The 71,152-nt window shown below is 41.8% G+C and overlaps 2 protein-coding genes and 1 long non-coding RNA gene across 4 annotated transcripts; 2 read left to right on the top strand and 1 right to left on the bottom strand.

Annotated features, from left to right (window-relative positions):
- Positions 1-20,773: 20,773 nt before the first annotated feature.
- Positions 20,774-49,806, top strand: ZDHHC15 (zinc finger DHHC-type palmitoyltransferase 15). The gene is made up of 12 exons (XM_064518108.1): positions 20,774-20,981; positions 23,084-23,110; positions 25,604-25,698; positions 26,874-26,994; positions 27,837-27,906; positions 28,545-28,577; positions 29,672-29,792; positions 31,784-31,916; positions 33,108-33,234; positions 34,710-34,819; positions 40,789-40,871; positions 42,163-49,806. Exons 1-11 carry the CDS (start codon positions 20,864-20,866, stop codon positions 40,830-40,832), a joined length of 999 nt encoding a protein of 332 aa, XP_064374178.1. The 5' UTR covers positions 20,774-20,863; the 3' UTR covers positions 40,833-40,871; positions 42,163-49,806.
- A 1,014-nt stretch (positions 49,807-50,820) lies between these two features.
- UPRT (uracil phosphoribosyltransferase homolog) lies at positions 50,821-70,684 on the bottom strand. Of its 2 annotated transcripts, XM_064518109.1 has the most exons (8): positions 70,290-70,684; positions 63,995-64,057; positions 62,252-62,294; positions 56,063-56,132; positions 53,839-53,901; positions 52,957-53,118; positions 52,089-52,187; positions 50,821-51,259 (listed from the first exon to the last, which is right to left on the bottom strand). In XM_064518109.1, the coding sequence occupies exons 1-8, from the start codon at positions 70,598-70,600 to the stop codon at positions 51,153-51,155; spliced, it is 918 nt and encodes a 305-aa protein (XP_064374179.1). In that variant the 5' UTR covers positions 70,601-70,684; the 3' UTR covers positions 50,821-51,152. The 2 variants fall into 2 exon arrangements, with proteins under 2 accessions (XP_064374179.1, XP_064374180.1); XM_064518110.1 differs by lacking the exon at positions 63,995-64,057.
- On the top strand, positions 60,589-62,280 carry LOC135329534 (uncharacterized). The gene is made up of 3 exons (XR_010390996.1): positions 60,589-60,903; positions 61,368-61,432; positions 62,185-62,280. It is a non-coding gene; the product is annotated as an uncharacterized LOC135329534 (long non-coding RNA).
- Positions 70,685-71,152: the final 468 nt, after the last annotated feature.

The raw sequence follows: 71,152 nt of genomic DNA, 5'->3' as shown, positions 1-71,152 counted from the left end.
TGTTAACCCCTAAGGACTGCTGAAACATTTGTGCTCTGTCGGCCCTTAGCCAAGCTTAGCATGCCGCAGATGAAGTAATGCCGTACCTGTCCATCTGTTTGGCCTATTGCTTTACAATATTTGGAATAAAAATTTAATTTCATATAATTTTCTGTGACATTGTTTAGAAATAGACCAGTCGCATGTGTCAGCCTGAAACGCAGCTCACCCCGTTAGCAAATGAAAGTGCGATTTCGGACTGATATTTTGTGGGGCCGGATTGTTATGATTGCTACCCAGTTGTACAGGCTCCCCTTCCTCCAGAAGAAAATGTAATGGAAAACGTAGCCCCGACAATTGCATACAGATGGCACCATCCGCATGATTGCAGCTCTGCATGGTGGCTTATATTTCTACACGACAACTGGTGTAAATTATATTTTAGTCATCTTCTGCACATGTACTCCATTGTGTCGGCGCTGGCAGTGAGACGGCGAGCTGCACGTCGGCCGGGGGAGAGGACGCGGTGGCAGCAGTCGGTTTATTTGGCTGTCGAGCGTCGCGAGTGCCACCGCGACGCCGGCGTCCAGCTGAACTTGCTGCTGGTGCAGCTACCAGCTGCGGTAAAGGCTGGAGGTGCCAGATACGGTACTGTTGTCATTTGCTCCCGTTTAAATCTGGCATAACTCTACAGCTTTCGTAGGCTTAGTCTTAATTTAAGCTGAGGTAAGTGCGAACATCTTTTAGAGGCAATATAAAATGATTCTGAGACTTGTCAAGAGAGTCAAAACATTAGCAGGAGGATCTTACCTACTTTATTCATCAGCAGTCCCCTGGCTCTGGCTGCAGCGATTCAGCTAATTAAAATTCCTTTTACCTACTTTTTCCTTTACAGTTTCAGGTGGTTATAAGAACCTTCATTTCATGGCCCAAACTGTTCTAATGTGTAAACCAGATGCTGTTTTCCAGCCTGAAGTGGCTGCATTTCAATGGCAGATCGAGTGATCCTCCTGCGCAGAACCTCTCGCTGGCCTGCCCTGCCGCGCGGACTGTAGCGCGGGGTTTAGTCGGATGTCTGGGGAGGAGGTGAACTTCTCGGATGATGGGTGAAGTACAAAGTGCTGGTTTGGTTTTGTCTCACCTGATTCCCATTCCTGGTGTGGGGGTATATGTGGGTATATATATATGAGCTAATTAAATTAGGAGCTCTTTCTCTAAGTATCCGGCCAGTTGAGTCATGCGTGAAGCACAGACGGTACCTCGCATGTGAGTCGTCAGGCCCTGTAAGATTTTGGGCCCAATCTTATTCCCAGGGAAGTCGGTTTAAAGCAGGGCCTATGTCCTTAATGTCTTCTACAGAAAAGCCTGAGACAGTAACCTTAGGAGAATGAAATGTGAAACCCCCCACGGCAATTTAAGCAGGGCCAAGGTTGAAAAGCAAGGAGAACAGGTTCCCTTTGTGCTTGTCTGCCCGCACTTGGCATCCCTTGGGGCAAATTGGGAGGATTTCAGCCTTCAGCTCTACACAATCCCTCATTTTCCAGGGGCAAAGAGGCTTGTTACAGAAGAATGCTCTCTGTTCCTTGTAAGCCTAGAGTGGAAGGAGATCACTGATTAAAGCAGAGGCTTTTGATTAAATGATGAGGCTACTTTCAGTGATTAAACAAAACCGATATTTGGGGGCCTGCTTTTTGCAGAGACTTGGGCTCAAATAGGCCACTATTGAAGCACAAGCGAAAAAGCAAGCAGCCCAGTGGTCATTCTGGAGGTGGGGAAGGTGCAGAGCCTGGAAGGGGAAACAGCAATTTCAGGATTATGCTGTTATTCAGCTGTAATTAGATCACTGTTTATTTTTGTTTCTTGAAATGCTGTCACAGGCATGTATTGTATTTACCTTAGTAACTCAAGACACACAACGCTCTGTCACTCATCACAGATAAAAGGCTTCGGCGTCCTCAGATAATTACGGAAATTTTATTAGCTACGATGAGACAATGATAAAAGGTATCAGGGCTTTGATTTCATCTTTTGGAAGAGAGCCGATTTCTCAGTCCGTACTTTCCATTTATTGGAACAAGTCTTAAAGGGCCGTTCATCTTGCAAGTCTGTCACACTACCCGTTTCTGCAAAGTTTTTACCCACGTTCCCAGGGCATTAGTTTCTATAATCATAATCCTTAGTATTATATAGGTGCCCAAGGACGCAATGCGAATCAGTGGCAGAGCCAGGACTGAAACCTCGTACTCCAAAACTGTAGTTAGTCGTCCTGTCTGTCCAGTTGCCGTCAGTTCTTCCATCCAGGGCAGCAACGCTGCAGCTCACGTGTTAACTGCTGCGTTTGCACGTACGGTCCCAGGTCTAGGGAACGACTGTAAAAACGTGGAGAAGGCAGTTCTGTTGAAATGTGTTTGTCTGTATTTCACGCAGCTGGTATGCTTGCATTTTTTAGTGTTTACACGCTGCAGTCATGTAAAAGCATAAGGTTTGGGGGGAAAGGGCAGGGCTTCCTTCAAATTATCACTGAAAGGAATAAAAAATCGTAGAGAAATGTCAGGAGATCTTGATGAACATGTTTCTGTGGGAACTGGAAAGGAGACCAAGCCGCAAAATTAAGAACTAGATCCAGATTTCATATCCTTTAGCCTCACCCCTAAGGGAATGAAGAATTCAGAACTAAAATACCACAAGTTCAGATTAAGTTTTTTCTTTGAACCCCTCTCTCCGTAGCCAGTTATGCTGACAATCTCTTAAGAAAGGTCAGTGTGAGCAATACCCGTTTCTGATTGTTATACCCGAATGTACCAGTTATATTCCCAATCAGACTACACATAAATGCAATTTTTTCCTAAGTTTTTCCAAGCTTTTAACGCAATGGTTGAAACTGGCACTTCTACTAAGTCTTACTGAGCTGCCTACAAAAACATTGTGAGATGTTTCCTGCTTTTAAATGAAATCAAAGAAAATCAGAGAACTTGCTTCCACTCTGGCCTTTAAACTGATAAAAAGCAAATTTCTGTTTGCAAGAAATGGGCGAACATGCCAACTTTGGGGGTTGGCTACTTTGGGTTTTTTTATTTTGAAAAATTAATTTGATGCCAAACCAAGCCAACCACAAGATAACACCAGAAGCCACATTTAGCTAAACAATCTAACACTCTATCCCCACTACTTGGATTTAGGTGGCAATTAATATTTGTGTCAGAAACCTGTGATACTGCTTTTTATTTCTAAATATCATTATGATATTAGGTGTGAGCAACTTGTGACATATCTCTTTGCATCCCCCCTTCTTTCCTGTGCATCCGCATTTCAGATAAAGTGAAAAATTCTTCCTGCGAATTGAAAAATTCACTTTAATACTGTTGTAATAATTGAATTAAAGCAGTTTTCAGTGGCAATATATCCTGCTTGGTTTGAGTTGGCAAGAAGTATATACACTATATAATAAGATGTGTTTATGCCAGAGGCATTCATGTATGATACAAATTGAGTTACCTGTTGTGGTTTAAGTAGTGCGATTTAAATACAGAAAGACCTACACTTTCTTGTTGTTCAGCGTTATTTCAAGCAAAATTTTCTTCCACTGAGCACCTTGGATTTCTGCTGGATCAGCTTCTAACTGAGGCTTTCAAAAGCTTTAGTCATTTAATTTATTATGTAAAATTGTGCTAATTATCTTCAAATCCAGAATGTGTCCCTCTCCTGGCAAAGCTCCTTTGATAAAATAAAAGTGGTATATCCATTTAAACGTTATAGTGATGAGAAGGAGGAGCCACGTATGTTAATGTAGAGGCAGCCAGGATATAACAAGTGAGATAGGAAGACTCGTGCAGAAGAAATGCTGTCATTTACATCAACCTGAACTTGGCTTTCTGCCTTGCTCCTTTTATTCTCACTCCTTCACCAGCATTGGTACCTGCTTGCCTTTCCTTATCTTTTTAGCTTTCAAGTCGGAGCGTTATGTTTCTGTTCTGCTGTTGGGTCGGCCATGAGGAAATATAGCTTTCTTTGTGTGAGGAGACAGTTCCTGTTGAGCAGGCAAAATTATCCAGATATTTTAGAAAAATGAATATTAAAGCCGATATTTTGGTCAGGATTGTATGGGGGTTGCTACATGAAATCGGTTGCTTCAACCATTGCTAGCCCCAAGGACCATAAGCGGCTCTTCCTGACTATTAATTGTCATTAAGCCTCTTTCTACGGTTTGTCTTGTCTTGTCTTTGCTGGAGCTCCCACTAAAAGTGCAGAAACTTTGCCCTAGTTAAAAAGAAATCAGGATTTTTAAAGGTGTTTTTTGGTTTTAGTGATGTATCTTTTGATTTTCTTGTCTGTTAAGCTGGAAGATGAAATAACTAGCAGAAGCAGGTCCTCTTTACGTTCAGATGTCCCTAAGGTGGCGGCACACCAGCGACACAGGAGACAGGGCGAAGCCTGGCTGATGCCCGAGTTAGCTCCCGGCACCTATAAAAACCGTAAGGGTTTGGGGTGCTGCCCGGGAAAGGCTGGCTCCCGCCTGCTCCGGTGGTTTTAGCTATTGAACCAAAGGCACCTGCCAGAAACTCGCCTCCTTTCTGGCCGGTGGGTTTTGCCCTTTCCGCGGCTCGGCCGGCTCCGCTCCCGGGCTGGTCCCTGGGGGCCGGCAGCCGGGCGGCCTGGGTGCAGGCAGGGCTCGGCAAACAAGTGTGTTCTCAGTTAAGCGCAGCGCTTTCCCCGGCCCCCTCCCTCGGCGCGAGCGCTCGCCTCGCGTGCGCCGGCCTCCGGAGGGATCGCACGGGCATGGTTTTCGCGAGGTTTCCCCCTCCCAAACGCCCAGCAAGTGGCTGTTTCTTATAAAGCCACGGAGATAATTTCACAGCTTTTCCCTTTTGTGGCCACCCACCTCCTCTTGCCGGCTCGCTTTGGAGGCAGAAGACAACTCCTTTCCCAGTCACATCAAAAGCGGGAGGGTCGCTCCGTGGCGCCTGCCCCGGGATTTGACTCAAGCTGTTTGGGAAAAGAATAAAGGGGGGAACGAGCAGCTCGGGTTGGACTCAGCCGCGCTGTGTGTCACCGAGAGCTTTCGGGGTCATCGACAGATCGCTTTCATAGACCAAACAGATAAATAGGCACGAGTTATTCTTCATTATTTTTATTTATAATTTGTTCAGGCCGTAAGTGTGCTGAGAGCACTACAGAGGATAGCAGCCCTTCCCCGGGGACTGTTCGGGCTAAGTTAGACATATGTTTTGTATATTTTCAATGTGTGCTCAAGCACCTCCAGTGCTGGATAGGCCCTTTTAAAAACAAATTTAAAGTAATAACAATAACACGCTGAGTGATAACAACAGGCATGGGGGTGAGCGGAGGACGAGGGTTACAAAAATAAAGATCATGTGAATTGTTTTCTTTGTGTCACACACGGGGCTTGGGATTTCTCTGCTTTTCTTTTCCTTTGAATGCTTTTGTCATTGCTTTTCTTTGGCAAGAAAAGAGGACAAGCTTTGGAGGCTGAGAACTTGCTGCTGGAGGCCCGGGGCAGCGAGGTGAAGGAGGGGGTGTTTGCACGAAGTGTTCCCTGCTCGCACCTGAGGAACCTCCGGACTGTTGGGGAGAAGCATTCCTGCAGCCTAAGGGAATTAAAGAGGGGAAAAGAAGAAAATCTACCACAACTGAACAAAATGGCTACCTGCTCTGATGTGTGGGGCACAGCCTCATATAAGGTTTAACACTGGTATGTTCTCATAGGGTTCAGTCTTGAAACACCTTTCCTACCCCTTGCTCCAGCTGTCTCTCAGGACAGTGGAAGTTTGTCCAAGCAAGAGCAAAGGGAGGGCATTTCCGAGAGCTGCCCCCGATTTGAAGTGGTGCTTCTGCAAACACAATTTACAGAGCCCAAAGACCTGCTGTTCTAGGGGGAATACAAAGCTTTCTAGACCCTTTCCCCCTCTGTTTACATGGGGTCAAGAGCTGTTAAGAACTGCCTTCAAACTGAGGAGCTTCTGAGGAGCGTGGGTCTGGCACGGCTGGCTTCCCAGCACCGCCTTCCCCCAGCGGCCCCACACAAGCACAGGTCTGTGCCTGCGTTTTCATTTGCCCTGGTTGCTGGAACAGCCCTTTGGGAGACGCCGGTGCCCATTCCGGTTTAAAAGAGCTACAAGTTAACTGGAGTCACAGGAGGAGTCGTTGTACCTCATTTGTCTCCAGAAGTGGACAAGAAGAAGTGGGGTGGAGATTCACTCCTCTCTTCAGCCTCAAATCCTTGCCCAGGAACGGTTGGACCTAGCTGGTGAATACGGCCTCCTCCGTGTTGTCAATACATTTTACAGCAGCCCTACAACACGCCTTTCAGTAGCACAAGTGCCTTTTCGCCTGCGTTTCACATCCTGCAAATCCCTTTAACGCATTTCTGCCAGTGTGTTCCCAGCGCCAAGTTCCGTGCCTGCCAGGAGATGTGGTCTCTATGTGCTGGTGGTTACAGTTAGGTCTTTTTCTGTCCTGATAAGCGTTTGAGAAATGCTGTGGCCTGTAGCAATAGCGCAGATCGTGCACTTTCGCCGTTGTGTGAATAAGCTAGTTGTTAATAACGCCAATTCCTTCATGAGATGCCGTTTGCAAAAATATTTGTTACACATGCTGGAACTAAGTTTTTCATCACTTATTTACTTCAGGTGGGTATTACAATAGGCTGTGTTTCATCTGATAACTTTTGCAGCGTATTAGATGTGAATTTACTAGCTGTGAACAGTTGAATACTATGACAGTCCCAGCAGAAACAAGCTGCACCATCCACGGTATAGCAATCGTCCTAAATTAGCTCTATCCAAAGTTCATGTTTCACAACCCACCAAATAGCTTTCTTATGGATCATAAGATGAACATATACTGAGTGAGGCAACTGAGTTTATAATATCTTCAGTATAAGGTGAACACTTTCTAACAGATCATGACATTATCGAAGTACTATTTGAAATTAGCTCCATATGCTATAGCGATGCTGTAAGATTTCACCCAGAATTTCATTTTCAAATGTTTTTCATTCAAGTTCACTGAGGGTAAATTGGAAACACTTGGGTATATCCCACTTATGAATCTGTTAAGACCCACTTAATTTTAACATATGTGGATGTGTGGAGAGAGAGAGAGGCAGGAGAGAACTGTAGGATGAGGTGAGCAGGAATAACTCTATCTACTGGTGTCTTCTGAAAATCTTGACATCGTCTATTTGCTAAGGGTTGCACAAGTGCTGCTGTGCAAGCCACGCTCTCTAGGCCACGACTTTTTATGCAAGATGAGATGTTCGACCCGAGTGGGTGAGAGAGAGCTGTTGGACCTGGTCATAGCAGAGGGTTAAGCCCAGGAGCTCGGGCTCTGCCCTGCCGCGGTGGCGGGAGCCAGCTGGCAGAGGCCACAAAAGACGAAGAGCCAGTGTAGAAGTGCCCTGGTGCTGTGCCCGTGCTGGCAAGACATCTGGCCGGTTTTACACCCGCCTTGCCGAAGCAGGGTGCTGCTCCCCCGGACGCAGGGTGGCTCGGGACTGGGGTGGGAATTGCTCCCTTTGCCTTCGCGAGCTCGGCAAGACAAACGCGGTGATTTTTTTTCAGTGATTGCTGGGTAACAAACGCATCAGAAATTCTACCTGGCTTTAAATGATTTCCTCTCTTTAAAAGAAACTGTATGAAGAAGGGGTTGCAATGAGGCATTCGTGTTTCTTGCTTTAGCGATTTGAGGAGTTGGATAAGGAATCAAACTGCTCCAGCAGTCAGTGGCTGTCAGAGGTGAAGAAAGGCAGAGAAGATGTTTGTATAGGCTTTGTCACACTTTACTTTTAGGCTAATAGTATTCCTTATGTGAACATACTGCATCTCCTGCTAAGAGTGTATTACAAAATGGGCTTTAGTGGCACTACTGTTGTCTTTTTGGCTACTCACACGAGATTTTATAAAATACTTTGATTGGGATTATGATAATTAATCCAAACTAATGGGTCACTTGGAATAATGCATGAGGAAGAAAATGCAATTTTCTCACTGCTAATTGAGTTCTGCATTTACATATATCTATAATATTTAATTAGGGGCAGAAGCATTAAGTATTACTTGTGTAATAGGACTCCTTAACAGGACCCTTCTGGTCCTATTAGACGTCCTCGGTTTCAGTGGTGCTGATAGTACTTTTGTGGGTTAACCACGTTCTCGGTAATTGCATTTTTCATCAAGCTACATCAAGCAGGTTTTCTATGCTAGGCAAGGTGTCTTTCTCGTAAGGGGAAAATGTAGGAGAGGGCTATCAAAGGCGCAATCGAGCTGTTGCAGGGAAGCACCAGGAAATGGTATGCAACAGCTACTGCGGTTCCAACAGCCCGTCAAACTGGCAGAAATAAGGACGTCGAGGGACTTGATTGCATAGCTTATCCATGTCTAGGAGGATATGGTTTTCATTTTGCAGATGCTATTCATCTGAAATCTCGAATGCTCATACCCACAGCGTGAGTGTTTCTGAGTTTTGCATCAGAGCCTGGAGTTAAGAAACACACGTGCGCACCTTTACATCTGGCGCTTTTATGAATCATTTTGAGGAACTGTTACTAAGCAGCAGCAGCTATATCATGGCTCCTCTTTATAAAGAGGAAGGGCTGTGCTGCTCATTTTGTTTCCAAAGAATTCGTTTGTTTTGCGTTCCCAGAAGGTACTTTTATTCTCCCAGAAAGGTCAAGCAGAAACATTGATGTAAGTCCTGTTTATGGCAATTTTGTTAGATTTCCAGCAATTGCAATGGAACATATTTATAACAAGTATGTTTCTCTCTAGGGTGATACCATTAGTCAAAATATGCTTTCTCATATTTCCGCTACATAAACACAAATATCTTTCAAGATTCAAACTTACTGGTCTTGAGGATTCCCACAGCCACATCTCATTAGTGGTTCAGAAGGCCACGATAACCATGGTTTCAATATGGGATGAAAAGGTTTTGTTAGGAGAAATAGCTTCAACCAAACCAGAAGGTTGAAAAACAGGACAATATCCCATGTGTGGGCTAGGCTGTTGTCCTGAACAAAATAGCAACCAACTTTAAACATACAATTTCTGATTCAATGTGCTAAGGATCCAGGCAGGTCTGGTTTTGGTGCTTAGATTCATTTTGATACTCTGACATTTTTGTAGTGTTTTAGCATCTGACAAACTTTATTATATTGAAGGCACTAATATATCTGTCAGCCTTGATGCAATATAGCCATTGACTCTGCATACAGTTCTCTGCAAGTATTCCTAAATATGTTGTTAGCCTAGTAGAAATTGTAAAGAAGCAGACCTTCCACTGATAAAAACTGCAGAAAACAAATCAAACTGCATTACTATGAAAACAGCAGACCAGAAGTTTCAGTAGTATAATCATGGTGGCAGATGAGTTATATGTACCCACTTTCATTTCATTTCTTCATCCATAAGCCTATGGTTGAACTAATGAGAGAGAGTTAATCTAGAGAGTGCCTGCATTAAGAGACAAATACTAATAGAGCTGAAAGGATTTTTTAGATCTCTGGCAACATAGTAATCAACTGAGTATGAACTAATTATTGAAAGAAAAGCAACAGGCTCTTAGCCTCCTGTGAAGTCTCAGTAGGATTTGCCTCCAGTGTGTTAGCTGTCTTCTTCCACATTCATCTCCATATGAAAAGAGCTTGTCTAGATGCAGAAACTGGTTTTTTTAAAGAATTTCAGAAATAGAACACCTTGTACACTATTTTTAACTTCATACTATTTTCAGTTTTTAAAAGTGAATGATTGAAACCAAAATCAGGCCATTCGTACTAAAAGAAAGTCTTACTGACCTACATGAAACAAAAGTAAATAAAACTTGGAAGTACAGAAATCGGTTTTATTCCTCCTGCTACAACTGAAATGCAATTGCTTGAAGCGCAGACCCCTTCTTAGGTCTATCAGCAAATTCATTGACAATTTTTGGCAGTGATATTGTTAGCTGATCTACATGTCCTAGGATCTAAGGGGTTTGAAAAGGAATTTCAGGACGAAGTTCCAAGGAATAGCATTAAGGGCGTTGTTATGTATCACTATGTTAAAAACACTAACTACAATTTAGCAGGAAAAAATTGGCAAAATCCTGCCTACTTTAGTCTGCCAATATTTATGAGTACTCTTGGGGCTCATCGGCATTACAGGAGAAGAGTGGATCTAGCGATTATATTATGTTCTGAAAATTTTGGGCCAAAACTTGTTTTTCACACAGCATTTCAAGAAAATTATTTTGTTTTTCCCACAGACTGTAATGGAGGATTGACGATAAATTGCATTTTTCTCAGGGTCATCAGCTATAATTCACAACATCCATTACATCGCTAGCAGTGAGAATCTAGGCTAGCTGAAGCTTGTATGGAGCAAGAGAAAACAGACGTGGACCATCAAAGGCAGGCTGAACTGGCTGCAGTTGCTGTACTAGCGTTCTGTACATTGAAGACTAAAGGTGATGCTTGTAGGAATTTTAAAGAGTGCCCTAGTCTTACATGTAATTTATTTATCTAGAAATCTGTGACTGTATGAAGAGAACGTTCGTCAGTGACATTGCTTTTTACAAAGCTGCAGCAGGACTCAATTGTATCTCAGCGTGATTTTTGGAAATCAACTTTAGTGCAAACAGACTTTCACCACATTTTGGAGGTAGAAAGTAGGTTTAGGAATAAATCCATGTGGATAGCGTTGTCTTTGCTTCTGATTGCTTTGATTACATCTCATCAGTTATAGCTCTAGCTTCTCTACCTCCAAGTCTCCATTAGATGATGAAGGTGAATGAAACATACACTGGAATTGAGGGCAAAATAATAATGAAGAAAGTGGACATGATCTTTAAAGCATAATAAAGTGAATAATTTTCATTTCATTAGAATACTATGTAAAAAAAAAGGCAAAGAGCAATGAAGGTAATTGAAGGAGCCTGGTAAGGACAGGTGGGAAGACATATCTCTAGGTTATTACCACTAGATAATGACTCCCCCCACACATCACAATTATGCTGGAATATATCTGTCACTGCTGAGGTGTTTGAATGTCATGAAAAGAAAAACAGTAGGGAAAAGCTCATGATTGACTTCTGTAAAGAAATTAGAGTATTAAATAATTACAGCACGGATAAACAACAGTTAAGGATGAAAAAACTTCTAAAAGTAATGGAAGTTGTGCTCTAGAGAGGGAGCAGAATGATTTAGTATTTTCTACTGCTGCCGGCAGGAAATTGAAAAAAAGATCCTAAGGGTAAAAACTGAAATTTGCTCCTTTCCAGTTTCTAATTAAGGTGGTAAAAGTTTCATCACTGAGGCTTATAGAATTCAGTGTCACATATTTTTATAACATAGTGAAGGGGATGGTCTGTTACTGTCACATATTTTTATAACATAGTGAAGTCTGTTACTGTCAGATACACAAGCTACATCTAAATTACTTTATAGGTGTTTATTGTCTTCCGTGTGTCTGCAATGCTTGGTTGCTTTCTATGTTTATGCAGCCCATAGATGGACTAACAGCAAAATCATGGATCATGGCAACGAATATTCAATAGCTATATCACATTTTGTTTGATAAATAATCTGATAGCTATGTTAGTAAATGCTTATGGGTTTTTCATGTATTTTCGGTGTCAAGAGCTAATATATGACTTATATATGACAGCATCAAAAAATTGCTCCTAGGGGCAGCTAAACTTCTGCATATCTTGGATTTGTAGTTTTAGAAAGGCAAGTATTTTAAGAGATTTTTTTCCAAAAAAACCCAAACAATTCTAGTATCCTAGCAACAGTTACATAGCTGATTACAAATATCAGACTTCCTATCATGGCTATTACGGAATTCATTCTAGAAATCCAATTTAATTAATTCTGTCTTCAAACTAATTACCAGACTGACACAGGTTTGGAAGAAACATCTGATGCAGATGTGACTGGAGCATCCTCCAGGAGATGGGTATACAGCAGTGGAGAAAAGAGGAAAAAAATACCTCAGATCAGTAATAATGGTACTGATTTAAGAAAAAACCCTACAAATGAAGCTCATTTTTCTTGCAAAGCCTCTCTTGACAGTTTGTGGGGGAGGTAGCAGTATATTTGAGAGGACCCTAAAGCACTGGTGTTTGTAATGTATGTGAATGCCGCAGAAGATGCAGGACAGTTATCTTGGAGAGTACACTACTGCTCAAGAGCACTCTGTCTTAGGAAGTGCAGAATCTGATAAATCCTTTGGTAGATGTTTTACTTTCAGTGGCAGATTACCAGTTGCTGCTGCAGTCACGTGAGATCTTTCCATAGAATATCAGCATGAACACCACTTAAAAGAAAAAAAAATCAAAGAAACTCCAGTAAGATAGAAAAAATTACATAAAGAGAAAAAGACAGTTGCCTTTAGCCAGTGTAGGCTCTAGCTAGAGAACACTGAGTTGAATGTGGAAAGTGCCTCCTTGCAGTGATTAGTCCAAGTCAGTGTGTACTCTGTGCCAAGGATGGATCATGTGAGTTCACCAAAAAGGTCATCAGACCTGAAATCCATGAGGTTGGATTTCTTGATCCTGTACAAGTGACAGGCTCTTCTTCAAGCACTGGCTGTGCTTGAAGAATATATATAGACAATATAGGGCTCTTGATGATCTGCCCTTGGACTAAGGTTTCATCAAAAGAGTACAGGTACTCCTGGCTGAAACAGATTTATGTTTTCTATAGAGAAGCAATAGTGAAGAGGAATTATGACAACTGCAGCAACAACAAAGAAATAAAAAGATGTCTACAGACTGAACTTTGGCAAGAAAATATCTCTTTTAACTGAGAATAGAGTCACAGGCAAGGGCTAGCCATGCAATAAAGACAACTAACAGAGAACCAGCCTCTGTTTGAGACTGGACTCTAAAACAGGGAGTTACAAAAATGTGCCTTGACATTTAAAAAATGTGTTGTCTTTGAGGGGAATATGAACACTGGTAATAAAAGCAGCTAACCTTTCACCTCCCGCTCACTTATTTGACTACAGTCTTGATGAACTTAGTATAAGCCATTGCCTTCTCATGCCTCTTTACTGCCTATCTGGAATGAGTTCAGTGGTCTCTGCTCAGTCCCCAGATCTGCTGCAGATGAGGACTCGTGCATGGATCAGGCTAACACCTCAGGGCTCTTGCTGTAGATGCAGAGGGAAGAAGCTCTCTTACATATCTTGAGCACATCTGTGAAAGAGGGCTCCCAGGTGCTGCCTTACCTCTGCCTCAAGTGTATCGCTTTGAGCTCCTCTTGGTTTTCCTTCTCATACCCAAGTACGACCCCAAGATACTGTGTTTCCCTACCTGAACTTCTGTCAGGAGCCCAAATCAGCAATTTTTCTGTTATTTTATTCTTTGCCATTCTTAATTGAATTCTTTGTCTTCTCTAACTTCCTTCACCCCACTGTTTTCACTGAGAAGTGGTGGCATGCGTTTATTCTGATAACTTCTCTCATCCTCCTAGGGATCAGATAGGATGCTACTTTTCACTAGTACTTGAGTTTGATATCTAAGATAACCGTGTTGCATATATGACAGGATCATCACATTTGTGGGCCACATTTAACCCCCTGCATCTTTCCTCTGCTCTGTGTGTTTAGGTAAAGGAAAGTACTGCAAGCCCCATGAACAGCATATTCAAGTCTATACCTTTAGCAGGAACTAAAAGCATACTCTTGCTGTTCTCCCTGTTTCCTTGAGATTTGTCCTCCTTGAACTGCCTCAGGGATAAAACTAGTAATTTGAAATTTGCATCCATATTATCTGTTGCGTTCCCCATCCATATGCACAGTCTCCAAGAGCCCAGGGCAAAGATGCCATTATACTCAGTCACTAACAAACCAGGTGCACTCAAGAGATCTAACAGAATGTTAATAAAAGGTCTGATGAAGAACAAAAAATAAACAAACCTGCTATTGCGCCTGTAAGAATTGCTGCCACCAGGAAATTAAAAAATTACACATGGCATATGCTGCCTGCCTACACCCAGTACTGCTGTTCAGCTCTGAAAGCATGTCCGCCAGGTCCGTGTAGATTTTTCAAGATCTGGTGAGTTTACAAAAATGTCATTCTCTTCCATGCATCACTGAGCTGACTACATACCTGATGAATTTTCCTAGTTTAAAATGAACCTCCAAAGAATCACATAATTGTCTATATCTCGTTCTTGAAAGATGCCATTGAACTTTATCTTATGTTAAAAAGACTCCGTTTTGCAGAAGCTTCATCATGGTCAGAGGACTCAAAGCTCTACAGTACATTATTTTAAAAGAAGAGGAAATTGGGTATAAGACTGTTTACCTGGTTTCAAAGTTCAATAGTGTGAGGGGAAAAAGGATACAGAGGACTGACTCAGACAAAACGGACGAAAAAAATCACAGAATACAGTTGCTGTAGAAATCAGAAATTGTGTATCCGGCTACAGTGCTCACATAAGAACTGGATCAACATAAGAATCAAGGACCAAAAAGGTCATACTGCTATCAGAGATTTGAAACTGTTCCCAAGGCATGCAGAAGGATTTCCGTCTGCATGTCTGAGCACGGAATTGGGCTCCGATGTGGAGGGTTGCTAGTCAGGACTGTTATCCTTGGATAGGCCAACACATTACAAAAGACCATCCGGTTCTCTTTTGAAACCTTCTGAGTGTCTTCACTATTTGCAGCAGGGCTCTGAATACATGAAGCCATTTAGCTTGGGAAATACCTCTATTTTGTTTTAGGAACTGAAACTTAGCTGATTTAAACCACTGAAAAGCAACGTTTTCTCTCATTTGCGCTCCCCTTGTGAAATTTTGTGTGCCAAAACTATTACGTTTATGCACATTTTGAAGACCAAGGTTTGCATAACACCAAAGAAGCACCAGCACGTTCAGTACTTGAACTTGCTTTATCCACGGTGGGACCTGTCCTTCCTCTGGAACCCAGTGTTTGTCCCCAGCTTCTCTTCCCATCCCATCCTCTCCTTTGAGGGTGCCACGAAGGACAAGGTTTGCTGAAAAGATACAGAGTGCGGAACCCCCGCCCTGGATGCAGCATGTTTCTCTCCCTACCTATTTTGTTCTTCTCTAAAGGCACTACGTGAGGAGGGTCCCCCTCTTCTTTGCAACAGAAAAAGGCCCATCCATTAGACTAGCAGACTTGTGTTACTGCCGGCTAATGTAGTTAGTCGTGTGTCATATAGTAAAGGTCTAGGATAAAAGTTCAGGGCTCACTTGATAGTTGTGTGTGGCAGGAAAGGAAGGATGGGAAAGACAGGGTTATTGTAGCTATATAGAATGAAAATTGGTTTTATGTTTTGCCTTTAAAAGATATGGAATAGTATGCATAAACTATTATTTAGAAGCTGTTATTCAGGGTGCAAAATAAAGAATTCAGAAAACAGGAAGTGTCACATTTGCGGTATTTCATGTGACTTTTTACCTAAATGTGTAGTGTGAGTGCATTTGATCAGATTTTCAGCAACTCTGGAATATATGGAGAGAATAGTCTTGGGGAAAATAATTCAAACAATATTTGGGCAAGGCTATAAAGGCAATAAAACAAGATATCTTTATATAGTTACTACCACTGTGACTTGTACAGGTCGATGTCCTGTCCCTCTAGAGAATGATGTGCTATTGAACTGGATGGATTTTAATGCTGATGATTATTATATGGACTCCAGCACCCTCTAATGGTCTAATGCAGGGCACTTGTTCATGGTCCATTCTTTATATTGTTATAAACAAGATGACTGAATTTGTAGCAACATAAGACAAATTTTGCTGCAAATGGCCACTTTTTCACTTGGTAGCAAGTAAAAGTTTTTTTAATATCTTAAACAGCTTTACTTGCGATCTGTGCTGACAGGCACCGTTACATACTCCATACACTCTGCCCGTGTTTCCACGTGAAGTTATGATGAACCTCTCAAGTGGGGGTGGGGACGACTGAGAAACCTGAAATCGCAGGAAGCAGATGATGACCCCAAAGTACTGACACCATGCTGCAACTCGCAATCAAAGGCTGGCAGATACGACAGTACGGGACAAAGAAAGTTGTGAAACCTGCGGCAGGGAAAAGGTCAATCTACTTTCTACTTTGCTTCTAATATTAGTGGTAGGATAATTGTCCAAATCTAACTTTTGTCCCACAGCTGTCAATAGACACCTTAAGCTGGTATGTACCAATACAGGTCTCTCGACTTCAGTAAAGCTCTTCCATCAAATGAGTACTTGCCCAATCTCCTTAATTTACCTTATCCCCTGCAAGAAAGTATCATAACATTGTATCTACATTACGGGAATATATGTATCATAGGATCGCTATATGCGGGCACAAGAAGCTCATGTAAAATGCAGTAGTCACAATATGGAGCTGCAGCGTCCTGCTGAAAATAACAAAAAATATAGGCCTTCCTGGGATTTCTGGGAAGGGAGAGGGCTTTAATGTGCAAATGTGACACCTTACGACTTGCAGTAGAGAGCTCTGGCAGAACGTAGCACAAACACAGTTTGCTGATGTTCTCATTACACTTTCACCATCTCCCACTACTTAGCTAGTAAAATGGGGAAGGGAAGGGAAAGCTTACATAACATGTGACTCTCTGAGAAGTCACCAGTTAAAAAAAATAGGATCTCTCTTGAAGTCTGGAGATGAATCAGCTGCATGTAATTTTTCTTTTTAGAAGTATTCCCTAATCCTGATTCTTTGGCCCTTTAGTCCTTTGAACTTTCTGATATGACAGCAGAGGAAATCAGAGAAAGCAAATAAAATATTATATTACCACAGTGTCATAGTATAGCCAACATTTCCTTAAACGTACGGTTTCATAAAAACTAAATCATCATTCATAAGAAACTCAGATACAGTATCCATTTTTATCAATACATAAATAGAGCAAATGCAAATAAATTTGGCAGGTGTATTAAGTGCAAATGTTATAAGTTCAAGCAAAATTCAGTTATAGTTTTGCATAATTCTAGACCTTGTTTGTGATTGTATCTTACAAATTCTTGGTGTTAAGTATCTTAATAATTCACAGATTAATAAAATATCTTAATATGTTCATAGTTCTTCACTTTGGTATAAACATGCTCTTTGATTGCATCCTCTCCTCAAACCATTGGTGGCATATACAAATCTTTGCCAGTTTCAGACCAAACTGCTGAATTCTGGCCTGTTTGCAGCTAACCATGAAGACTACCAAAACCCTCCAGGTACCGCGGGGTGCTGCCACTGCCTCCGTAACGTGTGCAAGCTGCCAGGCACGCTGCAAGAGCTACGCACAAAAATCTGGATGACAGCCAAGATTTTAATTAGTAGTTACAAAGCTCTGTATGGCCTGTCTCTGGAGCGGCTCGCTCTTTTTCTCTGTAATCTGCTGTTTCATTTCCATTTTTCTGAAAAAGCTTCATCTAACGATTCTGCAGGAGCTGAGATGCAGCAGTCTTGATCCCAAGCCCACTGCTCAGGTTAGATTTAGTGTGTGTTGGAAGATTTATCTAGTTAACCACAAGCACCGTATGTGCAATAGCCCCAGGATCTGATCGAGGTAGGGAGGGTTGCTGTGTTTTCCTAGAATAAATGACAAAATGGGCAAGCTTTGAGCCTTTCTGCAGAGTCCTAGGGGAGGTGAGCACCCAGGGCTCCCAGCTCACTACCTGCAGTGTCTTTGGTTCCCTTTTAAGGTCATGGACTATCACAGATTCTCGTATATCTGAACATGTGATAAGCAAATGATAAGCAAAAGCATGTAGAATATACCCAGATATAAATATATCTGACAATATAAAAGTTATGTCTTTATTTTACATGTACCAGGTCAAAAGTAGTTTGAAAAGTTAGATCTTCACAAGGTTTGGCTCATTACTGATTGTGCTTTTCTATAGCTCGCTCTCCTTCGGGGCTTCTGCATATTAGAAGCTTAAGCAGGACTTTGACGTTAATGGTGAAAGTAATTTATACAAACTGATTTTCTGGATTAGAACATCATTTCAAAATGCATGCTGTAGTTTGTGTGCAATTTCATGTTAAACATTGGAAACACAAACTGCATTTTCCAGTCATGTGACATTTTTCAAAGGACAATACAACTAAATATTTTCTACTACATGTAATTTTTTGGAGCTTTTTCTCATATGAAGGACAGCACTTTGGTGAAATGGACACACGTCCTTTGGATTTTTTCTACAATAGGTTAATTGTAAAAATTTACATTTGTTTCCTGATGTATCCAAGCTATTTTTTGGATCAATGACAATGACAGCATTATCTTAGCTGGTATCAGCTTTAGTCTTTCGAACTCCAGCTCTTTATAATGGTGCATTTCCTGATGTGCAGCAATCTCCAAGGGCAGCGTGACCCCGGTGAGTCACCGCCTTTTGTTGAGGACCCCGAGAAGTTATGTTTTTTGAGAAAGAGCTGAAGATCATGAGGCTTACTGAAATTACCCTAAAGCTGCTGCTTACTTGAATTTCGTGTCTTCCTTCTTTAGTTAGTGCTGTGTTCTTTGACAGTAGTTTTAAATAGTCCAGCTATGCATGCAGGTGAATACTATGAAATCTCAGCTTTTTAAACTCAGCAGACGTTTGCTTCTTTGTTTAAACAGTTGTGCATGACATGTACTATCAGAAAACTGTTCAGGCTCAGAATCAAACTTCAACATATAGATATTACATAGGACAACAGCAGGTCTTCCTATACCACTTTCTTACTATGTCAGGCTACTTGTACCTGTTGTAGTTGCTATAGAGCCCAGTTACACTGCACATCCAGAGAAGACTTTCTCCACTTTGAAAACTGGCTGAAGCTCAACTTTAGATTCGATTTTTATTTTGAATATCGTTTGTAGTGTTGATTGCTGAAAAGGTGCAAGGTACCTTACAGCAGTTAAATGTAACTCCAGTTGGCAGTTGCAACTGGGGAGCTATCATTTGAACCACAAGTACAAAAACTATACAGTTAGAACTGCAAGATTTCAAGGTTGAATGATTATTTTTGTTTTAAAAAGCTGTACTTGGGAATCTCTTACCTCAGATGAGCTCATGTTTATATGACTAAGTCTCCCCTGGAACCCCATGAAACAAAAGAATTTTAAAAACAATCCATGTGGATCTTAGAGCACACAGAAAAACTGGCAGTTGAACAAAAAAAAGTCTTAACTTTATTTACAGAGGTATTATCTGAAAACATCTGCTCACTTGTACAGTGTTTCAGTGCAACTGTTGGAGCAGTTGCTTTCTTGCTTTATACATACACGTGCATGAAGAATACATAAAGGATGCACTGTACCTCCCATGTATACAATTGACTGTTTAGAGATTTTAGGAGATGAAAGATTCTCTGAGACATTTTAGATGGTGGTTTAGCTCCCAAAAATATTTTTAAATTTTATGGTTGTAAAATATTTTGCTGGCAAAACTCTTGGCTTCCCAGCTCATGGTAGTGTGGGAAAGGAGGAAGAAAGCAGGCATTCACATTTTCCACTTCAGAATACTCAAAATATCTGGCAGAGGTGTCCTGAACCCCTTCCCTGAAGGGGCTTTTCTTTTGCTTTATATGGACTTTACGGACTTTATATGGATCCTAGACCATGGATTTCAGAATCTGAGTTAGATATGTGAGATCTAGTGTTTAGGCTTACAGGGGCCTCAGGCCAATCTATGTTGTGGTAGCTTCAAAGAACTTTTGCTGTAGTAGAGACTTCAAAAGCCTTGTTAAACTGGACCACACATAGACAATTCTGAAAAGTAGCAAAAAGTTCAGTTTTTGTACTAAGCATAAAGTTTTGTAGCCTGAACAAGATGAGAACAAGGAGAGAATTGTGACCCTAGGGACTGTGAGCGGGGCAGAGAAGGAGGTTAAGGCACCTGTCACCTCACTGCTGAACAAATACTTGACAAACTAGAGGTTGTAGATCGTCTCTTTTAAAATAATGAAAGAACTAGATATGAGGTGTGGTCCAAGGATTTGTTACTGATGTCTAAATTCAGAGATTTTTGGCAGGAGAATAGCAAATATAGTACCTATAGTCAAAAGAGAGAAAGTGTGATGCAGGCAGTAGTAGCCCTGCAAGCCTGATACCAGTAATGGGCAGTCTTGGAACAAATTTTGAGGAAAAAAATGAAGAACAAAGGAGGTGACTGGGAAGTGTGGTAAGGTACACTAGGGTTTTACCAGAAGTACATCCTGTTAGATACGTCTCTCTTTTGACGAGAAAACTGATTTCCCTAACAGGGGCAATATAGTGGATTTAATGAACTGCAGCGTTAATTCTGACTGCGTTCCTGAACGCGGCGACGGCGGGCAGGGCCGAGACGCTGCTCGCAGCACCGGGCGGAACCGTGGCACCTCCAGCGCGTTTGCACCCGGGAATTCGGGGTGACCCGGGCCCCTTCCCCGCGGGCCGCTCTGTCTGCGCGTCCGCCTCGGAGCAAAAACGCCGGTTCCACGCGCGTGGCGGCCGAGGGGGATGGCGTGGCTTGGCCAACGCGCCCTGGGGCCGCTGTGGTGGCGCAGGAGCAAGATGGCGGGGCGTCAAACGCCTCACGGGGGGGCTGGGAAGTTGTTCTCCACACAGGGGAAGGGACGTGGTGGTGCAGTTGTACAAACAGGACGGCCAGTGGCCGAGCGTGCTTTAAAATGGAGCTCAAGCAGCGGGGGGGCTCGGGCCCCGAGAGGAGGGCGGCCCGGGCACGGAGGCCTTGGCCCCGCAGGGAGCCGGGCCCAGGCCGAGCGGGGCGGCTGCGCCCGCTCCCGCCGCCGCCAGGGTGCGCCGCCGCCGCCGCCCGCCAGCCCGCTCAGTCGAGCGCCGAGCGCCGAGCGGCGGCGGCGCTTCCCCCGCGCGGCCCAGCCCCGCTCAGCGGCTGCCCGAGGCGGCGGGGCCGGGGCGCGGCATGGCCCTGTCGCGGGGGCTGCGGTGCTGCCAGCGGGCGTTCGCCTGGGTGCCCGTCGCCATCATCGCGCTCGTCGTGCTCTGGTCCTACTACGCCTACGTGTGCGAGCTGTGCCTGGGTGAGCGGCCGGGGCAGGGGGAGGGCGGGCGGCGGGGCCCGGGGATCTCCGCGGCCGCGGCGGGCACCGCCCGGGGCGCTCGCTGCGGGGCTGCGCGGTGCGAGCGGCGGCGCCGGCCCGGCCCCCGCGGCCTCGGCCGGCTAAAGGGCGCCGCGCTCCCCGGCAGCGGGGCGTCTCTGTGGGAAGGGAGGTCGCTTTGCCGGCGCGGCAGGGCACGTCGGGGGCCCCGGGGCGGTGCCTGCTGGGGTTTTCCCTGCCCGCGGGCTGCAGCGTCGTGCGGCTGCTCTCGGTTTGCAGCGCAGCGCAGCCGGTTTTTCCTTTTTTCCGCCCCTGCAGTTGCACGGGCCGTTTCTGCGGGAGTCACGCAGCTTGGAGCGGGGCACCCGGGCCGGTCCCCGCCACCGTCGCTTGCGACAAGTGGGGTTGACAAGCTGCGTCAGTCCGGTGTTACTGAACGCGAATTCAGTCCAGGTCTCACCGCAGTCACTACAAGAGGTTGCGGTGCCTTAAGTGGGGTTTGGACGGGCCGGTGCTGCTGCGCGGAGCCCGGGCGGCAGCAGGAGCTCAGCGCTGCCCGGGACCTGGAGCGTGCGTCGCTCCTTCGTGCACACCTCGCGCTTCCCCCACGCCCTTCCCTCTCGCGCGTGTTGTTTGTGCGTGGGAGAGGTCGTCCACACAGAGGTTAAAGAGTAAATCGGTCCTTTTAGGATTTGAACCTTAGCTGTTGGCGTACGCGGTGAAAACCAGTGCTGAGGACATCTTCTGGCTTCCACACTGCTGGCCTAATACCGCTCTGTGTGTTGCCTGTTTCTTTTTTCTAAGGCGTTCGGTTGTGCAGTACTGCTTCAGCTGTTGCAAGCACGTAAATAGCAGTCCGTCTGCTTGGATTCTGTCTTCATCTTTAGTTGTCTGGGTTGCTAAGGACTGGCAGTAGTCAGGGATACCCCGTGGTACTGGGTCTTCAGCTTTCGGGGGCTGGTACCACCAGCAGGTCGTTCTCCAGAGGGGACCCGGTTTCCTGCCCTGCTGGTGCCACAGTGAGAGCAATGACCTGGCGTCCGGGAGGGAGAAGTAAAAGCTTTTCTGTAACCTTTTTTTGGAAAGTTTACCCTTTTCTCAAATCAAACCTTAGAAAAGCTGTACTGCAAGTGTGACATGACCGTTGGGAGGGAACTGAGCAGTATTTGTGAAAAGCTGATGTGCTCGCCGTAGGTGGATTTGCAACAAACCACAGGCGAAAGTAAAGGTTTCCTGACAGTCTCGTTCGTCTGTAATTGAGTGCACAGAGACACAGCAAATATTTGCTCTCTTTTTCATTTATAAAAACATAGTTGTGTATCACATAGCTTGCAGATCAAAATTATTTATTAGCAGGACCTTTTGGTTCCTACTCCGATTTACATTTTCCCAGTTTATTATTGAAGTAAGAGGTTAGAGTGAGGCTTGATCGGTAAAGTCTCTCATTCAGATGCTGGCTGCAGGCTAGAAGCAGAAGGCTCCAGCCCCTGGATGACTTCATTTTCCATACATCTAACGTGCTGCTGAAGGGGTCACCCCTGGTGTGTGCAGTCTCCCAAGTCTTTGCGTCTTCCAGCAAAGTGATCTTGTCGTTAGCGTGTAAGCTTTGTTGCTGGCTGGGCAAAGCCAAGACAATTTGTGACTTCTTACTTATGTTGGTGCAGAAATGATCCTGGGGGTCATGGCTTGCTATGGAAGATCAGGAGCACCGAGACACTAGTACAAAGCAGGCTTATGGGGACATATATAGAGATGCTATTTGGGCAGTTGTTAGAGGAGCTCTGATAATCCTATAAGGATCAGGGCAGCAGGATTGTCACCAGTGGATGTATTCTATAGCAAGGGAGAATACGGCATACGTAACAGTGATTGAACCTCTTATGGATGTCGTCAGTATGAGTAAATGAAGAATGGTTATGGATGCTTTTGATTTGATGATAAACTGTGGGCTCACTTTTTGTTTGCTCTTTTGAATCTGAACTTTTTCCTAAAACAAGTATATATAAAATTAGGATTGTCATTTGTCACAAAAACTTTTCTGGGAATCATATTTGTTCCATAAGTGTATGTTTTCTCTTTTTCAGTGACTCTGAGCAACCCTGTGGAAAAAGGTATGTGAATTTTATTTACGGTTTGGAAATTAGTGCTCATGTAAAAAGGTTCATGAATGTTCTAGTTAAAATAAATGCCAATTAAGAATCCTCTTTGTATTTTTACTTATCTGCAGCTGTTAGGGGGGAAGGTATGAAAGGGCACCGCCACTATATTTCTAAATACTGGCTCTGCCAGTTTAAGAACAGAATAAAGGGTAAACGATTTGAAAAAATAGGCTTTCCCGCAATCCTGTGAAGCTGACTTACTCTTTCAGTGTTTCCTTCCTGTCTCTGCACCTTATCATGAAGTATACAGCATGTATTGTTAGAAATGCTTTTGGATGTAGTGGGAAATGTCCCTGTTTAGTCTCAATAATAAGCAGACGAACATGAAAAGGCTATGATCCCTTCTGCTCTTCCCACAACTCTATATATGTTTATCGGTATATGCCCACAGACCTTTTCTCTCTTTCTGTTTTAAGTTTTCAGAACTGCTTTTATAAGCTAGACAGAAAAGACTGATTCTCTTCTGTGATCCACGCGCTATTGATACTTTCAGTGAAAGCTAATAAGTTTTTTTGTAAAAGAGACACTTTTCCAAAAATTTTACATTTGTTTTCACTGGCTGGTAACCATTCATCGAATGGCAATAACTTTGAGTCACAACTGCAGATGAGTTAAGGCAAACTTTTCTGTCTCGTTGTTACTTGACTTGAGCCCTTTTCAGATTCATTCAGTAGTACAGACTAATAGATGTTGCTCTGAGATCCTGGTATCGTGAGGTTGCTGAACAAACCAGGCAGAGAAGCAGAGTCGCTCCCACCAGTGCGCTGTTGGAAGGCCGCAGTCAGGCCCAAAGAAGAGGGCTTAGTGGCAGTTCCTCCCCTTCTTCCCTGACAACGCCCTGGAGGCGTTTGGCTAGTACAGATGGCCTCTCTGTCTTCATCTCCTGTTCCAGGGTTATGAGGAAGTGCTAGCTGCTTTCAGCTGGTGGATTGTCCCGTGAAGACCAATGCCAGCTGAGACTTTAAAGATCCTCCAGGTTGCTGCATCAAGGAAATTCTCTTTGCACGAGAGAGTTGTCCTTGTATTTGAAACTCTTACAGAGAAACTATAGCAAGCATGTTGTTGATGATTATTCAGCAGAAAAAAAAAGTTACTTGCCGAAGCTGTTGGTGCCTCTCCAGGTCAGCTTCTTCTAACATGCTGCTGTATCGCTTTATCAACGAAATGAAACCTGTTGCAAGATTTCTCTCCTTAAATAATAGTTTAAAACTGACTGAGCTGTGCCTACATTTAGTAGGAGGATTACATCTCAAACTTAAGAGCATAATAATTAATTATTATTGATTCACACGATAATCCCACAATCCACCGCATTCTTGTGAGCCATGTCGGATCGTTTGCCATCTCACTAGAAAGTGTCAAATCTATATTTGGCCTTTATGCCAACTAAATTTTCTCCTAGTCTGCCTGAGAAGTTAGGAGGTGTTTGGATTTTAGACTGTTTCCAGCAGTAGTAACTGTTTTAATCCGAGTTTGCTAGAATTTGAAGCCTAAATGAAATGGGGAAAGTCTTGTTATTATTGTGGTTGAACAGTGTGTTTGAATACAATTGTCTCATACCTGTATGATAATGTTCTATTGAGTCTCAAGTATTAACAAAATAACAATCAGATTGTTTGCGTAGCTGAAGGAGAATTGCCCTTTGGCTTTCTGAACCTTTGTATGCTTTGCTTGTGCCCAAAGACTTTGAAATAAAGTTTGCGTATTGAAATAAGATTGCTCTGAGGCATGTTGGAGTTCATATGATAATGTTGCATCTAGTGGACTACAGTTCTTTCTCAGTAATCGCAAGACCGGTTTTGCTTACTTTGAGAGATGTTTTACTGTTTTGTTTTATTAAACACCTTTTAGATTTGCCACAGCTCATGTAATAAGCGATCTGATTTTTCCCAGTTATGTAAAGCTCTGCTAGAGCATATTATTTTTTAAAGTCTCCTAAGTGGTGAAGAATGCAGTGCATGGGTGGACAATACCCTGATGGTATAATTGTGCTGTGATCTTAATTGTGTTCAATAGCAAATGAACCCAAAACTTAGAGATGCCCAGGATCTGCAATACTGACTTTCATCCTGCGCAGCACCAGCCAGTTCCGCTTTGCCCGTGTCTAGGATACGGGGCAGAGGAAGGAATCCCATCCCTCCAGTGGTGCTGTTGTCACCACCTCTGTGGGGTGAAGTCCCTTATGCCTGTGCTCTTACCAGCAGAATTGGATCAGGTGGAGAAGGGGGAGGCGTGTGGGAAGGTATTCCCTAACCGCAGCCACAGATTTCTGAAATTCTGCTGACCCCAATTAACTGTATTGTAATACTTGTTGGTATTGTATTTTTTTTTTTACTGTCATTGTGAAAGATTGAAATTACACCTATCATGAATGCAACTTTTGCTTAAGAAATCATTGTTTTCTTCCTTTTTTTTTTTTTTTTTTTTTTTTTTTTTTTTTTTTAGTGGCCTATCTTACAATATTCCATATTCTCTTCGTGCTCTTTGTGTGGACATATTGGAAGTCTATTTTTACTCTCCCAGTGCAGCCAGATAAAAAGGTAGGAGTCCGAGCACTTTTCATCCATTGCAGAGTGGAAGCAGGGATGCTAAAGACAGAACTCAAAAATCCTTCAGTCTTGTAGATCTGGACAACTGGTCTGATTTCCTAAAGAGACAGAAAGTGACCTAGAGCTCACTCAAAAAGAGAGCAACTTACCATTCCGAGAATCCTTTGACTCCCCAAAGAGTATAATTTAAATCAGACACGGTGTTAACTTTTAAAGCTGCCTTTTCAGGTGTTCCCGGAGAAAACAGGATTTTTAATGTTGCATATAATGAGATTTATGATTATTAACTAACTTATTTACAGTGTCTTTGACCTCCAGGCATTTAACAAGTTGCGAGCCAATCCTGACCTTACTCAGCCTAACCTTACCAGAGTCTTATGAGTAAGGATCTTAACTTTCGGGTTTTGCTCTGAAGAGTGAGAGATGTTTGATGATTGATTGAAGATGTCACAGCATAGACAGAAATGGATACATTTGTGATGGTAGTCGAGTTTCTCATATCCTGAGCCACCTATCCCCCAGATCACTATGGCACATATGTGAACATTCAGTTTTATTTTGAACGTGCTGCGGTTCTGACATTGCATGATTGTGAGAGTAAGGACTGTGGCTATGTGCACAGCAAACAGTTTTTAATTTGGTGCTAGGTATATGTGTAGTGAAGTGTGTGTGCACACCTCTACTCCTGCACTTTTCTGGTCACGAGCACCATAAAAGATAAATACAATATACCACAGTGAAGAGAAACTGGGGTTCACTGTGACAGAAAATAGATTGTTTCACTTTTATTATGAAAGTTTTAGAAATAGGAAGCTATAGCTGGAGACAAATTCTTGCTCACAAGAAAAGTACTTGAAATGAGTAACATTTCAGGCATGTTATTCATGAAAAATACTTGTGTAAAACTGCAGTAGTAGTAGCAAATCTAGTATGTTATGTTTTGTGATCTCAGTTTCACTTTTGCATTTCTCGTTGATGTATTCCATAGCATTCTGCCTGTCCAGTACTTGCTATTGCTCTTTATATCTCCTTAACAAACCCATTTCCACATCAGATTAATCTTGTATGATATAAGGAGTGGGCGATAAAAGTGTTTCCAGACAGAATATGTGAAATATTCTCTCTGCTATACGAGTAACTGTTTCTCTCATGACTTCTGCTTCTAGTACCATATGTCCTACGCTGACAAAGAGCGCTATGAAAACGAAGAAAGGCCGGAGGTGCAGAGGCAAATTCTTGCCGAAATTGCAAGGAAGTTGCCAGTGTACACAAGAACGGGGAATGGAGGTCAGCTGAGCAAAGGACTTTGTTTCTCTAAATCTAATCAAGCAGGCTAAGTGGCATATATTGGCAATCCAGATTATACCGCAGACCAACAGAGAGCCTTCCCAGTGCCACTGCATACACTGAAGAGCCCTCGTACTAAGAATTTTAATGCTTCCTCTCTCAGGCTTTATATTTGGGAAAAGCACAAAGCCTTGAATACTTCCATCTTCAGTGGAGTACCGGGTGCTGGCTTTGAGCAGCGATATGTCACCCTTTGTATTTACAGTTCAAAAGCCAACATACCTTGTCTGCATTTAGTAATATAATGTAATAACCAAAATCTGTAGTAATTTTTACTTAAAATGGAATTTAGCTTAGAGGTGCAGGACATAATTCTGTAAACAGATTTTTTGGACCTTGTTCTGTGGTTAAATGCGTACTGAACTCCTTTCAAAGCTTAAAGGCAATCCATGGTCAGATTGGAGGTTTTGACCTGTTCGTTTTTATTCCAAGAACCAAAGGATTCTGAAGCAAAGAGCTGCTATATAGGCAGTTGTGCAAATGGAATGTATTTAAAGTCTGAGTAAATGTGGAAGCCAGAGGGAAGCGTACAGTTTTGTTTTACCACTTTTAAGCTGATTGTATGCTTTTAAGTAAGGATTGTCTCCTGCATCCGCAAGTTCTTAGGGGAATTATGAGCACTGCTTATCTGATTATGAACTGCCAGGAAATACCTGCTGCAGTACACCCATCTTTTAAAGCGATAGAGGGAAGAGGTATAAATAGCTAGGAAATGAGCAGAATATTAGCTAACAAGCTAGGAAAGAACACTTTACTCAGTATTAATATTTCTTTAATTTCAGGTATTCGATTCTGTGATAGATGCCAGCTAATAAAACCTGATCGTTGTCACCATTGTTCCGTTTGTGCTATGTAAGTGAACGGATTGTTTTTCACTGAAGTGAACACACTCACCATTAAGTAACGTGAATGAGCTGGTCCTTCACATATCTCTCCACATGTAAAAGTACCCAAGTACCTCTGCTTCAGTAACAGCCACCAGTGTATGCACCTGTGTGACAGCATTAGCATTTGCACTTCTGCTATCTGTAGCCCTACAGTGTTTGCAGTTCCCACACCTACAGATATGAGTGTTAAGTTCATAGAAAGTGTGCCATCTAGTGAAAGATTAACTGACTGCTCTTAGCAGGTTAAAATTAGTATTTGGGGGGGGGAGAAGGTGTGTTTTTTGTTTTGTTTTGTTTTTTAACTATTCCAGGCTTTACCTCTGGTGTTTTGCAAATTTTAAGCCCTCTAGGGCAGGAATCATCTTCATGTCCTTTTATCTTGCACAGTACTAATGACATTGTTAGAACTTAAAAAGTAAGAAGTGTCTTAAAATTATACCTACCTTAAAGAATTCAAAGCGATAGTATCATCTTAACTTTGTATCGTTATAGAAATCTTCCAAAAATACCAGAGGCTTTTGCTGTTGATCTGCAGTTGGCGATTAAGTACCAAATACAAGTTTTCCCCTTTTTTTTTTTTTTTTTTTTTTTGTCTTTTTGCAGATGTGTGCTAAAAATGGATCATCATTGTCCGTGGTATGTCCTATATATTGGTTTGTAATTTTCTGAAAACAGAGGCTGTTTAAATGCCTTTCCTCCGTAGAATAGTGTCAATATGCCTCTTTCATTTTAGACCATACGTTTCTTTATGTTGAGAAATTTATAAAATAAGCATACTTGGAAATTGCCTGAAACATTTGATATTTTTGAGAGACAGATTATTCATGTATTTTTTCCATTAGTGACACTTCAAAAGCTGTTATATTGACATAATTTAAAATGCAAATACTAATTCAGTCTTTGATTATTATTCAAATTTTAAAGGGACCTCAACTTAGCCTTTAAGTTTGGATATATAATCATTTGAGCATGCAGTGAGTGGTTGCTTTCAACAGTAATATTTGCATGCAGTTTGTTTCTAAAATGATGCCTGCCACTTGTGCATGTTAAGTAGAATGGTGCATGGATGAATTAAGCTTTATACTTTGAGGATTACTGCCACTGAATTTCTTAAATTCCTCCTTTTCTTAAAAGGAAGATTTCAGAAATTGCAAGCAATGCAGACATATGCCCACCTGAATCTCCCTGGTATTCCTGAATTTAGAAGGTTTTTGAAACCTGAGTTGTGAGGCAAATGTTACGCCTACTAATTTTTCTGCATTCCCTTGTACTCCTTTGGAGTTGGTCTATGCGTGGAGAATTATAATCACATGGCAGATTGATACATTTTGTATATAAACAACTCCATGTATTGCAATGGTGAATCAGACTCCTGAGTTTTCCAAACAGTGGTAAAACAGAAATCCCTGATCTGATTACTTTTGCAGACCAGAAACAGAGACGAGTAATTAAAGCCTGCTGCAGTGACAAATTTACCAGTGGTACAAACTTTAAAATGGATTTCAAAAATATGAACTGTGTTTTTACTTGGCATTACTAGCCATCAGGAATCAAAAAGTAAAAAAGAGTTGAGTTTTGTTTCATTTTGACCACTAAGAGGAGCTATTTACTGAAGAAACTGTGTTGTACAATCAAGAGCCTTAAGTAAAAAAACAAAAAAAGTGGTATTCATTGTCTTTGTAACTGTGTGCTGTACGTATTCTGATTTCAACTTTGCTTTTATTCTCTAGGGTGAATAACTGCATTGGATTTTCTAACTACAAATTCTTTCTACTGTTCTTAGCCTATTCTTTGTTGTATTGCTTATATATTGCTGCAACAGTCTTCAAGTATTTCATTAAGTATTGGACAGTAAGTTGTGGAATCTGGTTACTTTTTCATGTTGTATGAGTCTTGTTGGGGGTTAGTCACTCTTTCATTACTTTTTTCACTTGCAGTCAGTTGAGGGTCTGCCTTTCTCCTATAATGTTTTTTCCTGAGCCCATATGTGAGTGTAGCTCCCGTTATATGTCTGAGATGCACAGACTGAGGAGAAAATAGACTTCAGGAATTTCAACTCATAGACTTAGCTACTGGAAAAGAAGTTACATCCTTTAGTTGTACAAATCTCTTTGAATGGTATGTGTATCAGAATTTTTTGAAACTAATCACACGTTTCTTAATTTGGAAAATTTAAGTGTTGTCATTCAAAAGAAGACGCACCTCACTGAAAGAGAGCTGAGGACTGGTATTTACAAAAACGTTTTGGTAATTTTTCAATATGGGTAAGGGTATGTCATGAGTCATACCATGAAGTCAGGGGCATTATATTGGGATAAACACAGCTTGAGTTAGATCAGTTTCTTGGACTTAAACGTGGCTAATTTTCCCAACTCCAAATACAGCTGTCATTGGCTGACCATATCTCCTCACTTAAACAGGAAAAAAAAAAAAAAAAAAGAAAAGAAAAAAAGCCTACTGATTAGGGAGATAATTGTCTTCTAAGCAGAAATGTTCAACTGTCAACATTTGACACTTTTAAAGTGGTTGCAAGAATACCGCCTACGTGTTTCAGTCATATTACAGGAAACCATTAATTGTGAGTGGGTGGTTTTCTTTTATGTTGTTTCCTGAAATGCCCAGGCATATTTTTTTCAACTTTATATTGTAATCTTTTGGGTTAGGTTTCTTGTGCTTAGGGAGAGAGCAGACCCCAGGGTAACTACCATATTGTTACTTTACCTGATGGTTTCCAAAAGCTTGTTTTCTTGCAGACTGTATGTTCCCTTCTCTGCTCTGATATCAAAGTATAACATGCTGCCACTGATTTGTACATATTTACATAACAGTATGTCATTTAAAAAAAAATCCTGTTCATTGTCTAATCCCTGTATGACATCTTTTTAATATAAAAGTTGACTGAAATACAGCATGCTGCTTATTCAGTTACCAATTATAATTTACATGCAAGCAATGCCAACTGACAGTTCCAATATGAGACTGGGCCTTGTGTCTCTAGGTTTTTATGTCTGCTGTGCTGCTAACTCTGTATGACTATGTTTAAGTAACTTAACTTTGCTGTGCATTAATTTATTAATTCCTCTTTTTTTTTAATGGCTAATCACTTAAATAAAATGCCTCCTGAGATACTCATGGGATACTAGCAGGAATTCTTTTTCATACTAAGAAAGGCACAGAGACTTTGTCTCTGGGCTTACGTACATGCGGTGCGTAAAGGCCAAGAAGTAACTTTTTGTTTTGAGGTCCTGCACAGTCTGTCTGTAGATGTATCCTTACAAGGAGCTCTGGCACGTAGCTGTCCCACTGTAGAAGGAAAGGACCTGTAAGACATTGCTTGGCTTTTACTCCTTTCTAAACCAGCTACACTCAGATCTAAGTTTTCCTGCTTGCTAGTGGGATATTTTAATGTTACCATTTGAAAGAAGACACATGTCACCAAAAGAGAGCAATATTTTAATGTATGTACAGGAAAATGTGAAGATTAAAGGAAGCTCAGCAGAATGTGAACAGGGTTTCAAAGAGCTTGTACCTGCCAGTTTCACTGTGAGTATAGGATGTGCTTCCTGGATCCAGGTGGGAAGCTATGATCCTACTGGCTCTGTTCCCTGCAAAAAATTGATAGTAAAACCCCACTCTTTCTGCTTGGGATGCAGCAGGGAGAATGAGCCAGGTCACTTCTTCTTTTGTCTTTTCCCACTTTTTGCAGTAGGTATGACTTTTTTGTGTATGCAAGTTTGAAACTCAAAGTAGGAGTTTTAGAGGATATCTTTGTTTTTCTAAGAACAAAGAATTTCTGCTTTTATTTGTCCTTATCACTTGTACTGTGTCGCTTTTCTTTCCAGGGTGAGCTGACTAATGGACGTTCCAAATTTCATGTCCTTTTCCTTCTCTTTGTGGCGGTCATGTTCTTCGTAAGCCTGATGTTTCTGTTTGGCTATCACTGTTGGCTTGTCAGTAGAAACAGATCTACTTTAGGTAAGACTGGGTGTGTACGCACTGTAAAGCAGTGTCGTGAGAAAAAAGACATTTGTGTTCTACTTCTAGATATTCCAGGCTTATGAGGGCAGGAAGAATTAAAAGATTTTTGCACAATGCTGCAGGAATTTGTCACTTTAAGTGAGATGCATTTATCAGCTGATATGATGAAAGCTTTGTTAGGGAAACTGGAGCCTTAAGGTGTAAGGGTCCAATTATGCAAACGTTGCGCATTACTGTAACCACACTCACTGTGATATCAGTGCAGCTTTTTAATAATGTGGTTGTTCCAGCTCATATGCTGGAGTGCATCCTAAAACAGCTCAGAAAGGTTGGAAAAACAGTGTCCATCTTCACTGATGAAGGCCAAGAAGTTAGGTCTGTAAAATTAGACCAGTGAACTGAGAATCTGCAACGCTGTGAATTTGGGGGAGTGATTTCTATTTCCTTCTTCGGATAGTGGTTATTCAACTTTTAAAGCTTGGTCGGATAAAGTTTTGTAACAAAACACACGGTATGAAGAGTTTTGAGCAGATATTCAGATTTTGTAAAATTATTAACTTTAAAACTTATTTCAAGGGGCACTGGAGCTCATCTAGCCCAAAACATCAGACCTCTGCAGCAGCTTAGAAGGTAGATAAAACTGTTTCTAGTGCACTTGAGGTTCTCCTCCCCTCTCTTTCTTTTCTTAATTTTATTTCTCACCGTAACAGAGGGTCTATCTGCATATGTTTGTTCCTAATGCTTATTCATTATATTACTAATGAATGAGGCAATTTAAATCTCCAGTGCCACTTCTGAAATATGCTTTGAAGAAAGACCTATTTATCCTGCAGATTTTCTGTTTAGAAATTTGTAGTGTCACTGTGTTCCCACAGAGTTTTAACATGAGTCTTATCTAAAGTTCCTTAACTCTCTTCTGCAGATTAAAAAAAGTGCTTTTAGTTGGGTTTGTGGTTATTCCATATGGTTCATTTGCGAGAACAAATTCCTACTTTCAGTTTGAAAGTTGCATAAGTATTTATAGGCTTTCAAAAGCCTATTATTTTCACACTTGGTGTCTTTGTAATGCTCGTTCACAGTACAGTAGATCATGTTGTGCATGTTGCAGCCATGTTAGGATGTACAATCCTGTTTCAGTGTATTTGACATTAATTTTCATTTTTTCACTGAAATTGTGTCTATCTGTAGAGGCTTTCTCAGCTCCAGTGTTTCAGAATGGCCCAGATAAAAATGGATTCAATCTAGGCTTTGTAAAGAACCTTCAGCAAGTGTTCGGAGAAGAAAAAAAGCTTTGGTTACTACCTATTGTCTCTAGGTAAGTAATAACCAAGTCAGTGTTAAAAGCTGATACAATTAACTGAAGAGACCGACTTCTAAATTACTTGTATAGCTGAATGTGTTACGTCTGTGCTTGCGTGTCTTAGCTGACTGCTATTGTGCATCATTGTAAATGCACCAGCGAATGCCGTATGTGTTAATCTTGTTCACAAGAAGTCTGGAAGCGGAAGTTTTTTGTGGTATAAATGCATTATATAGGGTGGTGTTCTTTCTGGACTTTTGTGGTGCGTGTGTGGATGGGTGTTCACTTGAAACATGCTGGGTTCTTCATCTGTTGGACTCCTATGGCTGAAACAATTTACATTACTTCATTTGGGGAAAAATGTTGTTTTGTCCTGTTGTAGACCAGTAGTAAAGTACACTCAAATTCCTTTGGTAATTGGACACAGTGTAAAATGACTTGCTAGCACAGCAATTCACAACTTTTTCAAGCAGCTGCATATTTGCGATGTACAAGGCCAAGACGCAGCTGCATCGCCACTGCCATCTCCCTTCCACTCTTAAAAGTAGTGCAGGGGGAAGAGGTTGGCACAGAGAGCCTTTCTGTTAATGAAAGCGATACTGAAGTTCTGCTCAGAGACACGTTACCAGCATATATACTAATCTTAGGGGAAATGCAAAAGTTATTTTCCATGGGTAAAAAGAAATCATCAGAGGAAAAAGGTACTTCAGTTTAGTTTACAGGACTTCTGTTTATGCTGCTGGATGTTAGGGAATACAGTTTGGTGTAGACAAAAGTAGAACAACCTGTTTTTAACTTTGCTAGTTTACATTGCATAAATTTGAATTTACTCTCAAAAGCTTGTTCGATATCCAGTCTCTCTCTCACACACACAGGTGTGCACACACACGCACAGAGACTCTTTCTTACGTTAGGGCAATAGTAAAGCTAAAATGGCTATAGCAATTTTAGGGTTTTGCAAAGTGCATTTTGGAAAGTTTCTTTCATTTGTCTTTCAGTATCATCTGAGTGAGATTGGGGCCATTTTCTGTTGGGTGTGGTTCAAACACAGAAGTAAAATCCATGGTATAAATAGATAAAACAGATACAATAGATTCTTCTATAAATGTGGTTTTGTTGGTTCCCCCACCTTTCTCACTGTCCTTAGTTAATCTTTTTCCTGTTGTTTCCAAATAACTTGACTGAGGCACATTAGAGTTCTGCTAAAAATGAATTCATTTGGGCTGTAACTTTTAATTCCTAGTCTCCAAACAGTTTGCAGGAATTCAGGATCAAAACTACTTTCTAGTAGAACTTGGTATCTGAGCTTCCACAAAAATAAACTCAGTATTTCTCAAATCTTAAAAATATTTTTAAGTAAACATTGGAAATATAGGCAACAAAACTGTTTGTATGCAGATAAAAGCCAAAACAAGTGCCAAAGTTGATTGTCATCCTTCAGAACCACTTGCTGCTTTTTACAATCTTTTTCTCTGCCTTTTTCCATGTAGCCAGGGAGATGGACATTTTTTCCCCATGAGAGCTTTGTGCGAAGCTCAGAATCCTCTCCTAGCAAACGAAGAGCAGTGGGAAGATGATGGAATAGATGAAGAGCCACACGGTAAGGTAACACAAAAAGAAATTAGTGGAGTCTTGACATACAGTGACTAATGGATGAATTACGAGAGCTGGCTAAATCACTAGGAGGCTCTGGCTTGATTAATGAATACAGACTAAAAATAAGCCCTGCTTTGAAGTCAACTCTTTTTTTTTAAGTGGTAACTTTAGACTTGCAAATAAATGGACTGAGGGGTTGTTACTCACAAGTTGCAGAGAGAAATTGAAATTTCCGCAAACTGAGTGAATTGATATGTAAATGCTATTGCGTGCCACGCAGTTATTGGAGACATGAAGTTGTGCCTGCAAAAACAAAAAGACTAAGGTTTTTTAAAATATATTTATTCTCTGAGAGTTTATGCAAGTGTGCATGCAAACACCTGTATGCAGAGATACATTTAGGAAGCTATTTTATACTTAGTTTGTTCTGCTTTAGTACAAGAATACAGAAGAAGTTCATTTTGTTTTGATGCTTCCCTAGGCATTCGCTGTCTCATCTGTAAAAGACATATACATGCTGAGAGCAATTCTAGGTGATCCAGCCTGTTTGCACGATGATCACGTTTTGAAATATACTTTTTATGCTATGGACATCCTATTAGGAAAAAAAAAGACTTTATATGTCTGTTATTTGACTCTTTTTGTTAGATGCATCCAAAATTAGTTTGATAATTCATTACCATTATTTTTCCCCTCTTGAACTTGAGGGGGCTTTCTCACATATTTAACTGCAAGCTTTGGTCTTTGGAGAATACAGTATGTATCAGAATATCGGGGTTAATGTCAGAGTCTCTGGGTCACCATGTTTGAGGATTCAGAAATCTTGTCACTAAATTAAGCAAGGACTCGGGGTTTTTCTGTGGTGCAAGGATGTCGTCCACATTTATAGAAACAATAACACTGACAGCAATTTTACGACACCATCATCTGGAAGATAGGTTCCCTTTAAAAGAAAGATGATAATCTCACTGTCCTTTTCCCCTTAAAAAGTGGTGAAAGCGTAATTAATTCTCAGGTTACTATAACTAGTGAACCAAGCAAGTGTGCTTGGAGAACCAGAAATCACAGCTACATTGATTTCCATAGTTACTCCCTTTATTGCCTCAGAACAGTTTTCAGGAACTTTGCCAATATCGCTCACTTTCAGGGCATATGCTTTAGTCATTTGGGCGCAATCCGTGAGGAAGCCAGTAGTCTTGGTTAAGGGCATAACAACAACTTTTCAAGCAGGTTTCTGTTGCTGTCTAGTCTCTAGTTAGATTGTATTTGCAATTTTCAAGTTATTCCACTGCAAAATAAACAACCTATGTTTTTTCTAAGGCGCACTTCACATACCAGTAGTGCTGGGAAAATGTGCTCACCAGGATTTTGTGAATAGGACTGAAGAGGCTTGTTTCAGCATTAATTTAGATGAACAGCTTGCTTTAATTAGTATGTGTATGTTAGAAAAATACCTGTACCTCCTGATGGTTTGTATATATTTCACCACTGATGCTGTAACACAAATTGATTTTAAAAAATAACAGAGAGATAAAAGTGAAAGAATAGGCTGTACACATGCAGCGGATGGTTAACCTTAGAAACTCGGTCTGTGATCAGCAAGGTTTAATTTTTGCTGCACTGGGTTTGGGGTAAAGATGGAGACTACAAGTAAAAGAATGCTCTGGTTAAGGACGTTGTGTCCTTTGTATATCTTACAAACCAGTGATTTGGAGCTGGAATTCACCTGCTAGAGCAAACAGTGGGGAACGTCCCTTTATTTTTCTTACTGCCAGGCACATCTTCCTCCCTGGTCTGTCTGAACGTCTGGATTTAGCGAGGGGAAGTCCTGCATGGAGATTCGGGGAGCGTGCTTGGTTGGGAGGGGAGGACGCTAGTGCCCTTCCCTGGATATGACTGCGGCCAGGGCTGCAGGATCGGGAAGAGCTGAGAGTTGGTGTGCGAGCTTCCAGCTCTGCCCGTGAGCCGGTTCCTTGAGGGTGATGAGGCTTTCATCAAAAAGCTCCGCAACAGGCAGGGATGTTTACTTTACATCTTCACAGGTTTCGTGGCTCTCCGTAACCACCAGCTAGCATCAGGATTTATTCAGTAATAACACGTGTATGATGTTTTTGAGGAAGTGGTTTTCCGATACAGGATAAATCCATCTCTTGGGGCTGCACCATTCCACCAGTGCAGATAACAAATGTCCGTTCATCGTTTTGACTCGTGTAAAAGGTGTTGGGGGAGAGGGAGGAGTATGAGAGAAGGTACCAAGTCATGTTCTTTTTCCTATTACTTGGGCATTAATCACCCATAGGCAAAGCAGGAGTTGAGAAAGCATGAATTTTCGGATACTTTGGTTCTGTAGTCCTAGGAAATGGCACTGCCAGCTGCTTCAAGATTAGAGTAACGACTGCCCTCCTGTATTTAAGAGGGGTCTCTCCCCTCCTGGAGCATCACCTGCGGTGGCTTGTGCACCGGTGCTCTACGGCAGGCGTACGGGGGGCTGCTCTCGTCAGCAGTCCCTCTCCAGGCTCCTGCAGAGGAGGGAGAGAAGTGCCACGGAGATAATTATAAGAAAAGGGAGGGCTACAGGAGCTTGATGAAATGTTTCTTTGTGTGATGTTATCCTGCCTAACTGCATTACTGCAGTCTTTTATTTCTACCCAGATGTTCTGTGTGTGAATAAGGCGGCGCTTTTTTTAAGGCCCTGCAATTGCAGAATCACAATATCCACCCGTGCATATTTGGGGAGATCAATATTAAGGGGGTTGGGAGGTTGATGAGGAGAGGACAAGCCCAGCTGAAAGCAAGGAGAGGAGGTGGCCTAGCCCAGGTCCCCAGAGTGTACAGGCCACCTTCTCAGCTGCTTACCCACAGAATTGTCCATTTCTCTGTGATGTGGATGTTTAAATGTGCCCTTGTTTGATTATTGTATCCTGGCTTGCTAAGGCTTTTGGTGTTTCATTTAGAAAGAAAAATACTGTGGGGAACCTTTCGTTTTATTTTTTTTAGCCAGAGACTAAAAACACTTGCTTCCAAATTCATGTTAATTTGAAGTTTTTTCAGAATTATTAATGCTCATCCTTTATTCACAGGCATCTGTTTAATGTGTTTAGTCAGGAAGCTGCCCCAAATCACATGCCAGCAGCTTATAAGGTTATCCTTTTTTTCAAAAAATTCATCTATAATGTATTTGACATGTCAATCGTGGACGTGTCAGTACGGTGAATGCTTTTGGAGCCTAGGATAGGACAGCCATCCATTTCTGTATGTTGTATGGCAATGTCAGAGCACTTAAATGGATTTAATAATTTAATAATGTGTTTCATTTTAGCTTGTACAGAAGGCTTCAGTATGAATCAAATCTTTATCAAATTGTTTTCATCTTCAAAATTTTCTCATCTGTACTAAGTAACATCTCTCCAGCAAAAGCCAACATATCCTGAGTAATAGGTGGAAGCTGATAATCTCTGCTGATCTGATGAAGTTTCAGGTGTATGAAGGCACGTGACTTGAATTTAAATTCAAATTGTTAGGAGCCTAATTAAAGGAGCTCCATGTCCTGAGATATCAGCTAATTTGGCATAGCAGTTCTTTGAGTAGGGAAGTCATCTGTTGTGATTGTAGGGATTAAATTTCTATCTATCAAGAAATTTTAAAAGCTACTTAGAGGTCTGAAATGAGCAGAGACTGCTCAGACAGTCCAGCGGTGGATTATGGAGTTCAGTAAACTGAGACGAAAGACAAGGTTTGCATCTCTGTTTTTTTAAGCATGATATAAATGATTAAATAGCATCTGTCAGAAAAAGGTCAAGTTAAATCAGTGCCAAATCCTGCATCAATAACTGACTTATAATCAATTTTAAATCGATGCAGGGTACCTGTGCAGAAATCTGTGTCAGTTCAACTAAATCTGTTGGTAAATAAATTTCGTAAAACTGGTATGGTTTTTTTATGTCTATCAGACCTGTAGCTACTAAACTGATTAGATCAAAACAGATTTTTTCCTAAAATGTTGGTAGATAGTGAAATTTCAATGAGACCAGTCCTCCAGCGCCAGCAGGTCCTTTCATGAGTTCCCTCTGCCGTGCAGATCTCGGGCTTTGCTGAAGGTGTGCAGAAGAGAGGGCAGTTCTCTGGAACTTCCACTGGAAGATATGCATTAGAGTTTGCATGATAAAATAGATGTCTGTGATGATAAATAATGAAAATGACCTGAAAATGAAAATAGCAATGGTTCCTCATATCCTTATTAAGGAAACCAGAGGCCTAGGCAAATTTGTTTGTTTTGGATGTATGGTTGGGTGGGATTTCTGGTAGGGGGAGGAAGGGGAGTCTTTGCTTTTTATTTTTCTTCAGTTACTTTCATAGAGAAAATTCAGTTGGAGAAAAGGAGAGAAATTCTGTGGCAAGCTGATTTTTGACGTTCTGCTCAATCCTTTTAACCATCATGTATTACACAGCCAGCTCTGGATTTTAAAACTGAACAGCATAAGATCAGTATAAGACATCTACAGAGCAATGCAGTTTTGAAATCCTGTTTTCAGCAGTCATGGAAACAACTGTAAAAGTATGAATTGGGGGATTGGATCTTGTTCCTGTATCTTCCACTTTTTTTTTGTTAGTTTTTTGACATAGGACAGCTTGTTTCGCTTAGCCATGTTTTGCAGGTGGGGAGATACAGCATGATACATGCCTACCTCTGAGGCTGTGAAGATAGATTTATGCATATAAATTCCTTTGAGATTCTTGGGTATCAGTTACTGTAATAATATAGTTTTACAGTAGCAGAAAATGTGGCTTACGATTAGCTGGATGCTGTTTCCATTGGATATGAGGTATGAGCTGCTTTCAGGCTGCTTATCATTTTAAATGGACCTTTTTTGTAGTTCATAGGATCACAAAAATAAAAGTTGGTTGGAAAGGGTGTCTGGAGGTGTCTAGAGCAACTTCCCACCTGAAGCAGAGCTGTTGCCAGCGCTAGATCAGAGCAGCTGTGGATTTGCCTGGCTGAGTCTGTGCAGCCTCCGAGGATGGAGATTCCACAACCTTGCGGGCAACCTGCTCCAGTGCTGCACAACCCTCCTAGTAAAAAAAATTTGCTCATTGCCAGCTGCCAGAAGTGGCAGCTAGTGGCTATTGCTCCATGTCTGGCACTATCAGGTAGAGTTTGGCTCTGCTGTCTTTGCAACTGCCCTGCAAATAGTCATAGGCTGCAGTTAGATCACCGCTGAGCCTCCTATTCACCAGGTTAAACAAGCCCAACTCCCTCAACCTCTCTTCATAGATTAAAGCAGAAATTTCTGGGCTGCTTATATATGGCTTGAGTCTGACCTCCTCTGCCTTTTGTTTTCTGAGATTTGGACTGAAACAGTGTGTTTTCATAGAAACATGAGGTTTTTGTTTTGCAGGTGAAAATGTTTAGGAATAAACTGTCGTAAGTGTATGAAATGTATCGCCGTGTATTTTTACTACTGCTGTGTCAACAAAGCTGCATTCAGAGAATATGATTTCCTGCTATGTTAAGCTTTGGTGCTCTGACTTCCATCTGATAGAAGGGTTTTGGGAAAGTGCATTGCAGACACAATTGATGTTGTTTTACTCTTGCTTGTTTTCTCACCACTGCTTTTCTTTCTCTTAAGGCATCAGCAAATGATGCACTCTACTTAGAGTTTTCAGATTCCATCTTATACAATGGAAGGAATGCAGTATAATTTTCTAACTTAGAGATGCCTGAAATGTTCCATTAAAACTGAAAGATCCTGATTTGTCATAGTGGCTTTAAGGCTTGTGACATGATTATGAAATAAAGCCAATAATAAAGTAATCTCAGTTTGAAAAATGGTGTTCAGTTAGCTCTGACAAGTCATTGCCTATTTTTATTTGGAGTGATTCTTAAAAACATGCTTCTACACTTAGTGGAGAGGGTATTCTTAGTGAGAGGAACAGACTTACTTATCTCTAACTACTTTGTTTTTCATTGTATAGATTCCAATGAAGCTTCATCTCTTGCCATAGAAAGGGAGACATAGCGATTTGAAAATACAACAGTACAAAGCTTGTTCAGAAAGGTCAGTATTTCTTTCTTGGTTATCTTAAAAGCCGGAGCTCTGCAGGGAGTTTTGTAGGTAGGTAATCGTGGGCAGATTTTGGCTTTAACAGCAGCTTATCCCACAGCGCTTGGGCAAAGTCATGCGGAAGGCACGGCTGCAGAGTGCAGACCTTCACACTGGCTTTGGAAGTGGTGTAGCTGCGGTGGTGGTCTGCCAGCCCGGCTGATGAGCCCGCCGAAGGGCAGAGGTACTCCCACCAGAGCGTCATGTTGGTGCAGCTACACATGGTAGTATTTTGCCAGTGGTACTACTTCTTACTCAGAAATGTGTGGTTTAAGAGAACCTAAAAGAGAACAATGGCTGTCCAGTAGCCCTGGGCCAGATGCTCGCTCAGTTGAAAAGGAAAAGAAAAAGAGAAGGAAAAAAAAAAAGAAAAAACTGGAAAGCTGAAAGACACAGTTTGTAGAGGAGGATATAAACCCTGCAGCTGCTCTGGTGCATGTGGCAACCATGGTTCTTGCCACTAAGTTCTACAATTATAAGAATGAAAATCTGTTCTGTGATCCATGTGTGGGAAGGTAGAGATATGGTCTTGAAAGAAACTGAAGTTGAACAGCCTTGTTGCATGCTTCATGCAGCTGAGATAAATGAAAGGGACTTGCAGTGTCCTTAGCAGTCCCTATCTAGTTTTTCTTCACCCTGGACAAATGGGTGCAACAACAGACGATATATGGTTTGGAGAAGATGCTACATACCAGAATGCTCGCTGATATATAATCTGCTCTGACTTTCAGAATAGTGGGGAGGAACCCACACACTTAGAGTAAGCTGTAGGCTGTGTCCTCCTCAGTCTCCATGCAGGAATTGTACAGCAAAGTATCACTGATCAAGATTCGAGGGGTATCCTCTGCTCTCCCCCTTGCAGGAGATGGAATAGTCAGATACAGTTTGCCCCTTAATTTGCTCTGGATGTCAAGGAACTCTAAATTTCTAAATTGTATGTGAAAGCACTGTAATCCACTGCCTCGTTCTCCACATGAGTAAAGCAGCGCAAGATTTTTATAAATGGGCTTCTTGCGTGTTTTTGGTGTGATTCTGTTTTCTTCCACTGAGAAGAAAACCCCAAAATGTTTCTCCTGTTGATAATTGGTGAAAACTACAGAATGCCTTTCGACCCAGGGAGTGAAAAAGCAGCACTTTCCCTGTCATTCTACATGGCTTTAAAATAATGGTCAAAGTCAAGGTTATACAGCCATATATTATAGCTCATAAGATCAGTGCTTACAGTTACACATTTTTCTTTCTTTAGATTTCAGCTTCCCTCTCAGGAGCCAACATCCCTTCTCTTTTCATGGACTTCAGTTTTGAGGGTCAGAAAACAAATGGATCTTCAAGAGGAGAAAACATCATGAAGTGTCATCTGATTGGAATCTGCATTCTAGAGTGCTTCTCCAGAAATCCTGCTACACAGATGTTTCAAGGCTTTATAAGTTTAAGTTATGGAGTGAACAGAACAGTTTTATAGAGTGATTCTGGCCAATCTTCTTTGGCCTGCTCTCTTTATTTTCTAAATAATATATATTTTTTATTCAAAATAGGTGAAAAAAAATATTGATATGAGTGCATTTCCAAAGGCCTTTTCGTTTTGCAAACATCAGGGACTCAAGCTCTCAGAATTCTTCCAAGCCATAATATTCTTGGGAAACCTATTTATTTGGAGACTGATTCTCCAACCTGCTCTGACAAGTGGCATTTTCTAATAAGTGTTTAAAATCCTATCTAAGTTCAACTCAATGAGAGACAGACTTGCAGAAATTTGGGACTGAACTGGTAGTTAGATGTGTGTGTGGTGAACGCAAAAGTGCTGAACATGCATATACATGTGCAGCTGTGTATGGAAATAAAATAGTTAGTCATATTGCCAGTAACAAGATTCAAGAATATTGTGGCCATTGGTGCTTTTTTCTAGGAGGGTGTCGTTTTCTTAGATTTTGAGTTACAGTGCCCTTAAAGCTGAATCCTACTTACAGGTACCTAAAATTCTAACGGGAATTTTAGACAGTACAGTTTGCATTAATTCCTACGGCTCGGGCTAAATGACAGAATTTGCATGGCAATTAGAGCATTATCACCTTATCTCAGGATCAGTGTTTGATGGGAAATTTTGTATGTATGGAGTCAGGAAGGTGTTAGTTTGAAACAGATGAGTTGGAAATGTGCACTGAATATTTAGCTCCAACAGTAGCATTTGGAGCTCACCCTTCACAAAGGTGGGTTTAGTCCCATAATGCTGAAGAGGCAACGACTGATGTCCTGAATTAGGTCAACTTCTTCCTAAGTAAATGTATTGACTGATGTTGTAAAGATTTTTTTTTCAACACCAAGAGGTGATCAGATTTTTTCTATTTACTTGACTCCATCTGCAGTCAAAGGAAAGTACCAGTATTTTTATTCTGCAGCATGGAACTGAGAATTTGCTCTCTATATTATATGCAGTTTTCTAGATCTGAGTCCTTTTTTATCTGCACGGTTCAGATCTGGCAGCTCCATCGCTCATGTTTGAATTAGATGCATGCTTGAAGTATTAAGATACTGCCTTTAAGAGCATGTGTTACACTCACCACTTTCTGTCCAATTTTTATGTTTGTTTGCCCCTTTGTGTTGACAGTGACTCAGCAGCAGTTGTGCACGTCATGAGAAATTACCAGATAAGTATCTGTTCGGTGACAAAGGCCTTGGCTACACACTAGATCTTTTCGCCTCTGTTTACTCTGCTGCAGCTACCAGTATCTCCACTGGTAGCACATTAAGGAGGCAAAGGAGTCGCGCAGAGACTTTCTGTCCGTGAGAGCAGACATTTAATTATCTGATATAAACCATGCCTTTTAGACAGACATTTTACATATCAGCCTCTACTCTCCGTACTTAGGTGCAGAGCAGGCAACACGCTCTGTAGAATGTGTTATTGCTAAAATTTAAATCTTAAGAGATAGGGTCGCTCTCCCGGTCTCAGTACAGGTCACTTGCCCTTTTCCTCGGGGTGCTGCCGAGCGCTCCCTGAACGCTCCCGCTGACGGCGCTTCAGCCACCTCCGTTTGATGGCTCTAATCGAACGGCTGTCGACTGCTGAAACTGTTTTTCCTATCAAATCTAAACCTGCATTTGTAATAGAAATCTGTTGCTGGATCGTAAGTTGTGTTTGGTGGAAGATGGCAGTAGAATTCATCACCTCATTTCTGGCAAAACGTATTTCGGGGGGGTCTTTAGAGGAAGGTGGCAGTTAAATGCAGTAGGAAATCATAGCAATTTAGTGCCAGCTGTTATTTGTGCCTTTTAAAATGCTACGGTCTCTAACTCTGAACTTCTTCTGTCTAAAAACAGGAAGATAATTTGGCAGCTTTCTGTGTCATTCTGTCAGCTTACGAGTGTTTTTAGGGTAGGGATATTGGAGCTGTGTCTGAAGGCGCGTGGCGCTGCGGGGGTTTTGAGAGCAGGTTCCTGCATCCTTTCTGGGTCTGGTTCTGCCTGGGGCCGTGTCGGTCTTCCAGCGTCGCTTCCTGGCCAAACTGGGCCAGCAGCAGAACCGCCTAAAAGCTCTGCAGGCGGTAGCCCTGCTTGCCGTCCCGCTGCGACACTGCCTGTTAGTTAGTGAATAACGTAAACTTTTGTCTTCAGTTATTATTAAAACAAATATCTTTGTGATAATGCTTATGTTTGGAAACAGCTGTAAATGTTTCCAAGTACTTTTAAGTGATGCTTCAATGTCTTTCCTTAACTTGCATACTGTTATTAAGTAACTTTTCTTGTGACTAGTTAGAGCTGACTTCCCATTTTCCTGAACAGCAGCTCCGCAGTACCCAGCTGTTACAACCTCTTTCCCAGGCAGAAACAATGAATAATTTGATAGCTTCAGAACTCTCTTCGAGTCAGTATTCACACTGGTCAGATTTTTGAAAGCTTCAAAATAAAACACAAAACAAATACAAAAGGTGTGGTAGAATGAGGCAGGACAAAATGCAGAAAAGGTCGGGTATGTCTGAGTGACTGGAAAACGCCATTCTGCTCTTCTGCTTACTCAGAGGAGAGCTCCTTCGGCTCTGCCTAGAGTTGCCCTGCTTTATGCTGCGTTACAGTGCAACAGAAGAGTCAGGCAGATTCCTCTAACGTCCCAAGATTAATTAAAGCTGAATATGAAAGACTGCAATGAAGGTAAGACTGTCCAAGAAGGGAGTGTCTGTGCTGGGTTTGCTGAAGCCACTATACGTCTGTTCTTCAAGGCAGCACGTAAATGGGCAGATCTCTGGGGGAAAATTTAGTATTTTTCAAAATATTGCTACTGAGATCTCTTTGCCTCGTGCAGTTGCAACTGATGTTTTGAACATAATTTCAGATGACCTAGTAAGGAGAATGCAGTTATTTTGGTTAGTCTTTTGGGCCATTAGAAAGACTGCCAGCTAGAAATCTAGTCAGTGTAAAAGCAGTAATTTTCACTGCAGCCCCTAATACTTGTGGCTTTAAAGCTGCACTTCTATTTACTTTTTAAATTGGCTTTTGGTTTTCTTAGCTTCTGAAAGAAAGTTGCATATGTGTGATGTTCTGCCAAATATGCTAGGTAAATGCACTGGAAAACAGAAATCACTCAGACTAGTTCTGTAATCACTGCTGAGGGTAACAAAACAGAAAGTATTCAGCCAAGTGTATGGTTTTTTTGAACTTGCAGCTAGTTCTTTAAGGGGAAAAAAAATCCATTTCCACTTTTGCTGGTGCGGTCTCCAGGGCAGAGCTGCGTGCCGCATCGTGGAAAAGGCCCAAGGTGTTCGCCTTGGGAAGCTCGTTGTCAGTCTCTACCCAGCTCCTTCTGTAAGTTCAGTTGCACCCAAAAACAGTTGGTAAGTTAAACTCCTGAGGTTTGCACCTCAATGCTAATGCCTTTTTAGGTTGTGTGGCTGTAGCGTTTGTGAGGGTGTGTACACTGTGCTGTTCGAGCCCAGCCTGGCCTCAGCGTGGAAGTAGCAAGGAAACGTTCTCAACCTCATCCTGGAGGCCGAGAGCGTTTGCTCTGGCTGAGCAGCTCCTACCAGATCTATGCTGCAAAACTGTGCAGTAAAGGTGGTTTTTCAGCTCAGGGTCATACATAATTATTGTCCTTAGTTTGTAGTATTGCCAGTATAACTCGAGGTGAAGAACGCTTTTGTGGGCTTGGCTTACTGTAGCCCGGGGGTGCTCACCGGCGGGGCGCTCTGTCGCGCGCCGGCCCTCCGGTGCCAGGCGCTGCCGGGGTCGTTTCGATGAGGATGTGGGAGCTGGAACGGGGCAACCAATTGCTATGTGTAAATCTACCAAAACAGTCGTCAGATGGGAGCGCGCATTCACAGTCATCTGGCCCGGCCAAAAATCGCCGTTCCAAAAATCAAACGCGCCTGGAATCTCCTTGGAAGTGTCAAACATGGCAATGGGTTTTGTTAGCTTAAATCAAGGCCTTCGACTTACCTACAGCATAGCCTGCCTTTCCCCTGGCCAGTTCGTTGCTTGTATTGCACCATTTTGCAAAGACATTTCTTGTCCTTCACATGACCGAGGACCTCGCGTGCTGTAAGCAACTTTTCCAAGTGGACGTCGTCATGTGAAAGAAAGAATTCTCTTGCTGGCTTTTACTGATACCGCCACACTCCCTTATTCCTGTTGTCTTGGGTTAATGCTCCAAAGCAATTTACCACTAACGACCACCCCATTACCTCTGCCCCTTCACTCCCATTTGCATTCAGGCACACTACTTTTTTTAAGAGAGAAAACATCATATTGATGTCTCTATGGATTGTATTGTGACAAGTCCTATCCTTTGCCGGTGGGGTCTGTGTAAGGAATTAGGACTTTGACGAGCATCACTGCACTGTGGGGTTTTTCATGTGTCTCTTGCTGCATTGGTAGAGTATGTTTTGGGAGTAGAATAAGACTGTATTCCTTTAAACAGGGAGTAGTACTGTACTTTTTTAATGGGCTCGACTAGTGCGTGTAGTGTACTGTAATTGCTGAGGACTGGGAAGTTTGCTTTTAGCATAGTGGTAATGAATGTTAACTTCCTGGAACTAATTAGAAATATGATTCAGCAAAATCTATAGCAATTATACCTTTTAAATTCTGTACTCTGATGTGGACTGAAAGCACAACGTAGTATTAGTTACCAAACCTAATGCGTAAAGTCTGTAACACAATATGAATGTAAAGCGTCAGGAAAAACATTTTTCTTCCTCCCTCCCCATGGTTAGATACAAAGGGAGATTTCTTAAGATGTATTCAGGGAGCAGCTGCCTCTAGCGGAGCTGTTAAGCCGGCAGAACAGAGCTGCTGTTTGCATAGCTGCTAATTCATGGAAGTGTTGAATTAGCAGGTTAAGGAGGTACCATTGACCTTGGTTGTTAAGCCAGAATTAACTAACTCAAAGGGTTACATTTTCATTTCAGTGACTCCTGTGGTACAAATTTTTGAAATTGATCCGTAGTACTTGAAAATACCTTGATTTTATTGATACTTTTCCAATTATATCAGCTTCTGTTTTGTTACAGAACACTTGCAAAAATAAACTCATTTTGAAACCATCAATTAAAGCATTTGCATGGTAGAGTGGCTTTTTTCATTAAAAGTAATGGTCTGTCGAACAGCTTGGCAGTGACGAGCATTTCAAGGTTGTGGCACTACACGTACTCTTCCTGCTTAATGCTTTATTTCCTTTTCTGCTAGTTAACATTGAGATCATACCCGCTGTTACGCATTTTTATTCTTACTGTCCTTTTTACTTCTCACTTTATGCTCTTCCTCCTGAATATGCAGTTAAAATATATCAGGTTTCAACTATTCCTGCTATTTTCTTTGGAGACTAAGAAGGTGAGTAGATGTCATTTTAAAAAGTTATACAATGTATTTTATTTGTAACTAAACTTGTCAGATATGGGTTTGTGATTCTTACCATTCAGACAGCTTTCTTTGTTCAAAGCAGTGGGATCCAACTTTCTGTGTTGCTTTTATCTTCTTCCTAAAAAATCGTATTTCTTTGCTTTCTAGCTTCAGTTTAGAATGTAAACCTTGTGAAATAAAACGTAAGTTTACATTTCAAATATGAACCTATAAGTTTATTATGCCTTCATGCCATTAAAAATCTTTTCTTTCTGTATCAACAGAAGAAAAACAGCATTCGTAAAGCTTTAAGTGAATCACAGCCACTGTCAAAAAATCATCAGGGTTATGTGTAAAAAAAAAAAAAAACAAAAAAAAAAACCAACAAAACAAAACAAAAAAACCCCAAAATGACAAAGGGATCATCCTTTCTGCTTATTCCAGTTGTGCTTAAGAAGACACATTCTTGCATCAGATACTAGTGCCAAACAGCTGACGTAACACAAAGCTATTTTACTTGATGGAATTCTTGCTCTTTCAGTATTTACTGGACTCCAAATTTTTATTTGGGGCTAAATCCCACAGGAAGCATGGGGAGAAAAAAAATCTTTGTCCTCCCTGTCTGCTTTCTAAAATGAAAAAGCTGTATGTGCAGCACCGTCTCATCACTTTCCTTTATAAACAGAAATGAAATGCTGTGGATTCTTGGAAGTGTTGGTGAATTGTTTCTCCCCTTTCCCAAAGGATCCTGCTGCTTCTAGCATGTATGTGAGAGATGTAAATTCTCATATAAGCGTCTGGTATCCCGATTATGTAATGAACCACCTGGCTTGGTTTCGCAGACGCGGCCTCTGGTGAGAAGGAGATAAGGTTTTATGACTAGTGTCGTAAAAGACCTCGTGTGAAGAGGTGGGTGGAACTCCGTGTGCTCTCTGTTTTGAATTAGCTCCATGTGTGGGAATTCTTTTGCAATGGTTACGTTCACCTGTGGACTTCTGCTGTACTGGAAACATGAGCTTTTCCAGAATAACTCCGAACTGCAGTGTTTGAACAGGGAGCTTCTATTGCAGCTTCCTTTTTTGCTGGAAGCATGTAAAACAGAAATTACTTTATAAATTCTTTTATTCAGGTATTTTTCAGCTGAAAAAGACTCATTTGTTTGTTTTTTAAAATGGGCCCTTCAAATATTAATTAAACCTTAGGATTAGTTAATGTCAGACCTCTCTATGTTAGAATTCAGGTGTATTAGTAGTTTTGCCTTGATTCAAAGTAAAAACCAAGTCGGTTTCACTCATTGGTGTTCATCAATGGGTTTGGATTCGGCCAGAAAACTTGCATTAAATAGAACAACTGAAACAGTTGCTCTTGCATTAGAAAGCTTTGTTTGAGAACCAATATGCTACCTCCTAGACTGGGTCAGAATGACTTTTGTTTTTCCTTTCCACTGATAACCACTGTAATGTAGTGAACTTTTCATAGCAAGGAAGACTAGCTTAGTGGGTCTGTGCCAATAACAAGTTACTGGAAATATTAACAGATACCATTTTATTGATATATTACTGCGTTCAGTTGCTTTTAGATAAACAATAGGACGTGGTGTTGGTATTTATAAGTATTTTGAGTTTGCAAAATTTGCATTAAATCAGTGCTGCTGTGTTCAGCTAAGGACATGACACATCAGAGCTATGTTGTTTAATACTAATTCATCCCTTAAATTAATAGGAAGTAAATGTTTTCCAGTGAATGTTGCAAACAGTCTGCTGACAACATGTGGAATGTTTAGTCAGGTTCAGGAGTCTTCTGCTGTTGCTGCATTGAGACTTTGGATATCAAATGGGTTTTTACAAAAGCTTTCGATATACTCATTTTTTACTGTCTGACAGACATTCTTTAATATGAATGCTTCGTGTTTCACTAGCACTTTCAGAGTGTTTCTATGGTTTATACAGTTGAATATGCTGTACATGTTGCTTTGTCATTTTCTATTATTGTTTTTACTAGAAAGCCTGCATGGTTTATACTGCAGGCAAGGAGTGCATTAAAACCATTTTTGGCTAATTTATTATACTTGTGATTAGTTATTTCTTGTGAATTAGCCCATGCTCAGGAAGAACATTCTAGCTCTGGAAGCCTTACTCAACTTTGAGACCACTGCCTGGGAGTGGGAAAGGTTCTTTAACTGAGCCAAAAAAAAAGATTCACTGAGTTCTGCCCCCTTATCTTACGAGGTGGTGTTTGGGGAAGCCTAGCTCTTTCAGCAGAAGGCTTTGCATGCCAGTCGCTTGTCAAGAGGCAGGAAGCACTGTATTTGCGATGGCATTCTGTATTTCTGCAATTTTTAGAATATGGATATATTTAAAGAAATAATATATTGTCTCTATAGTTTTCCCAAAGTTATAGTAAGACAAGATGCTACATAGTTTTTAAGTGTTGGAGATCATGTACTTAGTGCCCTAAGCTATAAAACCAAAGCAAGTATTTGGCTGTATATTTATGCCACATCTGATTCATGCAAGTACTGCATTCAGTATTTTTGAAAGTGTGCTAATCAATTAAGGCCACATTTGTGCTTTGACTTTAAGCCCTGCTGCTCTATTAACAAACAGAGCTAGAAGTTGAGTCCAACTTTTTGCCACAGCTTGCCTTTCTCTAAAACTGTTAGTGATACTTGCTGATTCAACCACACAAGTTTAAAGAGGTAAAACTTAAACACTGTGTGTGCAGAATTTCTGCAGACCGCGCTTCTCCCAGTCTCAAATTCGAACCCCAGTTTGCTAGGGCATTTATGTTGTAATAGGAAGTGTAATGGAAAGATAAATGCCTCTTTCTTCAGTACCATTGAGCAAGATACCTACAAATTTTTTTTACTATTTGAAATTAATCCGTAGAGAGCAAAATTCAAAGTTGCATCTTAAAGTTATTGGCCACCATCTGAAGACTGAAAATGCTGCCAGAAATGTAATGTGGCTGCTAAGAATTACCTAGAGTTTGAAGTGCCTCCATCCTTTTGGAATCATTAAGAGTGGCTGTTGTGGCTAAACTGGAGTGATGTAGGCATTAACAATAGAAATTAATACACGCTTTGATGATTTAGTTTTATTTTGCTCTTGCAAGCAGCCACAGAAAAGGCTATAGAAGAATAAATAAGTTAAAGCAGAGAGGGCAGCAATTTATACAAGCACATTAAGATGATTTCAGTTTGTAATGATTCCAGGTGCGGCGTTACTGCACCTGATTCCGTGTTCAAGCAGTAACCAACTAGAAGTAATATAGGTCAAATATTTCCCCTTCTTGGCCATGAAGATTTTTAAATACGCCCTCAACCAACTCTGCTACAAGTAATAAAACGTAGAAAAAAAAAATCACTTTTGTAATATCATACAGCCATATCAGTTTGTTCCAAATGTGTCAGTCCGTTCCAAAATACTTCTGTCCAAAGTGTGTTGGTGCAACAGGGTGAACTTCTGTAGTTAATATTGTGATCTCTGGGAATTCCTGGATGATAGATTTGGCACCTTTTGAGAAAGGGAAACATGGAATAATTAACAGTGCATTGCAACAATATTTCAGGACAGCATGTTAAATCATGATTAGCTTTCCGTAGCTCAGTCAGCCTCTGTTCTTCCATCTCTGGTTCATGTTTCTGGCTTAGCTTATTGGCTATGAGAAAAAACTTCAGCAATTTGGTGGATTGGTTTTAGGATTTTTGTTTTGTTTTGAAGCATATATGTATACCTTTAATCAAATCAGAAAAGTGGTTATAGATTGCCAGGAATAACTCTGAATGCTTCTGATCAGTAATAGTGATTGCTGCTGTGGCCAATTTTTAAAACAACCTACAAGATCTGTTTTCCTGCTCCACAGAAATGTATTTTTCTTTTTTCGAACACCTTTTACATTTCAAAGTGTTTAACATGCAGACAGTACAGTTCTTAACTTTGATTCTGGTGGGTGAACTACACAACGTGATCTGTGGGCTGCTACAGCCCAGAGCAACAGAAGAACGTATTGCTTTGGGAGCCACGGAACCATTTTGGGTACCTAGCAGCACTGCGGTCCCTGTTTGTAGGTATACTGAGGCATTTATAGGTGTATTTGCAGTTTTGCCATTAGGTGTTACTGGTCTTTTGCGTTCTGCTAACCCACTCCGCTGCCCACTCCAAACATGCCAGTGTTCATTCTTAAAGTTTAAAAACGCAGTAATCAAAGAAAAAATGCCCTCCTGAGCAAAGCTCAGAAACAACCTTTCACCATTATCCAGCGCCTGTGACTAATGTAACTCTTCTCCACTAAACATACCTATGCTTGCTCTTCTGTCCCCGCTCATACCCTACCTCAACTTACCATGAGGTGTGGAGAATAGGCTTAGCAGGATAATGACACTTGGTTGTACGCCATGTTCTATAAGAACTTTTACAGCTTCAATTACAGTATTACCGGTGCCTGAAAGGGGAAAAAGTGAGATTTTTTTTTTTTTTCCTTTCTTTCTTTTTCTGGTTAAAGAGCTCATCCTAAACCATTTGAGATATCTGCATTAATATTGTTGTGGGACTGAGTTTTCCAGTGGAAAAGGACAGTATCGTCACTATCAGCTTCATATGCATTAATTATAGAAAATTCTGGTCTCCTGATGAAGGAACTTCATCTCTGTACTGAAATAGCAGAGTTTGTCAGGTTTTAAGCACTGAAGTTGATGAATTTTACTAATGGCAAGAAATCTCATCTGAAATAATAAAATGGTAATTAATAATAATCCTTGTATAGACCCAGAATTAAACCTTAATACTGGAAAACTCACTTCATCCTGACAAACTCCTTACCAGATTGAGATTTTTTGGTAGTATTAATTACATTTAATTTTAAAATAATTTAGCTCTAGGATTATAGTATTTATCAAGAAAGTTTTTAATAGCATGGCCAGAATACTGTTTGAAGACTTTTCTCATGGCAAAATAAAAAAATGTAATTTATATCAAACCTTAATGCTTCAACCTGTTTCTCACAAATGCAGCCATACACAGATGATTTGCTCTGCATTCATGCTAATGTAGGTTGACTGATGCATATTCTGCCAAAATCTGATATGTTCCGTACTGTGACACCTAAAGCAAGCCAAATACCTAATACAAGCCCATGAAATTCAGGAATTTTGTTCTAAACACAGGATATACAGAGGCAGGTCTAACTGTAAACAATAGTGTAAGACACTTACTTAGTATTGGGTACATAAGAAGAACTTTTCTCCTGTAAATGTCTGGTGGAAACTTAGCATAGTACACTTTTGCCCTCTGAGTCTCTTCATCGCTCTGTATCAGGATTTTTCCTATGCGGATTGATCTACAGCAGTCTCGTAAACCTTGTTCCATTGCCTCTCCTCAAATTGAAGAGCAAACAAAACCCAATAAAAAATTGCTACAAGCTAAGAAGGGGCACAGTTACAAGATGCTACAATTAAATTGACAGTCCCAATATTCTATCGGTGAAGAGTTTTAAAAAGCATTATTTTTATCTTGGTTCTAAGTATTAAAAACTTTTTCCTCTGTTTAGACAGAAAAACTAATCTGTTCAGTGTCACTTAGTTTCTGGCTTTCTGTGTTCCCCTATACTAGTGTTAGGCAAGTTTTCAAAGAAAAGACATCAAAACATAAATACAAATAATGTAGTAGTTCCTATCTGGTTTGAGAAACATCTTTGACCTCTTGTGAAGGATATCATGGTGCAATAAGTAGTATAGAAAGCTGTGGAGCCACTGGATTTTATATCATAGATATGGAGATTCAAACAGTATTAGACAAAATAACACTCTATCTCTACCACTTGCACAATTTAGCAAAGCTTATTTGGAGAAATGTCTTTGAGCAGAAAAAGTTAGTGGTAAACAATGAAGGACCAAACCAAAGTAATCCTGGTAGATTTGAAAGCTTTATTTGCTACAAATATGAGACATTACTTCTTGTTCTGTGATTAGAGGTACTTAAAGAACAGCAGCTGGCAGGTTTTGGTAAAACTTAATTGCACTTTTTAAAAATGAAGTTGGTCTACAGGTTTCAAAAACTTGGAATTAGTACTCATTCAACAACCAAAAATTGCCTACCACTTCTCATAATGCTGACTCCGCAGTTTCCCTTTTCAAATTTCACTCCTTCATACTTGTATCCTATTAGAGGAGAGAAAGACCAAATATCAGTGGAAGTGATTGCTCCCTTTTGACCCATTTTAGTGCCCCTTTAAGGTACTGTTTTAAGTGACATTCATGTGAATGGAACTGATATCCCTCTTAATACCTAGGGTACAACACTGAGTTGCAAGTTTCTGAACAGGTGGCACAAACCATTTTTTTGAGGCTGTATACCATATCCTGCAGTCCTAAAATTAGCAATGGAAAGAGGACCAAAAATGTAAACTGGTAAAGAATTTGTGCTTTCTTTACTTTTAAAAATTGCATCTAAAGAGTGGCACAGAACTGATCCTTTTGTTCTAGAGTGTTTTATAACTCAATGTTCTGTGATTATTTTATACAGAAGATGCTATGTAAAATAAAGATAAACGTTATGTCCCTAAGAAGCCAGGTAAATGCACCCTGGTGCTGCAAGTGGAAGAGTTATAACAGAAGTATAAAGTTACAGTGCTACTTGGAATTATGGTTTTCATCATTAAAAGACACAAGTGGGCAGTGGTATGCATAGGCAAGACATGACTGACAGTACTGGAAGCTCAGGTCTCTTGTTAATTCAAAGATAAGACAACAAAGCAAGACGGTCCTGTTCATAGTTCCTCAGCTCTAACCCAAGAGCTGAGGAATGAGCTTGCACAATATAACTGCTGGGAAGGAAGTGTATTTGGGGATTTTTTTTCTAGACTTTGCATATTATCCTGCCTAACTGAAAGAAGTCAAAAGGCTCTGTTAAAGGAGAAACAATAGGGTGTTTAATTGACATCCTTGATAAATCACAGGATAAATCACAGAGACTTGACAGGACAGGAAATTCTGCTTCTGAGCCAGGAGCAGTAGAAATTAGCTGTGCTGACGGGATCTTACAAATGCTTGGAGGGAAAGAGTGAAGCATAGATAAGTAGGAATTCATACGAGTATTCGAGTTCTCACAGTACACTTCCTACTGGAAGAGCTAGGTTGAGGCCATTCTAGCACTCCCGCTGGGCACAGGTGTTGGAATGAGAGGACTGACACACTCACTGCAGACCTAAGAGGGTTTCCTAAGGTAAGACTCTACAGTATGACCAGGAATAAGTGCAGGAAACTTAAGTCTTTTCATCAAAGCAACATGTGCTTGGAGAACAAGGTTTAAGACACTCTTTGCCCTATAGCCAGGACAGTGGCCGAGTCAAAAAGACTTGTAGAGCTTCTGTGTAATGTTACTCGCAGAAGACCTGCCAGTCAAACTGTGTAATGCAGAAAGCCAGTGTCATCAAACCATCAGTTACCACCTGACCCGGATCAGCTCTGAAGCCAATGCCCAAGAAGTAAAGTTGAAGCTGTTTTAGCAAGAAATTGTGGTAAGTGATTGTCCCTTCTCAGCGCTTTCCTAAATTCTAGTTAGTTTCAAAATTGACCTTTTGCTGTCCATCTCTTCTGTAACTAAAATGTAGAGTAAAGACATACAAATAAATGACTTACTGTGAGGGGCTGGGTCGAGAAGAGGGTGCAAGTTTACAGAGAGAGCTGCTCTCACCCTGGAGGAAATATAAATGAAATCCTCAAGGGGAAGAGGGCTAAGCTGATGTATGTCTTACAGGGGTAATGTCGGTTCAAAGTGTGTACATAAGCGGTCCCCAAGAAGTGGCTGAAGCACTGTAAGCTTTTACTGCACTACCTGTGAGTAATGTGTGCAGCTTCACATATCTTCAAATTTAATAGGAGCAGACCAAAATTATTGCAATGGGTTTCCTCTAGTTTTAACACTGCCCCTTTCTATATCCTGCTTATCATCACTCCCAGATGGCCCCTGGTTGTAAACAGAGGCAGATTTAGGCTGGCTTTGCAAAACTGCTTCTGCTGAGTATTTTTTTCTTTAACAGGCATGTGAAATGTCATCAGTTTTAATTCAACATTGTGGTAAGGGCAAGTAAGCTGATACTGCACACATATAGGTAAGTTTTCATCACCATTTTGCAAGGCCAGTTTTTAAAACCTTAGTAAGATGATAACTATATGTTTTGCTGAAGCTTATTATACCTTCCAGCCCTTTAAATACTATGAAGTTAAACTGTTAATGTTAAACTGTTTCAGCCTCGTGCAACAATTTCATATTTTGTTATATTAAGTTTCCACTTCCAGTCCTACTGGAAGTCCCACTTACCTGTTGGAGTGGTCACTGTACATTCTGTGTACGGTAGCTGATTCAGTCCCTCTTCAACCACGAGTCTGATCTGTAGAACCAAAGGAATCAGACAACTTAAAAGGCTTTTTAAACTATGGAGATAATATACTAAATGTTAGTGTTTTTTACAAGTGCTAGCTGAACACATGTATCAGCTGAAAAGGCTCTCTTTTAGCAGTAGTTAGGGGTTACTTGAGACCTCTTTGGGGTGATGCATATGTTTTGTCCACGGATCAAATGATGGCCTTACAAATGAAACTGAGAGGAAGGGGTTCCTCAGCAATCCCCGACACCCTGATAAAAATGAATAAAGCACCAATGTTAACTTTATTTTGCTGACAGAAAATACTATTGAGATACTACTCCACCCCCTGGAGTTCCCTATCAGCTAGGCCCTAAGGTCTGTTTTCATACCAATATTTCTACGCATAAGCTGCAGTGGGGCCCTGAACAGCCACAGGAGCTGCAGCAATGCACCACGAAATGCCCAAAGACAAGTCAGTCAATCAAGACATCTCTTTATCACCCTCTTTATTTGGCACCTGCCAGCTGTCATCATTATGGGACGCTCTGCAAAGCACTTGCACTTCACACAGTGCAGATGGCCCCGTTTCAGCAGGGACATGTCCACAGGAGACCCGGCTAGTAAGCTACAGTCTCTCTAGCCTCAGGTGGCCAGCAAACCTCGAGTTCTCCCCGATGCTAGCCCTGCAGCTGCACCCCAGGCAAAGTTATCTGAATGTATTCATGTGAACCCAGAGTGATTTCCCATGAAAGATGTCCTGGGTATTAAAGATTTAGAAAATTTTCTCTCGTAGCAAGCCAAAGATTCAAAAGCTAGAATTGCTCAAGGACAGCTGCTGCCAAGCCAAAGATGAAACCTATTAAGCAAAAGTCACTGTATAATGGCAGAAATGAGGCAATCGCTCCTGGGACCAAGCAAGTGTTTTTCTCATTTCAGACCATTCTAATTCCAGAAACAGAGCAGAACAGGCTAGAAGATTTTTCTTCTTATCTTCCATTCTGCCCTACTTCCCAGCATGCAGGCAGGCTCTGCTAGGAATTAGCAAAGGTCTAAATTTATACTCTCTCTTTGAAGAAATTTTTAGTAATTTTAGTACTACAAGAATTTTTATCTAGAGTTGGATTTGTGGTAGCCATATTCAGAGGTAGTGACCAGATTAAACCAGTGAAGGAGTCAGAGATGGTGCAAGTCACATATAAAGGGAGCAAAAGACTGAAAAAGCAATTCACGTGGTAATACGATTAATTCTGGCAAGGGTCTATCCCTTCACTGCAGCCAAGCTGCATATGGGAACCAGGTCAGGCCCCCTTTGTCAGGTCCCCTTTGTGCTTCAACTCACTGCATGTGTTTGGTAGCTTCAGGCAATGTATGTCAGGAAGCAAGTTTTACCACCTTCCTCCTCCCTCCTCTATATCTAAAAACAGAGTTTTCTTCCTCAGTCTTTTCTGGAACACTTTAATCCCAAGGTTGAAGACACTAGTGTTTCTGTCTGGGATAGCCAACTAATGGAAGGACATCTTCTGACAGAAGCAAACCAAGAAATCCTTGATTTAATTGTAAGTTTCTGGGACATTTGGACAGAGAAAGATTTTTCAGGTTATTTCACAAAAAGCTATGAGCCAGGTCTGGAAGAAACACTTTTTTTTTTCATACTGCTTTGATGTTGAGAGGGTTAGTGCCACTCCGCACTATCTGCCAGATGTTCTGAACAAACCAGTGAAGGTCTGTAGTCAATTTATAAATCTCATTGTCATTGCTACACATCAATATTTTATAAAGAGGCAGGGAAATATTCTGTTGTAAACCTGTCAGTTTTGATAAAACATTTATTCTTGTACTACACTTTTTGTCTCCTCTACACTCGGGGATTATAATTTCTGGCCATTTTCAATTTCTTTCCTTTCTGGCCGTGAGGATCAGCAATGCTGCTCCTCCCCCAGACAGGTAGTTGTAACTGCTTCGAATCCAAAGCTGAGCAGGTCCTGTTATGGCCCACATGTGGAGGAGGGAGAGGTAGAGCTTTAGTCTTGAGGTAGAAGAGATCGACCAGAAGTTAAAACCATTAATAGCAATTGTTAGCAAGAGCAATTGTTAGCAATAACGAAAGTTAAAGTCTGTTTTAGCTACTTTTTTTCAATAAGAAGGTTAAATTCTAGCAGGCCTAGTTAAATTGTCAAGGCTTACAGACTTATGCTGAAGTTTTAGTTCAAGCATTTAATGCTGCTATACAAAATTATACAGTCAACATGCTGGTTTATTACAATTATGTTTTTAAGAATTACTAAGGAGCCTCTGCAGTAAGCAAAGGGAACTACTGTTTGCTTTGAACCTTCATTAATATAAGAGCTGTTAGAATGGTTAGCAAAAGCCACAGCTAGCAAAAGTCTAAGGATTTTTAGCTAACTACTACAAACATTTCAAGGATGTGAAAATGGTAGTGACACCTATCTTTTCTAGGCCAATTAATCATGTTAATAAAGTCTCCTTACCACACAAATACTCCTGAAGAAATCAGGTTTGACCAGTTCTTCAGAGTCTATAAACAGATAAATTTGGATATAGACAACTAAAGAAAGTAGGCTGACATTACTCTAATTTAGAAGAGGTATAATCATGAAATAAAGAAACCAGCTATGGTGCAGTTAGAGATAGCACTGCACTGACCAGCCAAAACTGAAAAAAACATGAGCCTTTTAAGAGCCATCCCAGAAGAGATCAGTAATCCTGAGTAGTTCTATGTGACACAACTTTTCTACCTGCCTGCAATTTGGAAAAAGGTGACGTATGTAGCTGCCAATAAATTAGAAATTAAATAAATTTGGGAGCGACCATTATATTCTTCTCCTATTTCACGGAAGACAGTAGTCTAACTGTATTTTATGTGATAATCGTGTATCCCTTAACTTCCAAGATCATAACAATTCCTAGGTGGATCCTCTAACCCACTATGTTGCAGGTTGCAGCCTGCTTCAGCTTTTCTTGGAAGCAGAAGTGAAGGCAGGATAGTGGCACTGTCAGCAGAATTTCATACTAGTACAGTTCTTGTCACCTCAGGATTGCAAACCACTTAAAATACGCATCATCATCATCTTCTTTAAACAGAGGTAGGTGGGCAGAAAGGTAGAGCGCTGTGTTCAGGGAGTTGCTAGTAGGGCTGAGGAAAGAATGAATTCCTCAAACTCGGACCTCCCGTCAAACCACAAAGCGTACCTGCTGCTCTCTGCTGAAAAGCATCACTGTATTTGCAAACTGAGGTTGTAGGCCAGCGCTGTGTAAATGATAGATATCTGCCTGAATCCAGGCCACAATTTTGCGTGGTCCTTGCTGAAACTCTAGACATGCAATGTCCTCTATGCCTCTGGCAGACGTCTCCTCTTCTGCTTATTCTCTATATAGCCTACACCACCATGCTGCTATAGTTCCTGCACAGTGGGTGTGCAGCAGCTGCTTAACTTGACAGGGCTGGACCCAGTTTACTGTGTACCTCCTACGGAGAACACCTCGGAAAAATACTTAGATCTCAGTAAAAATGCTGTGGGCTTTGTGAGTGTCTAACTGGTGCTACAGAAACTCTGCAAGATGTCATCAACGAAACGCGTGGCCGCTGGACAGAACAGGTACCAGGGCTGCAGCGTGAGCCTTTTGTGCCGAGGTGTTCTGTCCCTGTGTTTCTCGAGTTGGTCTCACTAGCGCTCTGAGGTCTATCTGTTGTGACATCTACTGCCACAAGTCATAATGACTGATCATTTCTTATTTTAGATGTTTATTCCCCATAGTTGCATCTTCTCCTTCATGAACACAAGATCAGTTGCACTCATCCTCATGATTTTAATCCCACATCTTTCAGCTGCAGGATCACAGCAGTGGCAGTCATTTTTCAGAAACTCTTGGCTAACCTTTACCACCTGTTAACTCTTTTCTCCCACAAGCACCTTTGAACTTTTCTTTTGTATCATTTCTTATGTGTGAAACAAACTACTATAAATTCATCAGCTTTAAAAATCCCTCCTTCAGACCTGTTCCTGTTGTGACTCTAAGATACTTCAAGCAGCTACTGCTCAAGAAGTAGCAAGCTAAACTTAGTTTGCATTTTCTCTCTGCAACAACGTGTATTTTGTTACCCTACAATCACACATCTGTTCTGTTCACCTACTGCATTGTCATTAAGGAACACTGCTAGTTGTATGGAAAACATATATAGGGTCTGAACTATGTTTGTACACCAAGTTCAGCAGAGGCCTAGTTTAACATGAAATTGTGATTGTTTCTGGCCATACCTAGTAATAACATACAGAAAATAAGACAGTCCCCTGTCCTAGGTATTGTTTTGCACAATATTCCTCCTACAAAATGGAAAACAGACTAGCAGGTTCTATGGCAAATATCTGCATGACCAGCAAATAGAAGCATTTCTGTGAAGAGCAGCTCTCTAGCTGTAGAAGTGTGGGTCAGCCAGCCCAAGATTCAGGTACAGTGGCCTGAACTTAACTCACTGCCTGGAAGCTGCAATCTTGTAGCAATGAGGGGGAAAAAAAAAGTCAGTGCTTGCCTCAGAAGGGCACAGTTCCTCCAAGTAAATGTGCAAAGGTGTATGGGTGAAGCCCTTCAGAATAACTAACTATAATAAAGTACAGTCAGGACTGATTAGGGTTTTTTCCTGTCTGTACTGCAATAACCATTGTTTATCTCATTTTTAAAGTACTAATCAGGAATATATTTCTTTTCTTTAGTTCAAATGAATTTACAGGAAGGAATGTTCCTTCAAGAGTGCAGCATGATGGAAACCCAATACAAGGTAAATTTAGAATGTAAACCAGAAACCCTTACTGTGAAAGAAGTATTAGTGGGGAAGGGGTCTGAAGCCTGGACCGGAGACCTAAACCCTGTAAACATTGGGACTGCTGATGTTCACCTCTGTTGGCTTCCTGAATCTTTTTTTGCACATTTGAGCATGTGAAAAGCCTAAAACCACAAGAAATAGGAAAAATGAAACCCAGTTGAGCAGGAAGTTAGTCGTTCACTGGTTGCAGATGTTTCCTGGGTTGTCTCTGCTTGTCAAACAAACTGTAAAGGATATATGTCTATTTGAATGGTATCTGCTGAGGACTGTTGGCACAGAATGAAGTTGGGACCGTGACCTTTTGCATGTCCACTATGAAGTACTCTTAGCAAGGAGGGTACTCCAGTCAGTAACTTGATCCAATAGTTAAGAGTGATTAGATGTGCTGGCTCATTTGTTGACTTTTACTGTTCTTGCAGAATGGAATGTAAGAAACATCCTCAAGAAAGGAAAAGCAGAAGGTGAAGTGGAACAATGTGCAGAGGTAAAAAGCACTGCAGTCACAACCTCAGTCTGTGGTCATGTCCAAGGCCTGAGCAAGCCTGGCTCAGGCACGGATTAAGATTGGGTTAATCATTGAAAGCCTGTCTCCATAGCAGGTGGTGCTGATCTGGTCTCTGGACCATTCTTCACTAGAGGGGGAAAAAGGCTTTCCATGTTAATGAATGCAGGTTTGCAAACAGGAAACAACTTCACAAGTACAAGGCAGTATTTGTGTGCGAGTGGGTGTTGTGGGTTTTTTAAGCATATAATTTAACTGAGATAAATGTTGCATTCTAAATAGTCTTTGTTCTGACTTACTAAAATGTTTGAAAACTTTGAATTGCTTTGTCCCTGCTAGTAACTACCATATGGTTAAAAAGAAATTCCCAGTGTGGCTGCCCCCAGAGTTATGAATCTAATACACAACAAGTGCCAAGAGGCACTTCTGCATGCAATTAGTTATTAACATCTAGACTGTAAGAAACCATACAGCTCTGTTCACAAGATCAAAAGTACTGTTTCAAACTAAAACTGAATTATCTCCAGCCCCTGTGCATCTGTTTCTACACAGTATTCTCCACTACTACTTCTCTTTATCCTAAAGTAATGGTGTTTGATAATAACATGGTTTCTGGAACCCTTTGAGATGAAAGCAGTCTATAACAAAGAACAGAAGTCCCTATACAGAAAGTTGCTGTCAGACAGCAATTTCCTTTCTGTAGAAATGTTGCTCTCACACCACCATTATTCTAGCAAGAAAGACCTGTTTTATGAAAGAGTTACAAAGTACAACACCAAGAAGAAGAAATTCTTCACCTACCAGACGATCAGCAGAAAATACGAAGTCTCCTCTACTGGCTGTCCTGAAAAAGGTAATAATTTCTATTTTAAATTGGGGAATAATTGTAAGAACATTGATTAACTATAATATTAAATTCAAGCACAATATATTGTAAAGGAAGTTCTAAGGAAAGTCTCCTGCCATATACTAACTTTAGTACAGTTACTGTAGTGTCTGCAGAGACTTTGCCTCCTGGGTTTTCTACTTGGTGGAGAAGATTGAGATGCAGTATGCTGTAGCTGCTTACTACTGGCAGTGTTTCTGCACTTCACAAGTAGTAATTAAAATAAGAAAACATAACGATGGTATTGTGTAGGTTTTCCATTGTGCCACCATTCCAGCTCAGTTCCAAAACATCTCTCAAACTCTCATCTGCACCAGCCTAGTATATTCTCTGTAACTGTGAGCAAGCCACCTTTGCTTTGCCCACTCTTAAACCAACAAGAAACCATGGGACAATGATCATATAGATCCCAAGCCCTGCGACCGAGTTAACACACCTGATAGGCAGGATATTCTATCTCATCTGAAATTCATTCATATTGTGGCTAAATTAATGAACTTGACACTAAAATGAGCAGGGATAACTGAGCACTACGATGAAAATACCGCTCTGCTGGCTTACTAGCCTGAGTGTAACTTTTTGCTGAAATGACTGCATGGCTTTTGGCCTATTCAGAAGACAGAGAATAAGCTCACCTCTTCCTGCAATGATGTACTGTGTAAATATACCATGTTAAAAGCTTGAATGTTAAAACTAGACTTCTAACACCTTGTTTCCCATATCAAGATGAACTCCCACTACACAAGAGTAGGACAAACTTGTATTTCAGATTTAGGATCCAACAGTCAAAGCATGCTAGCCTTAAAAATACTCAGACAAAGCATCAACATCATATGCAAGTAATTTTTAGTAAAATTTTCTACTAATCATAGTAGGCAAACCCCTCTCTCATTTTCAAACTAAGATACTCTTGATGTCTCTTTAAGTTCCCATAAAGAGAGTTTTGCATTTAATCCCCGAGATTCTGCAACATCTTACGTTTAGATGAGTGAAAGTCAAGAAGTTTGGCTGCTTATTTCCTGGACAACTGGTAACTTAGCCACACTAAAAAAAAAGAGTTTTAAAAAAGACTGTCAGCCTATTCTAATTTCTTTCCTTGTGCTACTAATGCATTATTCATTACTAAAAATACTGTCTGTTTTTCAGCTTTTCCCTCTTTCTGGCAATGACAGGATATTCATAATTTTCTGCCACTTTGATATAAACCAGAAAACCAACACTCAAAAAAAAATCTTACAGTTGTACAAACTGATTTTGTCTTTTAAAAATTTCCAAAGGAATTCATATTCCCATCTGTGGTATTTATATATAAAGTGAAGTAGCAAAGTGTATAGATAGCACATCTAGATTCTTCTAGACCATGACATTTCAAAATAGTTAGCCATATTTAGCAAATGGGTGGTAAGACAATGTCAAGATTGCACTTTTATTTGCAAAACAATACACATTTAGAGTGAATACTATGAGTTACTCATACAGATTACTAGGCTCAAATCATCTAATCTATTTTTGCAGAGACATGGATGTTTTTATGCACAGTCCATGGAACACCCATAGTCAGTTCTGTCTCCTAATTGAAGGGACGAAGGATTACAGAAAACAGTGGTGGCATGCATAAAAATTAGAGATAAAGAATAATAATACTGAAAATGACAGACCTCTTGTACACCATCACTGGAAAGCTGTGATCAGATTTCAAGCCCCACATCATATGAGAATTGCTAGGGGCCAGAAAAAAGGCTCAGGTGAAAACACTGGAACTGTTCATCTTAAGTACTAGATAGAAGTATACAAAGTAATGATCTATGGCACACTAGAAACTTTTTAAACTTCTTTTCTTAATAAAGTAACAAAACAACATTCAAGGAGTGACACATTAAAACCTGAGTGTCACAAGACAGGGAAACCACAAGAACATTGTGTTAAACAATATAAATTCATTTCTTTTTGTTTCTGTTCCTGAAGGAATAGAAGCCTTGCTGCTATGTATGATAAAATTCATGTAACAAGTCTTAAGAGTTGAGAAGAAATGTTTTTTGGAAATACACCTTATTAAAACCTGACTGTGAGGCTATATGGGTGTAGGCTACGTGGGTTGTGGTCTGACCCACTTCAGTAATTCCTGTTTCTCTAATTATCGTACAAAACAGTATCTCAAGAGATACCTAGGTGCTGTGAGGGCAAGACTGAAAAAAAACCACTTTAAACAGAATTTGTAAAGTCTTTGTAAGTAAACTTGCATACTGAGGGGACTGTTGCCATTAGAGAGAGATGATATAGTTAGGAAACAGGACCACGTTCTATTTTTTGGGACAAAGAGAAATAAGGTACTTGAGTGCTCATCATTTTTAGTGTCTGTGCTGCAGGAAGTAAAATGTGAATGGGATTCCACCCTTCCTGCCTGCAGTATGGTCATCTTTACTCATCAGCGATGAGTTACACACTGTTGAATCATCCTACTCTGAACACCAGTCAGGACCGCACATCCTACTGCTTTACTGTCTTCATTTCTATATTGTTCACTCAGTTCCTTAGGGAATAAGAAGTCTAAGCAGAACAGAACAATATGCTCTCCCATAAAAGACACAATAACCTTTAAATACCTACATTTAAATCATGTCTAGAGTTAAATCAGGATTTAAAATGATGCTAGCAATCTGAGCTAATGAATTTGCTTCTACAGAAACTAGAGATCTAGATCGCAAATTGCTGCACTACTCATTTTAGCTTCCAGATCACTGATTATAATCTGTGCAGGCCAGAAACGAATTTGCGATTACACTCTCCTTGGAAAGAGGCTGTAGCTGTTTGCTCCCAAGCATCCAGTACTTAAATGCATCAGAACACACTCCATTAGAAGATTCAGCATTCAAATCTAACACATGGCCTAGACAGCAAAAATGAACAAGTCTGAGGAAAAACAAGCAAACTAACGCACACTTAGATTCAGGAGCTCTATCTGATCTCCCACATTCTGGCACACAGACCCAGTTTGTGTTAACTTTAACGACAGCCACTTAAGAGGAAGCAAAAGAAATACTGATAATTTTAGTCCAGCAATAATCCTTTATGATTCAGTCAGCTGTCACCAAACCTTCTCTATAAGAGAGTGCATTATCAGAAAAACTTTGACATGCTAATAAGTGTTGTATATAGGATAATATCAAAAGTATTATTTGCCAGAGTGCAGTTCTAGACTCCACCCATAAGAAGGGAAAGAAGCACCCTTCCCCTACTGCTGCTGATAAAAATATACATAGACTGCATCTGACAAAGCAGCATTTACTGAGGCGTTGTCACTTGCCAAACTGAGCAGAATGAGGCCATACGCCGCTCCGCTGGGCTCTGTCACCAGCACTGCCCAGCTCACACCTGTCACACACAGCCCCACCATATGGCATGACGACCATCCACACAAAGGTGGGGTGTGTGGGGGGGCATTGCTTTTGTTTGTTTTAAACTGAGAAGTTATTCCAATTGAAGGGCTGTGTTATCGTCCCCTAAATCCTCTCGGGAATGGAGAAAGCTTTCCGCTTTTCTGAGCAGCTCATGCTCAGACAAAATAGAGTCCCCAAGATCTTCTGCATCTTGCCTGACCATCCTTAGCTCTGCATAAGCAAGCCAGGGTCTAATTTGCACTGCAGTAACAGTATCTGTCCTTCTCTTACTTCAAAGTCATAGTCCTAAATTGACTGTTTGGATTTTTTTTTCCTGCTTTTCATCTGGTTCTTTCTCCCAGTAGCTTGACTTTTAATTTCTGCACTTTTCATAACCTTTTCAGGAGACTGCTGTACCTGGAACATCCATCTTTTTAAGCATTAAGTAACCCAAATAGCCTCCTTGAATTCATGCAGCTCTAGTGCCACCTGTTTTATTTTTTTAATCCAGAAAGATACAATGATAGGTATCTAAATGCCCTGTAAATGACATAGCTTTCCCCTCTTCCCCATGCACTGTGAGTAAACATATCCTTATATCAGTTTAAATCAGATTTTTTTGACCAGGACTACTCTTAGCCATAAAGCTGCTTATTCACAAACACCATATGTTTTCTGAGGAGGCCTTTTAGCACTTGGTTTGAATGCTACAGTTGGTCATACAGTCCACTGGCCCAAGAAAAGGTTACTGCATCAATTTCTAAGCAGCGCATGAGAAGTCCTCTCACCCCTGTAGCTGAGCACATTTTCACATCTTTCTGTATGCCAGGCACTAATGTAGGTCATTCTGAGGTCTCTTCTTTACTGAACTGCAGCTGCCTTTCTGGGACAGAACACGAAAATAATGGTTCCCTATCATTATCACATACAAAGCCTACAAGAGCCTTTCTGAGCCAACTGAGTCTAGCTGTCTAGTTTTTCTCACTGGGGTGGGAAAGGAGCTTGGAAGTCACAGTTACATCTCCACTGCCACGGCAGTGTCCTGTTCGGAATAAAGTGCAGTTTGCTATCACTCCAGCTGTTATGAGTGATTCATTATTTACAAGTGTTATTCTACACTTCCCCTTAAGGAAGTATTGTGCAATGAATCTGATGCAACTCTAAAAAAATCTCTTTGAGGGTAAAATATCAGCTGACTTATTAAAATATCAGAAACTTATTTGACATATTTGTAAGAAATCAACACTTACCTGCAACAAAATAATAATAAACCCCCCTAGCTGGGTGCAGTAACCACATTGCTATTATTCTTTCTGATATCAAAACTATAAGCTATTTCCTTCTCATTAACTTCAAAACCTTTTATAGGCCATCAGCAAGCCTGGTTTGGATTCCTTCTCTCTCTCTGCTTAGCCTGCTTACAACTTCCCTTTCTGCTCTGCAGGGAAGCTACCAAGAAGATATTCTCACCTGCAGAGATCTTTTGTGTGGTCTTGCCATGATTGCCCTGCTGTACAGTGAGATTGAACTTGCTCTGTATGCTCATGTCTGCAACAAGATTAGCTTTTTCCACAGTGCTTTTAAGATAAAATTAAAAAATAATAATAATAGTAGTTTGAGGGAAAAAAAAGCTGATGCAAAATAATACCATCAATGAAAGTATTGTCTTTGAGAGATGATGATTAGTTTTCTATAAAAACACATTAGTGTTATTACAGTTGCAAAGTTAAGCACTCAAGAACAAGGAAATACCAAAATACAGGCTGTACAGATAAGACCGATCTGAAACAAGGGGAAGAAACGTGTCTGTGCTCTGTGTTATTTATTGCAGATGCTAGAAAGCCAATGTGTTACATGAAGAGGATTTATTCAGAACCCGAACGTTCTATCAACAAACTAGATTTCACACCTCTGTATCTGATGCCGACAGAACAGTATGCGAGTCCCAAGCTGTGCTTTTAAGAGATGCCTGCTGCATATGTTTGCCATACATTACATGCTAAATTTAATACCTTATAAAATCATCTTCCAAATGCCGAACAATCAAAGCTACAAATGCAATCAATGACAGGTATGCTTTCAGCATCTGAAATGCTATGTAATATCCACTAGAACATCAGGTCTTAAGTATCTCACACTGGATGTTCAGCAGTAGGGGCACAATTTTGCATGGATTTCTGCACTTCAGCTTATCATTAGTAAAACTGGGATAGTACCTTAATGTCTCACAAGGTATGGTGGCAGCAAGAACTCTTAGCGACATAAAGTGACAACTATCAAAAATGAGGCCTTCCAAAAAGGCAGTCTCCTTCGGAGGTAAGCATGCCCAAAGTAAACAAACTGTTCTCCATTATCTGCCTCCCCTCTTAATACTATTTCTCTCCCAAGACTATCATTCTCTCTCATTCCTCCTAGCCCATCATTGCCTTGTCTCTGTCCCCAAACTATTCTTTTTGCCTGATCAGTTTCAGTCTCTACTCCTCAAACTTCTGATTCGAGTTCACTTTCATTCCAGCCAGTCCTGCTTTTCTCCAATCTTTTTCTTCTTCCTGACTCTCGGGCTGCCCTTGTGATCTGTCTTCTTCTGTCCATCCTTGTCCCAAAATCTTTAGCCCCACCCCCACCCCACTTACACAGACTTCAGAGAGTTGGTCCTTAAATTTTCCTTAATTTGCTAGAGCCCATCTTCTTCCCCAAACTGAAGTGATTTCCCCACCTTTTATCCCCAAACTTAGCATCTGTCCTTTGACAACCTTTAAATCCAGTCTCTGCCCTATACCCATGTTGTCTTAATCTGCTCCATAAGAACACTATAGATCCAGTTCCTATTCCTTCTGCAGCTCATTGAACACATGTGAGGAGAGGGGGCCTGAGGTTGTCAACATGGTCCTGAGACCAGTAAGGGAGTGCAAGTGTGATCTAGTCAGCACAAAATATTGTGACAAGTTTGCACATTCTTATTTGAGGTACAATTCAGAAACCAGTATGGGCAAGGAGGGAAAACGAAAACTCACTCATCGCTTTACTCCTACCCAGCCTTTGTTCCTTCTTCTGGTGAGGTTTTGCCACTCTCCATCAGTTTTTAGCACCACAGTTAGCCCCTGTCAACATCCAACATTTCTAGCAGGAGGTCAGAGGATGTTTTCACTAACAAAACACATGTGGGCTAGTGCAGGAAAAGGATTTTTGGCACTGAAGATAAAAGTAAGGGAAGATTCTTTCTGCTGGAAGCATAAGATGATCACAGCACTGATTACTATTATTCATCTGTAAATACAGTTCCTCAGCATATGTTCTCCTAAAATATGTACCTCTAGATGTAAAAGGAAAGTTACAACACAGCAAGGAAACAAACTCTGAGACTATAATCAAAGTCTAGAGAAGTGGACAAGGTGAAATTAAAAGAAAGAACCTATTCAAAGCAGTTTTAAGATTTTTCTAAAAAAAATATAAAGTAAGGAGAGCTTGGAGGAATATGTCTTTCTACCTAGGAAGAGACATTACTTATTTTCTAAGTCACTATAATAAGTGGACCAGAAAAAGAACCACTGAAGATTAGGCTGTTACAGCAATGCCAAGTGAAATCAACTATAAGGATTTTTAATCTTTATCACAATACTAACTGAGATAACCTGAATGGAAGCTGAGCTGCTCTAAAATCTTTTTGGCCAGCCTATGGACTTACTGGCCACGCTCTGCACGCCTGTGGAGGAGACTGTTGCTGGTACATGCCTCCCATTTTGAGCTGGGAGACCTCGGGGAGGAGTGACGTGTTGTTAACTAACAAGTGGTGCTGCCTGGCTTCACAACAGCGAGCCTGGTCGGATCAGGAGGTATGCCAGGAGGGAAGGCAAAGACTACAAAGAAGAGAGGATGAAGAGGGTGAAAGAATACTGTGTTGTCTCTGAGCAGCCTTCACCTCGGATCTCGTGCAGATGTAACCGCTCTCGGAAGCGAGGCTGCGTCAGAAGGAAGCGGGCCGGCTCGCCACCACGGCCGGACCGCGGGGCCATCTCCCACGCGACACGCGTCCGGCTAACGCGGGGGAACCCGGTGCTGCCCCGGGACGACGTGCAGCCACGGCCACCGGGAGGGCGCAGTCTGGGAAGCCGGGGGGGGGGGGGCGGGCAGAGGGACCCGGCTGCCACGGGCACGTGGTGCTGACGAGCGGCTGCGGCTTCTCCTCCCGAGCGGCTGCTGCCCCTTCCCCGCGGAGGATGCGGCAGGGGGGCTCCGAGGCGCCCGCGGGTCAGAACTCACAGCGGGGAGCGCGAAATCCGGCGCGGGGGGGGCGGGGGGGTAGGAACCGCCGCGCGGTGCCGCGGCCTCACGCGGGAGTCACCGGCCGGGCAGGGAGCGCGGGGCGGCGGCGGGGACCCGGCCCGAGCCGCGCGGCCGCCGCCTCCCCCCCCCCCCCCGCCTCCCGCCGCCCGCCATGGCCGCCCCGCGGGGCCCGGGGCCGCCACGCTGGCGCGGCGCCGCGGCCAGGCCCCGGCGGCCGCCGCATCCCGGGCGGCAGCAGCCTGCGCGGCCCCGGCGGGAGCCCCCGGCCCGGCCCGGCCCCGGCCGCGCTCACTTGTCCCTGATGATGGTCTGCAGCTCCCGGATCTGGTCGTTCATGGGCAGCAGCTTGAGCTGGGCGCCCAGGGGCGGCGGGCCGCCGGCCGGCGCGGCGCGCAGGGCCTCGGGCAGCAGCCCGTTGCTGCTGCTGTCCGGGCTGGGGCTGCCGCTGCTGCTGCCGCCGGGCTCCGCGAAGCGGATCAGCCGGGACCCGCCGCAGCCGCCCCCGCCGCCGGGACCCGCCGCCGCCGCCGGCTGCGGCTCGTCCTGCTGCCGCGGGCCGCCCGCCGGGCCCAGCTGCTGGTTGTGGCAGGGCATCGCCTCCATGCGCCGGGGCGCCGCCCGCCCGCGCGCCGCCCGTTGCCGCCACGCGCAGCGCCGGCGCCGCGGGGGAGGGGGAGGGGGAGGGGGAAGGGCGCGGGCCCGCCCACGCCCGCTTCCCATTGGCTCCTGGCGCCGCCACTCATGGCCGCGGCTGCGGCGCGCGCACAAAAGGCGGCGGCGGCGGCACGCGCGGTGCTGCAGCACGCGGGGGGCGGGGCTTCTCTGTCAGCGCCGCCTTCCCGCCGCTCCCGCTTTGTCTCTCCATGTCGCCGCTGCCCCGTTGCGCGTCCGCCTCCGGGCTCGGCGGGGCGCCGCGGAGCGAGGGCTGTGGCGGCCGTGGCCTCCCGCCTGCGCGGCCTCGCCGCGGGCGGAGGGCTCCGGCGGGTAGGCCGCGCTGCGCCGCGGGGGCGTTGCCGAGCCCCGCGGCTGCTGGTGGAGCCTGCTTCGGAGCTCCGTGGCTCGGCCCGGAGGGCTGCGGGGGGGTCGGTCCTCTCCGGTGCTCAGCACCTGCGGGGGTTACGGGGCCAGGTGGGAAAGTTCTGGTGGTCTTAGTTT

The sequence above is a fragment of the Dromaius novaehollandiae genome, chromosome 11, assembly GCF_036370855.1.
Source record: "Dromaius novaehollandiae isolate bDroNov1 chromosome 11, bDroNov1.hap1, whole genome shotgun sequence".
Classification (NCBI taxonomy): Eukaryota; Metazoa; Chordata; class Aves; order Casuariiformes; family Dromaiidae; genus Dromaius; species Dromaius novaehollandiae.
This window is presented reverse-complemented; position numbering and strand designations above follow the sequence as displayed.

Bases quoted from the DNA above. Each gene is read 5' to 3' on its own strand.
- UPRT (XM_064518109.1), bottom strand. From the start codon at position 70,600: ATGGAGGCGATGCCCTGCCACAACCAGCAGCTGGGCCCGGCGGGCGGC. The intron at 56,133-62,251 runs GTAGGTGAAGAA...TTGGTTCTACAG, and splicing joins TATTTTCTGCTGATCGTCTG to ATCAGACTCGTGGTTGAAGA. The intron at 53,119-53,838 runs GTAGGCAATTTT...CTTCAATTTGAG, and splicing joins AGTCAGCATTATGAGAAGTG to GAGAGGCAATGGAACAAGGT.
- ZDHHC15 (XM_064518108.1), top strand. From the start codon at position 20,864: ATGGCCCTGTCGCGGGGGCTGCGGTGCTGCCAGCGGGCGTTCGCCTGG. The intron at 25,699-26,873 runs GTAGGAGTCCGA...TTCTGCTTCTAG, and splicing joins CAGTGCAGCCAGATAAAAAG to TACCATATGTCCTACGCTGA. The intron at 29,793-31,783 runs GTAAGTTGTGGA...TTTTCTTTCCAG, and splicing joins ATTTCATTAAGTATTGGACA to GGTGAGCTGACTAATGGACG.